This window comes from Thamnophis elegans, chromosome 12 (genome assembly GCF_009769535.1).
Source record: "Thamnophis elegans isolate rThaEle1 chromosome 12, rThaEle1.pri, whole genome shotgun sequence".
In the NCBI taxonomy this organism is placed as follows: Eukaryota; Metazoa; Chordata; class Lepidosauria; order Squamata; family Colubridae; genus Thamnophis; species Thamnophis elegans.
Genome location: NC_045552.1, coordinates 8638976 through 8710889, shown reverse-complemented (window position 1 = coordinate 8710889; position 71914 = coordinate 8638976). Strand labels below are relative to the sequence as shown.

Genomic DNA, 71914 nt, shown 5'->3' with positions numbered 1-71914 from the left:
TCTGCTCCCTTAGCACAATCACCCTCTGCTCCCTTAGCACAACCACTCTCTGCTCCCTTAGCACAGGCTTCCTCTGCTCCCTTAGCACAACCACCCTCTGCTCCCTTAGCACAAGTTTCCTCTACTCCCTTAGCACAATCACCCTCTGCTCCCTTAGCACAATCACCCTCTGCTCCCTTAGCACAGGTTTCCTCTGCTCCCTTAGCACAACCTCCCTCTGCTCCCTTAGCACAACCACTCTCTGCTCCCTTAGCACAAGTTTCCTCTACTCCCTTAGCACAATCACCCTCTGCTCCCTTAGCACAATCACCCTCTGCTCCCTTAGCACAATCACCCTCTGCTCCCTTAGCACAAGTTTCCTCTGCTCCCTTAGCACAACCTCCCTCTGCTCCCTTAGCACAACCACTCTCTGCTCCCTTAGCACAAGTTTCCTCTACTCCCTTAGCACAACCACCCTCTGCTCCCTTAGCACAAGTTTCCTCTACTCCCTTAGCACAATCACCCTCTGCTCCCTTAGCACAATCACCCTCTGCTCCCTTAGCACAGGTTTCCTCTGCTCCCTTAGCACAACCTCCCTCTGCTCCCTTAGCACAACCACTCTCTGCTCCCTTAGCACAAGTTTCCTCTACTCCCTTAGCACAATCACCCTCTGCTCCCTTAGCACAACCACTCTCTGCTCCCTTAGCACAGGTTTCCTCTGCTCCCTTAGCACAACCACCCTCTGCTCCCTTAGCACAAGTTTCCTCTACTCCCTTAGCACAATCACCCTCTGCTCCCTTAGCACAATCACCCTCTGCTCCCTTAGCACAGGTTTCCTCTGCTCCCTTAGCACAACCTCCCTCTGCTCCCTTAGCACAACCACTCTCTGCTCCCTTAGCACAAGTTTCCTCTGCTCTCCTTCCACAATCTTCTTCTGGTTCCTTTGCACAACGCCCTGCTACCTTACTTTCATCCAGTACTCAACCCTCTGGTACATCTGGATTGACTCTGTCTGCTGCATCTGGAACATCTAGTCACCCTAGCAAAACAACTCTCCCTCTAAAGGTCAAGTAAGTATGAAAGTATACCAGTTCTTGAAGGGTTATTCCTTTGCAGGCAAGAGAAGAAGGTTTTGCTGGCCCTTAAAGTCAAGAATATTTTCTTACATGTAGGATCAAGTTAGCAAAAACGGAAGCTGGCTCAGTTTTCCCTAAAACTAATGCTTGGAGTTGACCTCCACACTTCTTAAAAATCATCAAGGTTGAAAAACATGGCTTTGGCCTATCCATTACTCCATGCAGGAAAATAGCAACTTTTGGAGGAAGTCCTTCAAAGAACATCCCTATTTGTAAGCTGTCCGCGTCGAGTCCCCGACTGATGAATCCAACCGAGCCCTCAAGATGAGATGATCAGATCCCTTTTAAGCATAACTTTATTGAGTAGATCATTTCGGCACGCATGAAGCAAAACCAACTCTAGCTAGTTTCTGTGGTTTTCATCTAATTCAAAAATGAGTTATTTCCTCATATAGAAAAATAGGAACCACCTTTGGTGGGAAGGTAACAGCGTTCCGTTCGCCTTCGTTTTAGTCATGACTTTAGCCACATGACTACGGAGTTGAGCACTGCCCCCTACAGTCGGGAATGACTAGCACATATGTGCAACGGGAACCTTTACCTTATAATGTAATAAAGTACAGAGTTATGATGACTAATGAATAGTGTGGGAAGCCACCCTGCTCTTCCTAGAAAAATGAAATATTTAGAGGAATATTTAAAAAGGCAGGATATTATATTTCCCTAAATGAGAAATGGAGAAATGGGGGTGGGGGGGTGGGTTAGAGGCAGGAAGCAGTCTTTCTTAATAGCTCCCAGCAGATATTGGGTGCCCATTAAGAAAGATTGAGCCAGCCTATTCAGAAACCAGTCCGTCTCCCTGCCCCCCAAGCAGAAACTGAGAACGCCATCTTTCAGAAATACATCTTTGGTAATCCATTCAAGACAGGATATTTTGAAACAAAGGCAGAATGGTAGGATTAGAAGCAGCCCAGAGCAGCCCAAAGCCCCCTCATTGTACCACTCCTAGAACAGTCCCAATTTCACCTGGGAGATCAGAGAAACAATAAGCCAGAGGCTGACCAGATTAGCCCAGACAAGGATTTGCATTTCCTCTCTTGCTCATAGAGCCAGCTATGACCCCTACTTGACCCCATAGGAATCTGAGACCAGCCAATAGAATATTAAAGGGCATATTCTTGCACAGGAACAGGAAGCTCAAATGCAAAGCCCAAAAGCAGGTATAAAAACCCACCCAACTCTCAACTTCATTTTGTCCAGCTGCCCAGAATCACAAGGGGTTTGGTGGTCCTGCTTCATCAATAAACCATCTTTCCAAACAGCCTCCATGTTTCCAGTATCTTTTTCCTGGCTTGGAACTCAACCACATGGATATTTCTCCCAGCAATCAATAAATATCCAAATGTTGTAAATGGTGCGTTGTATTGTACAATTGGTGAAGCAGAGGCTGGAGCTTGAGAACCAGAAGTAGACAACCAACTCCAAGGCCAGCATCTCATCTCAACCAGTGCAGGACCTCTTGGAGGCAGGCAAAGGTTGAACGGCACTTTACAAACTTTTCAGACTTTTATTATTTTTTAAGGACTGGGCATGGAAGACATCATTTGGTGGCTACATCAAGCCAAGGAGAATGAGGTTAACCCAGGGCAACAGGCTATTTTGGGGTAAGTGTGTGGCACAGTAGAGCATTGTGTATGGTTATCTCCCATCCAGTTGTCCAGTTCTTGGAAAACATTGACAGAAAGGTGGATTATTTCTTATTATCAAGAGATGTTGCGCAGAAGAAATCAAAGGCTGTTTTCCTTTGATTTCTTCATGTGCTTCGTTTTCTTCTCTTTTTGTTTTGAAAAAGTTTTTATTTTATTTTTGTACAAGCACATCGTGTTAACAGGGTGGAACCAAAGTTTTAGTACCAATAAAACAATACCCTTCTTATTCAACACAATTAACAATCCTAAAGACTTTTAGTAGTAATGTACATATTTTATTGCGTGGCACGACATAACCGTGAACGTCAAAAGCGCGCCGACAACACCGCGGCGCTAAAACCGCGATGTCAAAAGCGCGCCGACAACAGCGCGCCGACAACACCACGCCGACAGAAGCGCGATTTAACTTAAGGTAAGGTTTAGGGTTAGGGTTAGGGTTAGGGTTAGGGTTAGGGTTAGGGTAGGTTTAGGGTAGGTTTAGCGTTAGGTTTAGGGTTAGGTTTAGGGTTATTTTTAGGGTTATGTTACAGCGCGCTTCTGTCGGCGCACTGTTGTCGCGCTGTTGTCGGCGCGCTGTTGTCACGCAGTTTTGACGGTGTGGTTTTGTCACCGTGCTTTAGTCACACATGCTTTAGTCTACCGCGGTTTTGTGGTGGAACCATTTTATTGAATTATAATCTTTTCTTAATTATTCAATATTTCCATATATATTTTTTGCCAATCTCCATATTCTTGATATCACTCTTTTTACTACAGATAGAATACCAATGATTGTATTTGTCATGTTTAACAAACTTATATAATTCTAATAGTAATACACTGATTTATATTGGATTATAATCTTCCTTTGTTCCCCTTTCTAATTTTTAATTATTCCACTGTTATATTTTAAAAATATACCCTTTCTAATCCCATTTTAAAATGAATAAAACAATGTTCATCTTAGTTATATTTGACAAGTTATATAAATCTAATAATAGTAATAATACACATTTTATTTTTATCATTATTATCTTATTCAATAATTCAATGTTGTTTTCTTGCCAATCAAATTCTGCATATCATTAATTTTACTACAAATAAAATGTTGATAGTCATATTTGTTACATTTTAACAAACATATATGGTTATACTAATAATATACATATTTATATTAAATTATACTTTTCAATCTTTTGCTTATTCAATATTTCTATATGTTAGTTTTAAAGCCATCACCATTTTATTCAAACATATTCAAAATTGTCATCATTAAAAGCCTAGGTTCCCTTCTTATTATTAATTCATCTGAAAAAAAAATATTACATTAACATGTGCTTCATTTTTCTGATAGTGAACCTGACTTTTAAAAGAAAATAGATGATTTCATGCTCTAATTTATCTGATGACAAACCAAGCAGATAATTTTTCAAAGGCCATTTGTGATTTCAAACCAGGTGTTCTCCCACCTTTCGATTATCTTAATACCTTTTAATTATTTTTCTTTTGCATAGGCAAGGGGTTGGGAAGCTCTTTAGCCAAGTTTTAAAGGTCTCTCCCATATCTGGCCAGCAATATAATAACAGAAGATAATAATCTGAATGGCAAAATAAACAAGAGATAAAAAGGAACAATCAACTTTTAGTGACAACATGAACCAAGGCATTCCAGGCAAGATAACTTAATAAAATGGACAAAACTCTCCATTACAAGATTGGGACAGGCAAACTGGATTAGAAAAAGGGAATAGTGTTATAAACAAGGGAGTCTCCACTGAAAATGCTTGTTGTAATGGTGTGATACAAGTATCCAGAGAAAACCAACAATGAAAGAAAATTAACAAATTAGAAACAAATACAGGTATAAAAGTATACCCGTATTTTTCAGAGTATAAGACGCACCAAGATCTTGAAGAGGTAATTTTTTTAAAAAAAGTAAGTAGATAGAGGGATAGAGAGAGAAAGAAAGAGAGAGAAATACAGTGGGTAGGTAGGGAGAGAGAGAGAGTAATTAGGTAAGTAGGTAGGTAGGTAGATAAAGGGATAGAGAGAGAAATATATATAGAGAGAAATAGAGAAATACAGTAGGTAGGTAGGGAGATAGAGAAAGGGTATAGGTAGATAGGTAGAGGAATAGAGAGGGAGAAATAGAAAGAGAGAAATACAGTAGATAGGTAGGGAGAAGGAGAGAGAAAAATACAGTAGATAGGTAGGTAGGGAGAGAGTGGGTAGGTAGATAGAGGGAGAAAGAGAGAGAGAGAGAAATACAGTAGGTAGGTAGGTAGGTAGGTAGGTAGGTAGAGAGAGAGAGAGAGAGAGAGAGAGAGAGAGAAGGTAGGTAGGTAAGTAGGTAGGTAGGTAGATGTTTCCAGGTGTATTTATCCATGTGCTGGAGAAGGAAATCACTGACAATCTGCAGCACCTAAGACTTTGTTTCTGCTGGCACAGCACTTGATCAATCTAATTCTCATCAATCACTCTAACTTAAGATCTTTCCCAAAGCAAAAAAAAAATCTTTTTTGCACTCTGCGAACCTCCCAAAAACAGCCTGTTTCTCACAAAAACGAGACGGTTTCTTTAAAAAAAAAAGAGACATGAATAGCCTTGGGGGGCAGCTTGCAGAGTGCTCCTGGGGGTGGGGAGCCAAAAACGAGCAAAAAACAGCCCATTTTTCGCGAAAACAGGCCCATTTTTTTTGTCAAAAACATTGCATGCGTAGCCTTATGGATGCTTATACAATGCTGCTAGGGGCTGGGGGGCAAAAAATGGCCCATTTTTTGCTAATTTCTTCCCTCCCCAGCCCCCAGGAGCGGTCTACCTATGCATGGCCATTTTGGTGAAGGGGTGGGGCTTCGGGAGGCAAAAAATGCTATATTCGGTGTATAAGATGCACCCTGATTTTCAGCCTCTTTTTTGCAGAAAAAAGGTGCATCTTATACTCTGAAAAATATGGTACATAAGACTGTATTTTGTAAGCAATAGTATTATCGGACTGTACCCAAAAATGGATTAAAATGAATAGAGTATAGAGTGTTATGGCACAACTATGAAAATAATGGACAGAACTATGTTGTACAATATCTAAGGTGACCAGATGTCCTGCTTTTGGTGGGACAATCCCGCTTTTGAACAATTTGTCCCACGTCCCGCGGCGTTGTTAAAAAGTCCCAATTTTGGCTTCATGTTGAAAGCGCAGTGGATTTGCTTAAGAAATCCTAACCGGGGCAGGACAAAAGACACTCTGTCTAACCTCTCTCTATGTCTCAGTACTTTCATTGAAGATATTAAAATGTGAAAGCAAGAAAACAGAACACCCCCTCTAACCCCTCCCTCTTTCTCCCCCCTCCCCCGCAGAGCCCCTGGAACATCATGATCAAGCACCAGCTGGTGTAGCGGCGCGCGTGGTGGTCCCAGATGATGACCAGGTGAGCCCCTCCCCCCCCCAAGGGCAAGGTGACCAGACTATAAAGACCAAATTGTTAATCAAGAACCACCACCACCACCACCACCCGGTCAATGGTGTCCCACTTTATCAATGTCAAAATCTGGTCACTTTAACAATATCATGTATTTAAAAAGAGATTATACTATGTGATTAAGAGAATAACGGTTACAATTAGGCCGTATAACACCATGTATATATTCAAAAAGGACTTGATGCAACCAGTATAACGGTGTTGCAAAACTGAAATTGTGATGCAGAATAAATGGAAAATGTACAATAAAAACATTTATTTTTTAAAAAAGTATTCAGAAGGCAAGAATTCTATCCTCATGTTGTGGTCATGTTATTGTCACTTTATCTCCAGGGTTTTTCCAACCCTGGCAACTTTTAAGATTTGTGGAGTTCAAGTCCCAGAATTCCCCACCCTGGCTGGCTTGCTGGTTGGGGAATTCTGGGAATGGAAGCCCACAAATATGAAAAGTTTCCAAGATTGGCCACCTCTGCTTTTACCCCAAAGGAATCAGAATGCATCAGTCAGAACTTTTCAGAACTCCAGAATCTATTCAATCTTCCCCCCCCCTCCGCCGCCCAAGAGATTTTCACATAATCTCCCGTTGTGTTGCATGGATTCAACATGGACAGCTAAATAAATGACTATTTTAAAAAAAATGGATGCAATTTAAAGGAAAATTAGACAGCTCTCAGAAGGAGAAACTTGCTCCATTTCACAGCAATTAGTGCAGGATTTTAGAACCAGGTCGATTTTAAGGTGATTTCCTTGCAGGAAACGGTATCCAGTTTTGCAACGGGATTTCTGAACTACACATCTTTAAAAATCTCTCTCTCACACTCATTCACTTTCTCACTTTAATCTTGGTTTCCACTACAGCAGGTCATTATTTTTCTCCAGTGCTTGTCTTGTGCTGTTTATGGTGATGTGCTCCATATGAGAAACCAAATGGAGATGGGATGTGTCCTTTGGAATTTAAAAAAAAAATTGTAAAGAGAAAAGCAAGATCATAAATTCTCCTTTGCCCCGGACCTTGTTTGGAATCCGAGTGAGACAAAGCACCAAATATTATCCTAGTAAGGACAATGGCTGGAAAGCTGGGACAATTGACACAAGAAGCCCACAGACAAGGGGGCAATCTCCATGGGTCTCTATTTCAGAAAACTATTTCAGAGAGCAGAAAAGAGAATAGAATAACAGAGTTGGAAGGGACCTTGGAGGTCTTCTAATCCAACCCCCTACTTAGGCAGGGAACCCTACACCACTTCAGACAAATAGTTATCCAGCATCTTCTTAAAAACTTCCAGTGTTGGAGCATTCACAACTCCTGGAGGCAAGTTGTTCCACGGATTAATTGTTCTAACTGTCAGGAAATTTCTCCTTAGTTCTAAGTTGCTTCTCTCCTTGATTTGTTTCCAACCATTGCTTCTTGTTCTGCCCTCAGATGCTTTGGAGAATAGTTTGACTCCAGTGGTGGGATCCAGCCAGTCCGCACCTATTCGGGAGAACCGGTTGTTAACTTTCTAAGCAGTTTGGAGAACCGGTTGTTGGAAGAAATCTTTTGGTTTTTCCCCACTTTACAGGGCTAATCCTGTAAGGAAGGCAGGAAGGAAACATCCTGGTGGTGTTTCTAGCCTAATCTTTATTGCCCTGCTTACGGAAACTGCCTCTCTGGTTAACCCTCATTACATTGTCACAGCTAAGGTGAAGTGCCCATCGACCTGAGTGACATTGATTTGGCCATGCCCACATGATCACATGACCACCAAGCCCTACCTACCCAGCTGGACATTAGGGCAGAGAACTGGTTGGTAAATTATTTGAATCCCACCACTGTTTGACTCCCTCTTCTTTGTGGCAGCCCCTGAGATATTGGAACACTGCTATCATGTCTCCCCTAGTCCTTCTTTTCATCAAACTAGACATACCGAGTTCCTGCAACCGTTCTTCATATATTTGGGCCTCCACCCCCCCTAAATGAGCCCTTGTGATTCCACAGGCAGGCTTCAGTTGCATTCACACAACAGTTAAAGGTTTGGTGTCTCGTTTTGCCGCGTGAGTTCCATTCAGCATATTTTCAACTTGTTTGGTTGGTTTTGGCAGCTTAGCCAAATCTTGGATGTAGCCAATCTCTGGAACGACCTTCATGAGCCAATCCAGGATAAAAAAATCAGTTAATTCAATTACACCCACACATCTTATGGAATGGAATGACTGACAGGGCAGACATTTCAACTTTCAGCTACTCTCATGTGATTCAGTCCAATGGCACAGACAAGCCTTTATTGTGGTGCTTTAGACCATTAAACAAATACTTATATGTTCCACTTGTTTTATTATTATATAATAGTAATATATGGAGCTGAGGTGGTGCAGTGGTTAGAGTGCAGCACTGCAGGCCACTTCAGCTGACTGCAGTTCAGCAGTTCGGCTGTTCAAATCTCACCGGCTCAAGGTTGACTCAGCCTTCCATCCTTCCGAGGTGGGTGAAATGAGGACCCGGATTGTTGGGGGCGATATGCTGACTCTGTAAACCGCTTAGAGAGGGCTGAAAGCCCTATGAAGCGGTATATAAGTCTAACTGCTATTGCTATATAGTACAATAAGGGGTGGGATTAAAAAATTTTTAGCAACCAGTTCACTGTCTGGTTGTTGGGTGGGTGTGGCCATGGTGGGCGTGGCCTACTCAGCATCCTGCACCCAAGTGTGGGGGGAATTTTTGCTCTTCCCAGGGTCTGGAGGTTTAACTTGAGCCTCCAGGAGGGTGAAAATGGCCTCCTTTGGGCTTCGGAAGTTGAAATGGGCCAGTTTTCAGACTTCCGGAACTTCTGGGAGGCCCGCTTTTTGCCATCCCCAGGCTCTAGAGGCTGTCTTTGAGCCTCTGAGGGCGAAAATGGCTTCCCCAGGCTCCGGAAGCCAGAAAAGGGCCCAGTTCTGGACTTGTGGAACTTCCAGGATGCCCGTTTTTCGCCCTCCCACAGGCTCCGCACGGGCCCTGCACTTACCTGGCATCCAAAACAGGCTGCATGGGAGGGGTGGGGTGGGTGGGGCCAGTTTCAATTACCAGTTCGGGGAACCAGATGTAAAATTAGCATCCAGTTTGCCCGAACTGGTCCAAACTTTCTGAATCCCACCCCTGAGTACGATGTTATCAGCCTTTACGTTAGTAAGGAAACCAGAGTCAGAAGAAAGTGGGTTTGCCATTTATTTTTGTTTGAAGCATGGAGCATATTTCATTTACAATTATTAGCTGAAGGATCTGTCTCTTTCGCTCAGAGTATTGTAAACAGTTCATCTACAGAATTCACTTTGAATTTTGGAAAGGCGAACTGTTGGGTTTTGCTGCCACCTAGTGGATAAAGCAAAAAAGACTGCACAAAACACTTAAAACATTTTACAAGGTGGGTTCCCGCCACCACAATTGTTAAAGGCGCCAGTAATTATTGTTGAGATCTTTAAGTTGCCGTCAAAGAAATCTGATGGCCTGGGACGGCTCTCCCCTTTAATTTCTAGCTCAGCTTTTCCCACCCTTTCTTCCAGATTCGCAGATTTCAGGCTTGGAAAATCTTCTGCAACGGCCATGCTGGTGGAAGAATTCTGGGAAATTGGCACATCTGGAAAGCACTCAGGTTGGGCGAAGTTGCTGTGCAGGTAGTCCTTGGCTTACGACAGTTCATTAAGTGACCTATAGGAAGTTAGCACCCACCCCTAGGAATTTGAGATATTTTAGGAAATATTAAAAGGGCAGAAATTTCCCCTAAAAGGGAGGCAGAAAGTCAGCCCCGCTCCTTTGTTAATGAGCCATTAAAGCCTGGGCCAGTCTATTCTTCATCAAACCAACCCAGAACCCAGGGCAACAGGCTATTTGGGGGGGGGGGGAGTGTATGGCACAGTAAAGCATTGTGTATGGCTATCTCGAATTATCTCGAATCCCTAGTGCTGCATAGCATAGTGAGCTCCCGTGACTTGTCCCAGCTTCTGCCAACCTAGCAGTTCGAAAGCACGTAAAAATGCAAGTAGAAAAATAGGAACCACCTTTGGTGGGAAGGTAACAGCGTTCCATGCACCTTCGGCGTTTAGTCATGCCAGCCACATGACCATAGAGATGTCTTCCAACAGCGCTCGCTCTTCGGCTTTGAAACAGAGATGAGAACCGCCCCCTAGAGTCAGGAACGACTAGCATGAGGGGAACCGTTACCTTTGCAAACCTGGTTGGTAGGGATTTAGGATTCCGTGCATTGCATACAACGTGAGACAATATGATTTTGATATCCAGGATTAAGAGATTGTAGACCACTGATCCATTTCCCAATAGATGTTCTTTTACCTTGAGAGAGAAAAAAATATCCAGGGCCCCATTCAGTTCTGATTATTTGCATCACATTGTCATTTCCCCTTTGATCGGCTGTGATGTCATCAGAAAGCCATTGTAGTTTCCTAGGAAACGGCAGTCAACAATGGGCCCTCCACCCCTTCCATATCAACTTCCCAGGAGTGACCATGGCTTCTATGGGGGCAGAGACTTTGGAGAGCCCATCCCATCCTCCAGGTGAAGAGTTTTGCAGGGACTAAGGGAGGAAAGACTCAACAGGCCTTAAGAGTATGCCACATGGCAAACATACCTTATGTCTTAGCAACTGGCTGATGCAAGACCAAATCTCACCCTTACAAGTTGGCCCAAATTGCAAGTCAAAATGTGAGTTTGACAGCTAGAGTTCTTGGCGGTGTCAATTAGAGAACATGGCCAAGTACTGAATAGGATGTTAACTATTGAACCTCAGTGTCGCAGTGGCTAGAGTGCAGTACTGCAGGCTACTTCTGCAGCCTGCAATTTGGCAGTTCGAATCTCACCAGGCTCAAGGTTGACTCAGCCTTCCCATCCTTCCGAGATGGGTTAAAATAAGGACCCAAAATTGTTGGGGGCCAATAGGCTGACCCTGTAAACCATTTAGAGAGGCTGTAAAGCACTGGGAAGAGGGTATAAGTGCTATTGCTATCCATAACTCTATTCCATTACATGCTTTCGAACTGCTAGGTTGGCAGACGCTGGGACAAGGAACAGGAGCTCACTCCGTTACGCGGCACTAGGAATTCAAACTGCCAAACCGCTGACCTTTCTGATCAGCAAGTTCAGCGTCTTAGCCACTGAGTCACCCTTCATTCTGATAGGCCTTCAGCTAATCAAGATTCTTCTTTTGCTGTCTTGCAACCACTCATATCTAATCAAAAATCCACAAGTTTTAGGGATAGTTCCGTGCTAGTCCTCCTTCACGAGTGCCAGCAAATTCTTCTCTTCTGAATCCATTAGCAAAGGCTGAGCAAGAAGCTCCTGTTTCATGGGCAGAGACCACCCAATCCAACAAAACTCTTTGGCTACTTGAAGGTTTTCTGCCATTTATTGTATCGCAGGAAAAATATTTGGGAGGGGCTATTTACTGTGGTGAGCCGTGGTGGCGCAGTGCAGTACCCAATGGTGGGTTTCACATTTTGTTACCTGGTTTGCCGCGCGCACACGCCCACTCGCTTCGCATGCACTCCTTCCGTCCATGCGCCCGGCCTTCCATGCATGCGCTTCACTTGCGTGCCTTCCGTGCGTGCACCCGGCCTCAAAAACGTGCCTAAATAAGACGGCATAGAGCCAAGGTGGGCGGACGGGCCCACCTGTGATTTCTGCTGCCAGTTCTGGTGAACCGGTCCGAACTGGCTGAATACCAACTCTAGCAATACTGCAGGCTACTTCTGCTGACTGCCGGCTGAGTGCAATTTGGCAGGTTGAATCTCACAGGCTCAAGGTTGACCCATCTTTCCACGGTCAGTAAAATGTGGATTTAGACTGTTGGGCAATAGGCTTGACTCTGTAAACCGCTTAGAGAGGGCTGTAAAAGCACTGTGAGGTGGTATATAAGTCTAAGCGCTATCACTGTTGTCTTCTTCGAAGAGCGTCAGAGAACGTCTCTCTGGAGTTGCTGAAATTTAGTTGTACCTTTGCTGTCTTTTTATCTTATGTTTCACCTAGGTGATGAAGGGATTTCAGGCCCCCTGGCTTCCCTGCAACAGGGAAAGCCCCTTCCCACTGCAGGGAGCGGATCCAAGTCTGGAGGAGAACTCGGAAGCGGCTCACAAGACTTCCTGCTTCCCCCGTCGCTGACCTCTCTCCAGCCAGCACCCATCTTCAACCAGACAACTTCGGCCAGCACCCCAACCGGAGTCATCTACAGCTTGTCCGGTTCGCCAGCTGGCCCCACCCTCTCTAGGCTTTTTCAGACTCTCCCAGGTTCCTTCCCGGACATCTACGATGGAGACATGAAAAAATGGGAAGAGCATTTCCACAGCATCCAAAGGGCCTACAAGGAATTTGGGAAGGAAGACGACTTTGCCATACGGGTCCTCACCGAAGATTTTACGCTCCCATTCCCTTTCGCTTGGCCGGGTGAGACCGAAGGGTCCCGCCAGTTGGCCTACGACCCCGCCGATTGCTCCGGCTTCGATTTCTTCTTACACCCGGGACAACCCATCCCTCGTCTTCTCCAACCGCTGCACGCCACCACCCAGGCTTTCTTCAAGAAGAGACGGTTGGAGCAGCTGGCGCTCAGCTACGCCAGCAAAGCCTCCCTCACTGGGGCGGTGGGGCTACCGGCTCCACCAGAAACCAGCTCCCCGTTGCGGCCAGATATCATGGTGATCACCAGTGTGCCGTGCATGGCCGCACCTGCCGAGCCATCTTTCCTCCTGCAGGACAACAAAGGGCACCAGACCATCCAACCTGCCCCCATCGGCCGTCCCAATTCGGCTGCAATGCAGCCAATCAGCCTTCAGTTTATGAACCCTACACAACACGGAGCATTTTAACATCCCCAACGTTCAGCATATCGTACTTAACAAGTGGATTTTTTTAAAAAAATTGTATTTTGTACAACAGAGAATGATTGTTTTTTTGAGAAATATCCTCCATAACTGCTGGGATAACCAAGTTAAACTCTGATTATTATTTTTTTGGAAAGCTAAAAGCTTAATATCAACCTGCCGTTATACCACCAAATGTTTCACCAAAGGGAACAAACCTTAATCTTGCAATCTATATCCCACTATTTGGAATAATAAAAAGACTGCCTCCTATGTGGTGGAGCTTTTGAGATGAGAGTTTTAAGCAGTGGTGGGTTTCAATTTTTTTTAGAACTGCTTCTATAGGTGTGGCCTGCTTTGTGGGAGTGGCTTGCCAGCCATGTGACTTAGTGGACGTGGCCAACTTGTAAAATGTGCTGAAACTTACTTAACAAAGCTCTTGTTTAGCAACCAAAATGTTGGCTCAGAAACTCTGGCATTTGAAGCACACAAGTCTTAAAGCTGTCAAGTTACAAGACCCTCGCACCCCTAACCCTTTAGAAAAAAAAAACCCAGGGGTCTTCAAACTTGACAGCTTTAAGACTTGTGGACTTCAACTCCCAGAATTCCTCCTCCAGTCATGTTGGCTCAGGAACTCTGGCATTGAAGCACACAAGTCTTAAAGCTGTCAAGTTACAAGACCCTTGAACCCCTAACCCTTTAGAAAAATAAAACCCCAGGGGTGTTCAAACTTGACAGCTTTAATACTTGTGGACTTCGACTCCCAGAATTCCTCCTCTCGCTCTTCATCTTGATGATGTCCGGACGGGCGGGTGGAGGAAGCTGGAACCGGTTCTAAACGGCACTGTAGATTTGTGGAACCTCTTCTATAGAAGAGGTTAGAACTGGCAGGAACCCACCCCTAGTTTTAAGGCAAGCAACATGGGTCACCTTCGGAGTGGTGTGGTGGCCTAGAGATTGATCTCTCGCCTCACCATCTGGAGGCTGTGAGTTTGATTCTAGGTAGAGGCAGATATTTCTCTCTCTGGGCACAATGAGAATGCATCTGCTAGGGGGAAAAACTCAGCATTGACGACAGGAAAGGCATCTAGCCAATAAACACTCAGCTTCGTTCAGTTGCCCAGACTCCATCCCGCAAGGGATTATGGGTTCATTAAAAGAAGATAAAAGCAGGCCACCTTCACTAGCTATTTCTCCCTCTAAATCAGGCTCCCCAAAATTGGCAACTTTAAGACTTGCGGATTTCCACTCCCAGAATTCCCCAGCCAGCCTATTTTGTCTTTCTCACCAAAGATTTGGGTTCTTCTCATCAGATAATCTAGAAGTTAATCTAGGAGGATGAGTTTATCTCTGCACAGGGGTTGTAAATGAGGACACACTTGTTAATCGACAGTATTTATCAGTAAATCACGATCTACTTCTTGCTCACATGCAATCCAGCAGTCTTGCCCAGTTTCACCAAAACAAAATCCAGTTTTCTTAGAATACGTTGCCTAAATATTCTGTGGGCCAGGATCTCTTGTCTAGAGCATTTCTTTTCCCTGTTAATTGTAAAACAGGACCATAAGGGTTGTAACTTTAGGCAATTTTAGAGCCACGGTGGCGCAGTGATGAGAATGCAGTACCGCAGGCTACTTCTGCTGACTGCCGGCTGCCTGCAGTTTGGCAGTTCGAGTCTCACCAGGCTCAAGGTTGACTCAGCCTTCCGTCCTTACGAGGTGGGTCAAATGAGGACCCAAATTGTTGAGGGCAAGAGGTTGACTCTGTAAACCGCTTAGAGAGGGCTGGAAAGCACTGTGAAGCGGTATATAAGTTTAAGCGCTATTGCTATTTTTTGAGTTGTAGGCTACCTGGTGATTTTTTGTTAGTATAGCAATAGCAGTTATAGTTAGACTTATATACCGCTTCATAGGGCTTTCAGCCCTCTCTAAGCGGCTTACAGAGTCAGCATATTGCCCCCAACAATCCGGGTCCTCATTTTACCCACCTCGGAAGGATGGAAGGGTGAGTCAACCTTGGCTGGAACACCTACTGAGACAACCTTTAGATACCGTATATACTCGAGTATAGGCCGACCCGAATATAAGCCGAGGCACCTAATTTTACCACAAAAAACTGGAAAAGTTATTGACTCGAGTATAAGCCTAGGGTGGGAAATGCAGCAGCTACCGGTAAATTTCAAAAATAAAAATAGATACCAATAATGTTTTTGAATATTTATTTCAAAGAAAAACAGTAAACTAGCGTTGTATTCAATGAAATACTTCACTCACCTCATGATGCTGATGTCCCGCTGTGATGATGATGTCCCGTGCAGCCGCGGGAGCGATGTCCCGCCTCCTATGACACACGGCACAGTGATTCCTATCATTGGATCACTGTACCAGAGGAGGTGGGACATCGCTATGTGGCTGCTTGCCATAACAAGGAGGAGGTGGGACATCGTTGCAGAGCGGCAGGAGGGGGAGGAAGGGGAATCGTAAGACAGCCCTGCATTACATTAGAACGTGAGGAGGGGGGATGGTGCGGTGCGCGCTGCGCGGCAAACTGACACAGAGGGAGGGGAAACTCACAGGGGCACTGGGCCATTCACGAGTGTCACCCAGCGGCATGGCCCCGCCCCTTTTTCTCCTCCATTTCGGGCAAATTTTTCACTGACTCGAGTATAAGCCGAGGCGGCTTTTTTCAGCCCAAAAAGTGGGCTGAAAAACTAGGCTTATACTCGAGTATATACAGTAAATGAAACTTGAGTCCAGGACAGAAATGTAATCTGAGAAAGCTTCTCAGCCAATACCCTCATTCTCACAAAGAGGAAAGCAGGCGGGGGAGGCACACACATTCAGACTCTTTATTTCTCTGTAACTACAGGTAGTCCTCAACTTATGACCACAATTGAGCCCAGAATTCATGTTGCCAAGTGAGAAACCTGTTAAGGGAGTTGTGTCCCATTTTACGACTTTTCTTTAAGTGTATATCTGCAGTTGTTCAATTAGTCACCCGGTTGTTAATTGAATCTGGCTTCCCCATTGACTTGGCTTGTCAGAAGGTCGCAAAAGAGGAATCCCATAACCCCAGGATAATGCAACCGTCATAAATATCTGTGCTGGTTGCCAAGCGTCTGAATCTTGGCCACGTGACCATGGGGATGCTGCCACAGTCGCTAAGGTTGAAAAATGGTCGTAAGTCACGGTTGCCCCAAAGGTGCTTTTTTCCAGAGGCAACTGGATTCTTTGATTATTATTTTTTTCGGAAGATATTTTGCTTCTCATTCAAGAAGCTTCTTCTCTTCCGACTTCCATTCCCCACTACCATCCAGTCAGAGTTGAAGAAGCTTCTTGGATGAGAAGGGAAACCTCTTTTTTTAAAAAAAAACCAAGAAAGACCAGTTGTCTCTTGAAAAAAGCCCTTTTGGGGGGAAAAATAAACAGCAGTAGCATTTCATGAAACTGGTTTCCTACTCTAGTCTACTTCGAAGGGTGGACATCAGTGTACAATCAACCAGGGGCGTGCAGTCAGGGGAGGCAGAGCCTCACCACTGTCATCATGAAAATAATGAGTTTGAGTTTGAGTTTAATAACATTTATATGCCGCCCGATCCCGTAGGACTCCGGGAGGCTTACAATACAAAAATAATCAAAAATGAAAATAAAATAAGATACAGGGAAGAAAGATAGATATAAAATATGACACATCATGCACTCCATTCTAAATGGGGCTGGACCATATTTTGGGGTCAACAGCCCCAGGCCTGCCAGAACAGCCAGGTTTTAATGGCTTTCCGGAAGGCCGGGAGAGTGGGAAGGGTCCGGATCTCTGCGGGTAGATCATTCCACAGGGCCGGGGCAGCTACAGAGAAAGATCTCCCCCGAGTAGTCGCCAACCGGCATTTCCCGGTCGACGGTACCTGAAAGAGGCCCAGCCTGTGGGATCTTAAGGGTCGTTGGGAGGTATGTGGCAGGAGGCGGTCCCGCAGATATCCAGGTCCCAAGCCATGTAGGGCTTTAAAGGTAACGACCAGCACCTTGAAGCGCATTCGGAGACCAATGGGAAGCCAGTGCAGCTCGTGGAGGATAAGTGTAACATGGGTGTACCTAGGTACACCCGATATCGCTCGCGTGGCCGCATTCTGGACCAATTGTAGTCTCCGAACACTCTTCAGGGGCAGCCCCAAGTCAAGCGCATTGCAGTAATCAAGTCTAGAGGTGACAAGAGCATGAGTGACCATTTGAAGTGCCTCCCAGTCCAGGTAGGGCCGCAGCTGGTGCACAAGGCGAACCTGGGCAAAAGCCCCCCTGGTCACAGCCGAAAGGAAAAAATGTAAAAGGAAAAAGGCAAGAGCTGAGGTCAGGCTGAGCTAGTTGCTGCCAGAGTCACCATGGATGACTCTGCTTAGTGCTAAACTGTTTTAAAAAGCCTCTAAAAAAGTGCCCTCTACAGGAGGAGGCAGGAGAACAACGTGCCTCATCTAGTCTGGCGTTTTATGATCACTCGAGCAGAGTTAAGCAAGGGTTAAAAGCCAAAAAATTCCTGATGTAGATGAGGCACGTCATTCTCCTGCCTCCTCCTGTAGAGGGCGCTTTTTTAGAGGCTTTTTTAAACAGTTAAGCACTAAGCAGAGTCATCCATGGTGACTCAGGCAGCAACTAGCTCAGCCTGACCTCAGCTCTTGCCTTTTTCCTTTTACATTTTTTTTATTTTCATGATGGCAGGCAAGAGCAGAGTTGAAATTTTCTCTGAAACAGCTGGAAAAGGTACGTGTGGGTCGGAGGGAGGGGGAGGAATTCAAACTTCATCCTCCTGGTGCAACTTTGTGTGTGTGTGTGTGTGTATTTGAGAGAGGGGGGATGGAGGGAGAGGGAGGAAGGAGGGGAAGCGAGAAAAGAAAAAGAAAGAAGGAAACTTATTTAGCAAAGGAGAAAAACAAATGCTGTTGCTTTAAATCGGAACTGAGCATGCCTGGCTGTGGAATTCTGGGAGTTGAAGTCCACACGTCTAAAAAAATTGCTGCCTCACCAGCCATAAACCTCACCGCACGTCACTGCAATCAACTAACAACAGGCCATCCAGGAACAGCAATAGCACTTAGATTTATTTACTGCTTCACAGTGCTTTACAGCCCTCTCTAAGCAGTTTAGAGAGTCAGCACATGGACTCCAACAATCTGGATCCTCATTTTAATGACCTGGGAAGGTTGGAAGGCTGAATCAACCTTGACCCTGGTGGGATTCGATCTGCCAAACTGCAGGCAGCCGGCAGTCAGCAGAAGTAGCCTGCAGCAATCAGAGCCTCATTTATTTTTTATGTGGGGTGCAACAATGCTCCCTTCATATGGCTGTGGTGCCCTGATTTGTAGAAATATGACCAAAATGCTTACAGGGATGTACGGGAAACTCACTGCCTCTCTCGAGCTGCAAAACACAACCCCCCCACCCCCATTCTTGGCAGAAATACCAATTTAAGACCCAAAGGTGCTTTTTTTTCAAGAGGCAACTGGACGTTTTTGGTTTTTCTTTTGAAGTCGTTTCACTTCTTATCCAAGCTGAAGAAGCTTCATGGAGAAGTGAAACATCTTCAAAGAAAAAAAACAAGAAAACTCCGGTTGCCTCTTGAAAAAGCACCTTTGGGACAACCATGACCAGGATGACTGAGAATCTCCATAGGCATTTACCAATTTAAGAGTTCAGGGCTCAGACCCAATACTCAACACATGTGTGTTGTTAAACGCTGTTTATCCACAATAACAAAAAAACCCACCAATTGTTGTTTCCAAGGACTGATATCTCCACTAATTCAGACCTGCAAGCCATCTTTTCTCAAGTCTTGGGGTTCTATTTCGTTGGGGGTGTTTCTTGGAACCCTGGCACTAATACGTTTTGTGTTGTTAGTTGTGAATCACGTCTGACCCATCGCAACCCCATGGACAATATTCCTCCAGGCCTTCCTGTCCTCTACCAACGTCAGGAGTCCATTTCAGCTCATGCCTACTGCTTCGGTGACTCCATCCAGCCACCTCATTCTCTGTCATCCCTTTCTTCTTTTGCCCTCCATCGTTCCCAGCATGAGGCTCTTCTCCAGTGAGTCCTTCCTTCTCATTAGGTGGCCAAAGTATTTGAGTTTCATCTTCAGGATCTGGCCTTCTCAAGAGCAGTCAGGGTTGATCTCCTCTAGGACTGACCAGTTTGATCGCCTTGCAGTCCAAGGGACTCGCAGGAGTCTTCTCCAGCACCAGAGTTCAAAGGCCTCCATTCTTTGGTGCTCAGCCTTCCTTATGGTCCAACTTTCACAGCCGCACATAAAATAAATTGTAGCATGGTTAATTAAGATGTGTGGACTTCAACTCCCAGAATTCCTCAGCCAGCACAGCAGTTCTGGGAATTGAAGTCCACATATCTTAAAATTGATGGAGAAACATTGGCCTGTTGGATGACACATAGCTTATAACAGGAGGTATTTCCCATAACAGGACCCCCTATAAAATAAACCTCAGTATAGCCAGGTTTATACATGCTGGGCGAATTCAGCCTTTGTATTCCACAGAACGAAATGAGAGGCCCACTTCCCAGCCTTAAAATCCCCCATTTTAAATAATTGTTCTCCTTGGTTTGCCTGTCAAAAAGCTTTTGCCCACCCGTTTTGTGCAATTAATCAATTGTATTCACTTATTTGGACTCCTGGCCCTTCTCAAGAGTTAAGAATTATTGATCAATGTTTTTTAAGAGTTGCCTCTGCAAATTTTTGCCCCCATTCTATAATCGCAATAGGTGTCATCCTGCCAATTAATTACATTCATGGCTTATCCAAACTGAGGAAGCTGAAGAAGCTTCTTGGAGGAGAAGTGAAACATCTTCAAAGAAAAACCAGAAAGTCCAGTTGCCTCTTGAAAAAGCACTTTTGGGACAACCATGACCTGGATGACCAAGAACCTCCATAGACATTTTCCAATTTAAGAGTTCAGGGCTCAGACCCAATACTCAACACATACGCGTTGTTAAACCCTGTTAACAACAACAACAAAAAGATTGTTGTTTCCAACGACTGATACCGTATCTGTGCTAATAAATTTTGTTGTTCTATAATCATTCTATAATCATTCTATAATCACAATAGGTATCATCCTACCAATCAATTATATCCATGGCAGGCAAAAAATAATAATAATTCAGGCCTGAGATTTTAATACTAGCTTCTTTGCAAGGAATGGGAGCCTACATTTATTTTTTATATTTAGGCAACTACATATATGCTGTCAGCATTTACAAAGTGTCACTGAATTCCCCCCCCCCCCCTCAGTAAACTCAATGGATGAATTCAGTGGTTTGTTCCTTTTCTTTTTGCTCCACCCGTTGATTTTTAGGTACAATACTGTCGATATTTCATGTTTAATATTATTTGTACAGTATATGTAAACTTTCTGAAAAGTGCAATAACTTACTTCACGGGCAATTTATAGCCATGTAATCTTGTTGCTGATTAACCAAGGTTCAAAGAACCAGCCAGTATGAATTTTGAAAACTTTGGCGGGCATTACTCACTATCACTACTAGCAGCAGCGGGCAAAAAGGGAACAAGAGCTGAAATTTCAAACACGAAACCCATACCACGGCTTGTTTTCATCCTGGCTTGTCTTAAGGCGCTATAGAAGTCTGGTTCCACCTGGCATTAAGACATATTGGGTTTGGCACATTGTGTGAACTCACTTGCTGGGACTTAGCAGAGTAAGCCATTGTTATGTGGCACACCCTTTGCCGCCAAGCATCCAAAATTATACACTGCACATACACATTCTCTCCTTCTCCCTCCCTCCTCCTCTCTCTCCTTCCTTCTCTTTCTTTCTTTTCCCCCTTTGTCTTCTTCCCTCTTTCTTTCCTTCTCTTACACAAAACACAATTCCACCTTTTTTGCCAAATTATACAGTGCACATTCATATTCTCTCTCTCTCCTTCCCTTTCTCTCCTTCTCTCTCCTTCCCCCTTTTCCTCTATTTCCCTCTTTCTCTCTCCTCTCTCACACACAATTCCTTTTTTGCCAAAATTATAGTGTGCATTCATTTCTTCTTCTTCTTCTTCTTCTTCTTCTTCTTCTTCTTCTTCTTCTTCTTCTTCTTCTTCTCTCTCTCTCTCTTACACACAAAGCACACAATTCCACTTTTGCCAAAATTATAGAGTGCACATTCATATTCTCTCTCCCCTTCCTTCTTTAGGTATTTTTTTTAGGTATTTATTATACATTTATAGGCCGCCCTTTTCCCTGAGGGGACTCAGGGCGGCTTACAATAAAAGGGGAAAGGGAGTGTAGGACAAATACAAAAAGAAGTGTGAACGAGAATAAATTAAACAGTAAAACACAACATTCACTCGACATTCGGGAGGGGCGAAAGTAAAAACTTATCCCCAGGCCTGACGGGCTAGCCAGATCTTGAGGGCTGTGCGTAAGGCCTGGACGGTGGTGAGGGTACGAATCTCCACGGGGAGATTATTCCATAGCGTCGGAGCCGCAACAGAGAAGGCTCTCCTCCGAGTAGTCGCCAGTCGGCACTGACTGGCGGATGGAATACGGAGGAGGCCAGCTCTATGCGATCTGATGGGACGCAGGGAGGTAATTGGCAGAAGGCGGTCTCTCAAATAGCCAGATCCACTAGCATGGAGTGCTTTATGGGTGGTGAGTAGGACCTTGAAGTGCACCCTCGACAGGTAGCCAGCGCAGCTCACGGAGGATCGGTGTTATGTGGGCGAACCGTGGTGCGCCCACGATCACTCGCGCGGCCGCATTCTGGACTAGCTGAAGTCTCCGGGTGCTCTTCAAGGGCAGCCCCATGTAGAGCACGTTGCAGTATTCCAGCCTAGAGATCACTTTCTCTCCTTTTCGCTCTCCTTCCCTCCTCTCTCCTTCTCTCTCACAAACAAAACACAATTCCTTTTTTGCCAAAATTGTACAGTGCACATTTGTATTCTCTCTCTCCTCCCCTTTCTCTTTCCTCTCCTTCCCTCTTTCTCTCTCCTCTTTCTCACACACAAAACACAATTCCTTTTTTTGACAAAATTCTACAGTGCACGTTCATATTTTCTCTCCTTCCCCCCTCTCTCTCTCCTTCCCTTTCTCTCTCCCCTCTCACATACAAAGCACACAATTCCACCTTTTTCCGCCTATAATCTGCTCGCTTTTTTCTCACATCGAATTTGCACGACTTGCCAAGAGAGCTTCGCGCCCCCCCGCCCCCCCCCCCCCGTCCGCTCACGGCACCAAATTCGATTTCATTTCCTTTCGGGACGTTTTGTGTTTTTTATTTTTGTTTTTAGCGGCGGTTCGGCTGGCCCGAACCCAGCCACTCCTGCCGATTCCCCCGAGCTCGGCAATCCCCTGCGACCGCCTGGTTGCAAATGTACAACTCCTTAAGAGGGGACGACTTTTTGCCTCCGAGGTTGCTCGCCCAAGTGCTATTGTGTTGCAATTGCGTGCTTGAAATACAAAACCTGTTTGCAAACGGGTTGAACAATAAACAACCTACGGTCTTCCTATATAGAGAGCCGGAGTCTTCAACCTTGGCCACTTTTAAGACTTGTGGACTTCAACTCCCAGAATTCCTCAAGCTGGCTGAGGAATTCTGGGAGTTGAAGTCCACAAGTCTTCCCCCCCCCCCATCACGTTTTTTTATATTCTTTATACATATCGATGTGTGAATGATGTGGTAACTGGGCAACATACATTTCAGTACACATAAACATAGTCTTATTATTTCTAAATATTGTATTTCATTTCCATTATTCCGTATTATTTAAACATGCCTTTTACGATCACCTTTCATTTCTGAACCATCTTTCTGCCCTTTTGTATATCTTAACCTATTAATATATGATGATGATGATTATCCCCCACTATTTTCTATCCCTATTTTAACTCCCCCCCCTCCTTTTCATTTCGCTGCAATATCCAAAGACGTGTTTTGCACCTATTTTCTTGCTCAGATTTCCTTAGCGAAACCCAAGTTCCATCCTTCTTCCACGACTCAATATCACCATGGACAGTTTTAGTCCACAAGTCTTTAAAAGTTGCCAAGGTTGGAGAACCCCCCCCCCCCCCCCGCGTCTCTTTCTATAGAAGGACGAACGGGAGACTCCCGCTTCCCGTGAGCTCAACCTCCTTGACTACATATCCTTTTAGGAGCCCATGCCCTTGAGCACCCGCGCATGCGCCCTGGGTAACGACCAGGAAGGAGGAAGCGAGAGAGGGGGAAAAAAAAACCGAGCGCAAAAGCCGAGCGCGCTCGGCTACTCCTTCCCTTCTTCCTCCTCCTTCCCTCCCTCCCTCCCTCGAGCTCGCCGCCTCTTCGGGCAGCCCAGTTCAGTTTCCTCCGCTCTTTTCCTTCCCCGCGTTGTAAAAGAGGGGAGAGGGGGAAGCACAGACACACACACAAAATCCAACACGGGCGCAGCCACCCCCCGCGGCGCAACACTGTTGCCGCAACGTTCGATCGAACCCCGCCGCGTTCCATCCAGCGAGGCAACGTTCCATTTCTCCCCCTCCCGCCCCGCCCCGGATCGTCGCAACGTTCTATCCCCTCCCCCTCCCGCTCCGCTGTTGTTGCAACGTTCCACCCGCCGCCCGCCGACGTTCCAAAGCAGGCCGCGGACGTTCCATCGGGCGGAGAGAGAGAGAGAGAAAGAGGGAGCTGCGCCTTGCCGAGCCCGTCGTCCTTCCTCCTCCTCCTCCTCCCTGCCGCGGCTTTCCCACGCTTCCCCCCCTCACGTGTCCCGGGCTCCCAGCTGGGGAAAGAAGGAAGGAGGGAGGGAGAAAGAGAGAGAGAGAGAGAGAAGCGCTCTCGCTGCTCGCTCTTTCCTTCTCACATGACCCGAGTGTTTGTCCCCGTGATCAGCGCCTCGGCTCCCGTGTCTCCTCCGCGTCCCCTCTACCTCCATCCGGCGTGAGATTTAAAAACTCGTCCCCTCCTTCTCCTGCTTCCCTTCCCCCCCACCCGTCCCTTTTGGGGGCTCCCCCTCCCTCCCCTCTTCCCCCCCCTTCCCCTTCCCCTCTCCCCCCCCCCTCCATGGACATGCTGGAACCCGGTCTGGATACAGCCACCGCCTCCGCTGCTTCCAGGTAAGGGCAGGAGAAACCCCCCCCCCTCCATAAGGCCCCCACCCCTGATTGGGTTCCTTGTCTTCCGCGGGCTTTCCGGCCTCTCGGGCCTACGGAGAGATGGGGGAGGGGAGGGAGAGAGAGTGAGAAGGGAGATCCAGCGACGATCCACCGCCTCGCCTGCTTCTGCGGTGGAGGAGGAGGTGGCGGCGGCGGCGGCGGCGATCGGGGAGGGTGGGGAGAACAAAATGGACGATACGGCAGACGGTCCTCTCTTTCTGCCCCTGGGGGAGAGAAAAGGGACGCTTCCGACGAAAGAAGGGGGGTCGTAGAGCTGCCAGGTTGGGGGGTGGGGGAACCAAGCGGGATCTCTTAACGCCGGGAGGGAGGGGGGGTTCCAACTTATGCTGGCCGAGGTGGGATTGATTGATTGTATTTGTATTTATTTCGTTTTGTCACTCAATGTGCAGGATGACAGGAGTAAGAATCCAGGAAATGGGTCCAAGTAAATGGGGACAGTAGGACAGGGAGGTTAGGCACCCTGGGGCACTTATGCATGCCTCTTGGCTTTCCGGGGAGGGGGTCTGCTTGGACGGACTACAACTCCCACCCTTCCCAGTGGCTGGCTTCGGAGGGCTGGGGGTCTGCGTTGGCCAAAGGGTGAGCTGGGAAAAGACTGGGGGGAGAACGAGGGTGGGATTTCCCTTCTTGTTGCCCCCCCCCCCAATCGGTCCCAGATAGGAAATGTTTGGGGCAATCCGGAAAGGAAGAAGAAAGGGGGGGGGGGGGCGGCCGTAGGTTTGGGTGTCCGGTGTTGGCTGTCACACTGAAAAAGGGCAGCCAGGCAGAGATTGGTTGGCTGGCATCAAAGAGGGTGGGAGGGGTGTGTGTGGAAGGACAGCCCTACACCCAGATCCCTGCTGTCAAACAGGGATGGGAAGTCGTCAGGGTGAAGGGGGGGGGGACAACAAGAGGAATTTAAAACAGTGGTCCCCAACCGGGAGCCCGTGAACCATTGGTGGTTCGTGAGAAAATTCAAGTGGTCTGCAGAAAAATTATTTGCATTTTTTATAGTGCACTAAATACTATTTATCTTTTTTTTTAATGCATATTAGAGGATTTAAAACCATGACTTTAGTGTGGTCCCCGAGGGCCGAAAGGGTGGCGACCCCTGGCTTTAAAACACACCCGGGTTCTAGATTCGGGTCAGGGATTCGTGTTCTCGTGTCTATGGAGGTTCTCGGCCATCCAGGTCGTGGTTATCCCAAAGGTGATTTTTTTCAGGAGGCAACTGGACTTCCTTGTTTCTTTTCTTTTGAAGACCTTTTCGCTTCTCATCCAAGAAGCTTCTTCAGCTCTGATTGGATGGTGGTGAGGAATGGAAGGGTGGAATTGGATGGTGGTGAGGAATGGAAGGGATGCAAATGCCTAGCTGATACTTCAGCTAGGCATTTGCATCCTTTTAGAGCAGTGTTTCTCAACCTTGGTGACTTTAAGTCCTGTGGACTTCAACTCCCAGAATTCCCCAGCCAGCACAGCTGGCTGGGGGATTCTGGGAGTTGAAGTCCACAGGACTTAAAGTCACCAAGGTTGAGAAACACTGTTTTAGAGGGTGGTTGAATCACCTCAGGTGACCCTGAAGAGGACACAGATAAACCTGTACCTGCTTCCACGGCCCTCTAAAAGGATGCAAACGACCAGCTGCCTGCAAGGAATATAAATCCTTCCATTCCCCACTCTCCTGTCTGAACTGAGGAAGCTTCTTGGATAAGAAGCGAAAGGTTTTCAAAAGAAAAATAAAAGTTGCCTCCTGAAAAAGCACTTTGGTGCTATCCGTGGTTTCATCTGGCCTACCTTGTGGGGTTGTTAGGCAGATCTCCTCCCTTTCAGGTAGGGGCTGTTTGTCAGAAGGGCACATGGTTGCAGAAAGGCAGGCAGTCCAGGTGGGAGTGGTGTGGGGGGGAAGCAGCATGAAACTCTGAACATGGAAGGAGTGAGATGTGGGCTGAGTGCGGATCAGGCAATGTTTTTCTCTCTGGGTGTCTTCTTCGCCCTCAAAATGCAACCTAGCTGGCTTGCACAATACACTTAATCTTAGTTTTGGTTCAGATTGTTCACCCAGATCTGGGACAGAGAATAATTCTCACATCCACACAGCAGTGCTGACAGAGCAGTGCGCGGGCCAGGTGACGCGCCTTTCCGGCAAACAATCACACTTCTTAAGATTTATATTCTGCTTTTCACTCAGCATCTCCAAGCCAGCTGTGTAGTGTTTTCATCTATTTCTCTTCCTCCCTGCCCCCCCATCCCCTCCCCCACCATCAAGTTTCTGCGGTAGAAAATTTTTTATTTTCCATTTTTCATAGCATATAATCGCATGTATACTAATTACATAGTCAATATCGTGTTGTATTATTAAGTAATTGCATCAATTCATCTTACCATCAACTACCAAAGAAAGAAAGAAAGAAAGAAAGAAAGAAAGAAAGAAAGAAAGAAAGAAAGAAAGAAAGAAAGAAAGAAAGAAACCAGTTATTGGCTCTTCTGCTTTCCATACACCATATTTATATCTTATACGACACTTTTTTCCCCCTCTCTCCTTCCCCTTTCTACATCCTTTCCTCCCTCCATCATTTTCTACTCTACTTCCCCTTCCTTTCTCCTTCTCCTCTCTCCCCTTACTACTCCTCCTTGTACACCTCATCTTCCCCCCTACCCCTCTCTCCTGTCCCTCCCTTCCTATCTTTCTTCTCTCCTCTGCTTCCCACTCTTCCTCTAATTCACTTGGTGTATTTCAGCTTCAGACCAAACTCCCTTTTGGGTTGGTGGTATTTATAATTCCATTTCAATATACATAAAAAAGAAAAAATAGCAGTGTACATGTACAATCACAATTCCTTAAAGTCCAACAACCCCTCTTCCAACTTAGTAAACTCCGCTCCCTCCCCCCCCAACCTTCCCCCCCCCCCGACTTCCCAGAACCAATACAAGGTATAAATCTTTAACAAATACAGTTTAAAATATACTTAAAGAGAAAGTAGAAAATTAATAACGTCTTTAAATTGAGCTTAGCTCCCACCATCAAGTTTCTGGATGCTATCATAAAAAGAGGACTTAGCTTGGGATAGCAATAGCAGTTAGACTTATATGCCGCTTCATAGGGCTTTCAGCCCTCTCGAAGCGGTTTACAGAGTCAGCATATCACCCCCACAGTCTGGGTCCGCATTTCACCCACCTCGGAAGGATGGAAGGCTGAGTCAACCTTGAGCCGGTGAGATTAGAACCACTGAACTGCAGATAACAGTCAGCTGAAGTGGCCTGCAGTACTGCACCCTAACCACTGCGCCACCTTGGCTCTGGCCGAAAGGGCCCAGCAGAGATTAAACTACCTGGGACTTCTCAGGAAACAACAACTGAATGAAAAACTGCTGATGACCTTCTAACCAATGAGTATTTTAACTCATTGCACCTGTGTATGGTTTGCCAATTGCACAGGGGCAGATAGGACAGCGCTCCAGAGGGTCAGCCTCATTGCCCAGAGGATCATTGGTTGCCCCTCTCCCCTCTTTGGAAGAGCTTTTTAGCTTCCGCTGCCTTAAGAAAGTTCAAAACATTCTTAAAGATTCATCTCATCCTGGGCACTTTTTTTTGAACTATTACCATCTGGCAGACGGTACAGGGCAATAAAAACAAGGACAGATAGGCTGAAAAAACCCAGCTATCCCAGGGCAGTAACTATATTGAATTCTACTGCATAGTGCAAAATTAATGCAATAGCAGGGTTTTTCAATCCAGTTGTCTAGAATGTGCAGGGTGTGTGTTTGTATTTTGTTTTTATAGTTACAATGTACACTGAGGATGGCATTTCATTTACGTGCAGGAAGTGCAATGGCAATAAAGTAAACTAAACTAAACTAAACAGCAATTCCATGTGGTTGGCTGGGTTGAGACCGTGGCTGAGCCCTGGATCTCTCCTTCGCCTAGTCCCAGTATTTTAACTACTACGCCCCACTGCCTTTTTCAGCCACTACTGTATCGTGCCAAAGCAGAATAAAGTGATTGTGCCAGAATCAGGCAGGCTGTTCAAAATTCCTTGGAGGGGAATGAGTATGCTGAAATGCTAAATAATTCAGCCTTGATATTTTATAGACTTGCTTCATCATTAAAGCGGTTAGAAATTGTAGGAACGTCAGCCAGTGTGTGGCTTAGTCTTCTTCTGATAGTCTGTAGAGCTTCTCAGTCATCTGGGTCAGGGTTGTCCCAAAACCTTTTCAGGAGACAATTGGACTTTCTTGGTTTTTGATTTGAAGATGTTTCGCTTCTCATCCAGAAAGCTTCTTCAGCTTTGACAGGATAGTGGGGAGTGGAAGGAGATAGGTAGGTAGGTATGTAGGTAGGTAGATGGTAGGTAGGTAGGTAGGAAGTTAGGAAGGAAGGAAGGAAGGAAGGAAGGAAGGAAGGAAGGAAGGAAGGAAGGAAGATAGATAGATAGATAGATAGATAGATAGATAGATAGATAGATAGATAGATAGATAGATAGATAGATAGATGATAGGTAGGTAGGTAGGTACGTATGTAGATTTGTATTGCATTTTTGCTGATAATGGTTTTTCTGCCTGGAAGGCTCTTGGAGTGAGGTGAAAGGCAAAAGGGAAGCAGTATGCTCCCTCCCATATTTGGGCATACCAGGTGCTTTGACAAAACACTTACCATATGTTTCAGAGTATAAGACACACTGGAGTATAAGACGCACCAAAGTTTTGAAGAGGCAAATGTGTGTGTGTGTGTATGTATGTATATATACATGTGTATGTATGTGTATGTATGTATGTATGTATGGCTATATATATGCTGGTCTTGTATTTGGGTCTTTTCCTATGTAAGATTGAGATTGTCTTGGCAATAATTAATCAAAGATTGTCAATTTTTACATGGGAAAAAACCCAAATACAACAAGACCAGCATACCTACGCCTGTGAAAATCTACGAAAACGTGTGTGTGTGTGTGTGTGTGTGTGTGTGATATACTTCTGATAGACACCCCTCAAAGAGACCAGTAAAGAATTTTTCCGGCTAGTAACTTGGGGGACCAACCTGGCTAAGCTTAAAAAAATTTAGCAAGTGGTTCTCTGCCTGGTTGCAGGGTGGGCATGGCCTCGTCAGCCTCCTGCACCAGGGTACGGGGTGTGTTTTTGCCCTCCCCGAGCTCCAGAGGCTTCCCTCGAGCCTCCTGGGAGGGCGAAAATGCCCCCCCCCCCGGGTCTGGGGAGGATGGAAATGCCCCATTTCCGGTAGGCCCATTTTTTGCCCTCCCCGAGCTTCCGGGCACGCCCTGCACTTACCTGCATTCAAACGGGTTGCATGGGGACTCCTGGGAGGGGCGGGGCCAGCCAGGAATGGGATTTGGGGGATTCTCTGAACTGCACAGAATCTTAGCTAGTGGTTCTCCTCAACCCCTGCGAAACCCCAGCAACTCACCCCTGGAAACCCCAAAGCTCAAGAGTATGAAATTCTGTGCCGCATGCTTTCTCTATGGACCAGGGATGTGCAGGCAGGGGAGCACAGCCTCACCACTGTCAATTATGAAAAGGAAAACAATGTAAACAGGAAAAGGCGCCCTCTACTATGAGGCAGGAGAACTGCATGCGTCATCTAATCTGACTTTTTAGGCACCTGAGCAGAGTTAAGCGAGGGTTAAAAGCCTAAAAAATCCCGAGGTAGTTGAGGCACGCAGTTCTCCTGCCTCATAGTAGAGGGCACATTTTTAGAGGCTTCAACTCTTCAACTAAGAGCCGAGGTGGCGCAGTGGTTAGGGTGCAGTACTGCAGGCCATTTCAGCTGACTGTTATCTGCAGTTCAGCGGTTCTAATCTCACCGGCTCAAGGTTGACTCAGCCTTCCATCCTTCCGAGGTGGGTGAAATGAGGACCCAGACTGTGGGGGTGATATGCTGACTCTGTAAACCGCTTCGAGAGGGCTGAAAGCCCTAGGAAGCGGTATATAAGTCTAACTGCTATTGCTATTGCTATCAACTCTGCCATTCTGTTTAAAGCTGCAGCGTCACGCTCACTCTTCCTCCTCTCTTTCTCCGTTTCTGATGCCCCCCACCCCACGCTCCCTCTTTTCCTTCAAATTTCCTTTTTTTTCTTTTTTCTTTAATAAACGCAATGCTCAGGCATTCTCTCCTCTCCCTCGTCACCCCACTGACTAAAGCGCTTTCTTTCGCCCGCCTGAGCTCGCGGCAGCCCGCCTGAGCTCTGCCGCGAGCACAGGCGGGCGGAAGAAAGTGCTTAGGCTCAGGCGGGCGAAAGAAAATGCTTTAGTCAGTGGGGTGTCGGGGGAGAGGACTGCCTCACCAGCCATCAACCTCACCGCACGTCACTGCTATGAACCCTTCTGGAATTTTGCAGTTATGTTAATTGGCTCAGCAAAAGTTGCAGCAGTATAAATTGAGGGGGAAAAAATATCTTCAAGGAAGGCCTTTTTTCTCCGGAGTTGGTGTGTCAAACTGGGCAGACAGCTTGAGTTAAGTTTAACTCCCCAAATCCCATCCAATTTGATGGTTCTTTTCAATCGCTTTCCCTTTTTCTCCCATTTGACTCTCATTCATTCTCTGCTTCTCTCCCCCTCCCCGGCTTGTCCTTTAATTATTTATCATATTTCTCTTGCTCCTGGTTGGACTTAACCCCGAGGCTATTCCTGCCGCTTCTCATTTCTCCGTCCCTATTGATGAACTATATTGGGGAGGGGGAGACGTTTCCCTCTCCCACCCCCCCAAAAAATAACCCAAACCAACCTGATTTGACAAAAAGTAGAACAGGGAGAAATCAGGAAAGGCCATCTATTATTAGTACTTGCTACTCAGCAGGTACTCAAATGCTGGGATGGGGTGCTGAACTGGCTCTGCATTTAAAGGCCGTTGGGAATCGAAATAGGAAAGTTTCAATAAATTAGGTTTAGGTGAGAAAGAATGACAGTGAACGAACCTCACCAATTGCAACGTTTTGGGGTACCCCTTTTTCACTACAGAGCCCCCTTTCTCTCTGCAGTCAATTGTGGGTGTTAAAGCTACAAACTGTTTAGGAGGTGCACCAAAATAAGAAAAGACGTCACACGCATAGAGTAGAATAGAATAGAATAGAATAGAATAATTTATTGGCAAAATGTGATTGGACACACAAGGAATTTGTTTTTGGTGCATAGGCTCTCAGTGGACATAAGGAGAATAAAATACATTCATCAAGAACAATAGAATAGAATAGAATAGAATAGAATAGAATAGAATAGAATAGAATTCCTTATTGGCCAAGTGTGATTGGAGACACAAGGAATTTGTCTTTGGTGCAAATGCTCCCAGTGGACATAAGGAGAATGAAATACATTCATCAAGAACAATAGAATAGAATAGAATAGAATTCTTTATTGGCCAAGTGATTGGAGACACAAGGAATTTATCTTTGGTGCTTATGCTCTCAATGGACATAAGGAGAATAAAATACATTCATCAAGAACAATAGAATAGAATAGAATAGAATAGAATTCTTTATTGGCCAAGTGTGATTGGAGACACAAGGAATTTATCTCTGGTGCAAATGCTCCCAGTGGACATAAGGAGAATGAAATACATTCATCAAGAACAATAGAATAGAATAGAATAGAATAGAATAGAATAGAATAGAATTCTTTATTGGCCAAGTGATTGGAGACACAAGGAATTTATCTTTGGTGCTTATGCTCTCAATGGACATAAGGAGAATAAAATACATTCATCAAGAACAATAGAATAGAATAGAATAGAATAGAATAGAATTCTTTATTGGCCAAGTGTGATTGGAGACACAAGGAATTTATCTCTGGTGCAAATGCTCCCAGTGGACATAAGGAGAATGAAATACATTCATCAAGAACAATAGAATAGAATAGAATAGAATAGAATAGAATAGAATTCTTTATTGGCCAAGTGATTGGAGACACAAGGAATTTATCTTTGGTGCTTATGCTCTCAATGGACATAAGGAGAATAAAATACATTCATCAAGAACAATAGAATAGAATAGAATAGAATAGAATAGAATTCTTTATTGGCCAAGTGATTGGAGACACAAGGAATTTATCTTTGGTGCTTATGCTCTCAATGGACATAAGGAGAATAAAATACATTCATCAAGAACAATAGAATAGAATAATAGAATAGAATAGAATAGAATAGAATAGAATAGAATTCTTTATTGGCCAAGTGATTGGAGACACAAGGAATTTGTCTTTGGTGCATAAGCTCTCAGTGTACATAAAACAGACAAGATACGTTCATCAAGAATCATAAGGTAGAACACTTAATGATAGTCATAGGGTACAAATAAGCAATCAGGAAACAATCAATATCAATATAAATCGTAAGGATACAAGCAACAAAGTTATAAGTCCTGCAGCTGTAAGTAGGACAAGATGGGAGATAGAAACGATGAGAAGACTAATAGGAATATTAATGCAGCCTTAGTGAATGGTTTGACAGTGGCGAGGGAATTATTTGTTTAGCAGAATGATGGCGTTCGGGGGAAAAACTGTCCTTGTGTTTAGTTGTTCTGGTGTGCAGTGCCCTATAGCCTCGATTTGAGGGTAGGGGTTCAAAGAATTTATCTCCAGGGTGCGTAGATATTTTCACAGCCCTCTTTTTCTACCCACATACACAGAAGTGTTTATGCATGAGAGATACTTGTGTCACCGTTTTTGTTCCATCAAAGGAGGTTTTCTAAACCATTCTTGAAGTAGGGAAATTCCTTGGGTAGCTTCTACTGTTTTGCAAAAGTTATTTGCAAATAAATAAACACTGGGGATTTCCAAATGCGGTCAAAACTGTTAGGAAAACAAGCATAAGACAACCCCATTCAGAAGGGGGGAGAGGGGCAGAGCTTCAAGGACTCAAGTACCACTCATTCAGCACCGTCATAATGTTGACTGGCCGTTAAGCAAGGATTCCCTGTATTTTTTTTTAATTGATTGTCCTTTTTCTTTGCGTTTTTAAATGGTGTTCACTCCAGTGGCTTCGTTAGCTGCCCATCTCATAGGAATAACTGCAACCATCGGTAGCAACCAAACAATCTAAATAATAAATGTCTGAGGTTGCAAAAAAAAAAAAATTCCGTTTAGAAAGAAAAGAAGAAGGAGCCAATTAGCCATTAGAGCTTGACCTGCCTCTAAACTCAAAAAGTCTAGGGCCATGATGGGGAACCTGTTGTGGCCCAGCAGGAGCCGTTGGAGCTGCCACCAGACTCCGACAGTGAGGAGCCCTATGAGTCGGCTCTGGAGGATGTGGAGGACCCTGGGCAGGGTTCTGACTCCGAGCAGGGCGCAGAGAGGCTGGTTGGCCACCAGGAGGCACCTGAGCCCTGGACCAGTGGGGAGGAGACAAGGGAGAGTGATCCGGACGTCAGCAGTGAGTTGTTCCTGGATGCCCGGCACTGAAGAGCTAATAGACATCAGGAACAATTGCGCAAGTACAGGAGGTAATTGCACTCAGCTGGTGGTCATTAGGCTCCTCTCCAGACTATAAAAGGACTGCTTGTGCACATGCCCCTCTTGCAGAAGTCAATGCAGGAACTAATGTTGGAGAACATTATTGTGAGCTTGGCAGGTTGGATTGCTGCCAAGCCTTATCTGTGCTGGATTGCTGTCCAAGCTTGTCTGTGCCGGTTTGCTGCCAAGGACCTGTCTGTCTGTTCATTAAATGCCGTAACTTATCTTTGGCTCGGAGTGTGTTGGTGTGGGACGAGGGGGGTCAGAACAGGAACCTATGGCACGCATGCTGGAAATGGCACGCAGAGACATCTCTCTGGGTGCATGAGCCATGTCACCTGTTACTCTTCCAGGTTCCGGCCCGCTGGCCCGCTGGTCTTCAAATGCGCAGGTGTGTCAAAGCCAGAAGAACAGCCACCCGGTGCGCATGCACACACCAGGAAGAGGGTCTTCCACTTTCTGGCACCGGCCAGCTGGTCTTGGTGCACGCATGCACACCAGAAACTGGAAGACCAGGGGGCCAGTACACATGTGTGCAGAGGAAACCCGGGAGATCATCTTCCTAGCCTGCGCATGCACATTGGGCAGCTGCTGTTCCGGTTTCTGGGGCGCGCTCCATTTCGTGCCGGAAAGATTCACACAATGCTGGTCTAGGGAATATCCAGCTCTTTAAAACCTTACAGAAGACTAATGTAGTTGGGGCCATTCCGCGATTATGCACCTTAGGGCACGCCCTGCAACATAGGAGGCACAGCCACTCTTGGGTCTAGCAAGATGCCATTGCTTAACGGAGAATATGTAATTCTGGTAGGATGGGCAGAGATGTTTTGAGATGCAACGTCCCTCAAAATAGCCTGAAACTTCCATTTTTTGATCCTACGTAGCCCCACCCACCCCCAAATTCCCACTATGAGATAGGCGGCTGCATACATTGATTAAATAAAAATATAAATAACACGCCTTTTGGTGGGCAGGCTGCCTGTGGCCTTGGCTCAAATTATGCAGGCAGGAAAGTTTAGCAGGAAGGGAAGCAGAAGTAAAAAAATACACCCCCCCCCCGTTATGTCACAGGTCCCTAACAGATTTGTCCACCACCATCCTTTGGGGAATATGACCCCCCACCCCCCGAAGGAGAAAGGATTCTTCTAAGCCTGTTTAACTGGATCTTGCTGACTTGCAAATAAGCTGAGGATTTTAGATGCCACAATTCACCCCCAAAATTTTGGCTTGCCTCCTCCACGAACGGGTTTGTCTGCAAATAAGTGTATATAATAACACTTTATAAAAAGGACTTGTATATCCTGTGCATAAGTGTGGATAAGGTGACCCTCCAAATTGGAGGGTTGGCTTATCCAGATGGACTTATCCACAAATATATACGGTAACTGCCATAAGAGCCGAGGTGGCGCAGTGGTTAAATGCAGCACTGCAGGCTACTTCAGCTGACTGCAGTTCTGCAGTTTGGCTGTTCAAATCTCACCAGCTCAGGGTTGACTCAGCCTTCCATCCTTCCGAGGTGGGTAAAATGAGGACCCGGATTGTTGGTGGGGGCAATATGCTGACTCTGTAAACCGCTTAGAGAGGGCTGAAAGCCCTATGAAGCGGTATATAAGTCTAACTGCTATTGCTATACCTTCCTTTTGGACACCTTTGATGCTTTGCCTGGTCTGTAACAACTGACTCCTTATCAGTCTCTGCCAAGAGTGAAGAATTAAGATAGCTGTTTTCCGGAACTGTAAGGCTGTTTCTCCTTCCAGTCTCTTGAAAGGGAAAGTTGAACTTGGGGGTTTGATATTAGTCCATGCATTTCCTGTTTTCAAAACGGTGGTGGTGGTGGGGGAATATTGAGATCCATGGGGGGGGGGGTGGCTTTGTTTGGGCATGCGCGCACAACCAGCAAAAGTGGTTTATCGCGCCACCTCTTCAGTCAGTAGGAGATGTTCTGGGCAAGAGAGAATTACGGTCTAATAGGGAAGAATCTCTCTAGCTGAAGGTTGAACCGTGGAGTCCTCGATGCTCTCTTTGAGTTTGGTTGTTTGGGTGCAGGCGTTTTATTACCCCGCTGGGTAACGTCATCAATCCCATCGTATCTGCAAGCCCAGCTCAGCTCAGAGAGCACCAGGGACAATTACTATGCCCAGCGTGGGTCCTTTGAATTCTGCATTGAACGGATGGAATTCTGTTAAGTCAACTTCTATGGAGATTCTCAGTCATCCAGGTGTTTTGTCCTAGGCTTCCCCAGCAGCATGAAGCCAAGTCCTCGTCCCGATAAACCCCTTCGAAGAGTGTTCGAAGACTCCAATTAGTCCAGAATGCAGCCGCGCGAGCGATTGTGGGTGCACCAAGGTACACCCACGTTACACCTATCCTCCGCGAGCTTCACTGGCTACCTATTAGTCTCCGAATCGGCTTCAAGGTGCTGGTCGCTACCTATAAAGCCCTACATGGCATCGGACCTGGGTACCTGAGAGACCGCCTCCTGCCGATTACCTCTCTCAGACCAATTAGATCGCACAGGTTGGGTCTCCTCCGGATTCCATCTGCCAGCCAATGTCGGCTGGCGACTCCCCGGGGGAGAGCCTTCTCTGTTGCAGCTCCGGCCCTCTGAAACGAGCTCCCTGTTGAGATCCGGATCCTTACTACCCTCCCGGCCTTCCGCAAAGCCACCAAGTCCTGGCTGTTCCAGCAGGCTGGGGGGAGCTGAGAAGCATCTACCTTCATAGAAATTGTGAATGTTGGTTTTGTTTTTAATATGTTGTCTTTGTCTTGTTCCCCCCTTTCCCTTGTCTTTTGTGAGCCGCCCGGAGTCCTCCGGGAGTGGGCGGCATACAAGACAAATTTATTATTATTATTATTATTATTATTATTATTATTATTATTATTATTATTATTACCGACTTTTATCATGTTTGGAGAGTGGCCAGGCCGATAGCGTCTATACTTGGCAAGAATGCAGGAATGGACTAATTGTCTCCTGCAAACTCCACTCCCCTTTCGCTCCTTTTTTAGTCCCTATGGGAGGGGCCATTCACCACCCACTTGTGGCCTTTCTCCCAAGTTGACCCTTGGTTCCTTAACGGTTCCCTTCGTCTGGCAACTCTGCGCATGCACACTCAGGGAACAGGCTCCAGCTGTTCGTCTGCCTCACTGATGTCTGACTCTGAAGGCAGCTGATAACTGTCAGATGGCTCTGGCCCCCCTCTCTGCCTCCGACACAGAGCCCTCATCAGAGCCTTCCCCAGACTCCAGGACTGGCCCATGTTCCTCCCCAACTTCCACACTGTCCGAATCTGCTGCCAGCTCTGCAAATTCACCCTTGAAAGACTGTTTGCTGGATGTGAATGAGAGGAATTCACATTAGCTTCATAAAACAGGGTTTTGTTGGGACACGGGAGTCTGCTGCGTGATTTGGTGAAGCCTAGGTCATAATATTGGGCAACCTGAGACCAGAACCTTATTCATCATGAATTATGACCCTGGCTCATACAAAGTCTTTTTTCTGTGCCAAGTGCTCCATCTTTGGCTTCTGATAATCTTTCGGTGCGAGTGAACATCAGAGCTGGAGGCTAACATTTAAAGTGCTCTATGCTGCGTTCCTATAAAACAGGGCAGCAAAACCAAAGCTATTGTGCAGCTTCTGAGTTGCTTTTTGTGACTGATTGCAAAATGCCTTAAAAAGGAGGCAGCCATTTGGGGGGGTGGGGGAGGGGGGAGAGGTCCTATATACTGCTAAAACCTTTCATCTGGCTCATTTTGGTCCTACGACGGTTAAAAAGAAACCACCTCTATGTTTAATTGTTGAGTTCCTTCCCTTCCCCCTATCTAGCAGGAAGGAAACCGAGTTGAATTCTTTTTTCTCCCCTTTTGTGTTTCAGCCACGAGAAAGATCAAGAAAGTGAAGATGGAGTTGAGCTACGAGAAGGTAAGGAGAACTCGTGGGCTGGTTCCAGAAATGCCCCAAACACGTTGCACGGGTGGATGGCATTTCTGCAGCCAGGAGGGTATCAACATGGAAGCGTTTATATTTAATACTACACATCTTGATGGCAGCAAGAATTTCTATGTGCATAATCCTGGAAAAATGAGGAACCACCCATAGAAGAAGATGCAATTTGAAAAAAAAAATACTAGTGGTCACTAACTGGTCCGTGGCCCACCGGTGGTCCGTGAGAAAATGTTGGTGGCCCGGAGAAAAATTATTTGCATTTTTTATATTGCACTAAAACGGGGGTCCTCAAACTACGGCCCTGGGATGGAGAGCCGAGGTGGCGCAGTGGTTAAATGCAGCACTGCAGGCTACTTCAGCTGAGTGCAGTTCTGCAGTTCGGCTGTTCAAATCTCCCTGGCTCAAGGTTGACTCAGCCTTCCATCCTTCCGAGGTGGGTAAAATGAGGACCCGGATTGTTGTTGGGGGCAATATGCTGACTTTGTAAACCACTTAGAGAGGGCTGAAAGCCCTATGAAGCGGTATATAAGTCTAACTGCTATTGCTACTGCTGCTATACGTGCAATGAATGTTTGTGTTACTGCAGAGAGTCTCCCACTTCTGGGTCATTTTGGGCTGTTCGGAGGGGGGCAGAAATTCCGACTTGGGGGACTTCCTGGGGGCGTGGCCTGTTGCCGAGGAGGGCTCCACCGAGCTCCTCAGAGATCTGGTCTGTATATCTAATTAAGATCATAGATAGCACCCCTTTTTGGCTAAGAAAGGGGCAGGGAGGATAGCTCCGTAGGCTAGGGTCTAATCGTAAGCCACAGCCTTTTTTCTTTTTTGGCTGTGGAAAGAGATTAGATCCAGCCGAAGCGGAGCGTTTATCTCCAGCCATTTCTTCTCAGCTGCCTTTTTTTTTTTTGGCAGCCCCAGACAGGCTAGCCCCCCCCAGGACAAAATAAAGTTTTCTCAAGCTAGAATTGATACGGGCGGGTCCCACCCCTGTGAGATTTATGCTTTCATTACTATCGTAAATACCAGCACCATTCGTCTTAGAGACTTCTTTGTCTAAACAGACCTTAAAATGGCGATTTCTCTCCGTGGATGATTGATGTACTCAGCCGGTGTTATCTTCTTGCAGACCACTCCTTAACAAAATAAACTCTTCTTCTTTGGAAATAGAGGGGAGCGAAGCTCTGCTTACTTGCTTATCTATTATGCCACCCAAGTCAAAGAAGCGTCTTGCTACAAATGTGTCTAAAGAATGTAAAGAATTTTTATTGGAAACACAGCCTTTGTCTCCTACGCCCTCTACTGGAGAAGTTTTAACACAGGAATATCTCTTTAAAATCTTTAATGCCTTTAAGCAAGAACTTAAGGAATTTGTATTGCAACTTTATGATGATCTAAAATCTAAAGTTAATCAAATGAAGGCGAATACGTTTGCAGCCGTGTCTGCCCTGTCAGATTACTCTGCTGAAATAGAGAACAAATTGGAAAGTCTGGAGAAGGCTAATTTTAATTTGACTACCAATATTCAAATTTTACAAGAAAAAATTAGAAATAACGAAGAACAGCTTATGATGCTAAATTTTGATAGGAAGGCATTTTCAATAAGAGTCAGAGGATTCCGTGAAAAGGAACAAGAGAATTTGAAACAGACCTTTGCTGAAGCCTTCAGCCATGCGCTGGGAAGCCCGGGACTTAACTTTGATTGGCAGATTCGGAAAATCTATCGCCAGAACTCATTGATAGCGGAACAGCGACAGCTCCCGAGGGACATAATTATACATTTCTCTACAAAAGAATCTAGAAACGCGATTGTGCAAAAGTTTTATAATAACAGTCTCCGAGTTGATGACCAAGACGTGATTGTCTTCAAAGATATACCTTTCCACATGTTGAAAGCAAGAAGGGAATATACTTTTTTAACTAAAGAGCTTAGGAGTCAACAGATTCGATACAGATGGGAGGCCCCTGCCGGCATCACGGTTACATTTGAGAATCAAAGATTTCGTCTTAACTCTGTTTCGGAGGCTCAAGATTTCTATTCTAGGATTCTGAAGGCGGGACTTCCTGACGCGCTTGGAAGAGAGGAGAGACAAGCGGAAGGAGAAAGCAAACGGCTGGCCATGCGGCTGCAAGATGGAGGGGGCAGCCCCTCCTCCCTCGGAGAAGCAGAAGAACGCAGATCGAGAATTTAGATACTTCAAAAGACTTCCTAAGTTGAGGACTGAATGGGGGTTTGAGACCTCTCTCCGGTAGAAAAAGTGGACTAATTTTTATCAGAAGGGAAAGCTGGGTGAAACTACTTTGAGCTAGATTCTAAAGTAACGTTAGCATAAATTTGATAGTGGTTAAAAGAATGCGGAATGATCTATGTTGTTTAAACTTTGTTAGATGGGACTATTTTAAAATAGAAGGTTAACTGACTCTTGCTGAAAGTATTATTTGAATATGATCCATGCTATTTAACTTTTATTTGAAGGGAAAGTTGGTTGTAATAGTTCTGAGTTACTTTTCAAATAAACGTTAGTATAAATTTGATAGTGGTAAATATTAGACAAGCAAGAGATGAGGGTAAAATGCATGTGGAATGAACTACGTTATTTGTGGTAAATATCAGACAAGCAAGGGAAGAGGGCAAAATTTACGTTGTTTAAAGCTTATTAGAACAGGAAGCCGCTTGGGATTATTTTAAGATAACTGTAAAAAGAATGCGGAATGATTTATGTTGTTTAAACTTTGTTAGAAGCGACTACCTTAAAATAGAAGGTTAACTGATTCTTGCTGAAAGTATTATTGGAATATGTGGAATGATTCATGCTACAAATCGCTCTGAGTTATATTTTAAACAAATGGTAGTATAAATTTGATAGTGGTAAATATCAGACAAGTGGGGGATGAGGGTAAAATACATGTGGAATGAACTAAGTTATTTAAATCCTATTAGAAGGGGAAGTCGGTTGGAATTATCTTAAGATAGAAATTGATTCCTGTGTAAAGTAATATCTGATCTACGCTGCTTAACTTTACTAAGAAGGGGAAATCTGGTTAGATTATTTTGAATTACTGTTTGAAAAAGGGGTAAAGAAAGATCATTTACGCTGTTTAAATTTTACTAGAAGGGAAAGTTTGATTACTTGTCTGTAAAGTTATATTTGAATATATGGCATGAATCACGCTGCTTAAATCTTATTGGAAGGGATCATGAGGTTTAGGAAGGGAACGGGAGAGCCTACAGAAGGTCGGGGTAAATAGCAAAGAAGTAAGAGATGAGAATAAAATATAGATAGAATGATTTATACTATTTAAGCATAGATAAGATGGGGGGCTGAGATCAACACAAAGAGTGGTTTCTTTTTTTTTCTTTTTCTCTTTTCTCTTTTCTTTTTTTCCTTTTTTTTTTTCTTTCTCTGCTTTTCTTTTTTTTTTTTTTTTTTTTTTTGATATATTACTTTTATTTTTTTAATTCATATGTATACAAGATATTTTAGATAGAAGGTAATGCCAGGTGTGGGCCCTGGGAAGTCGGGAGGATTAGGGATGGGGATTGTGGGGGGTGGGGTGGGGGGGGTGTTAACATAGTTTTAACAAGAACAAGAATGTATTTATATACGGTGGTTCTTTTTTTTTATTATTATTATTATTATTTTTTCCTTGGTTCATTTTACTTTTATCAGATCAAACAACATTCGAATAAAGGCATACACCAAGGAGGGAGGTAGAGGGAAGGAAGAGGGAGGAGTAGGAAGGAGTAAGGGGAATGTAAGGAGGGTGTCTGGGGAGTAAGGGGAGAAGGAAGGTTTGAGGGGAAAGGGAAGTAGGAGGGGAGTGTTAGAGGGAGAAAGGAAAGTTGGAGGGGGAAGATGGGGTGTATGGAGGATGCAAGGGTTAGGTGGGGTTGTGAATGATGAGTTGTGTTTCCTTTTTACTTGTTCGTTTTATTCCCTTTTTTCTTTTTTTTTTTTCTTTTCTTATAGTAAATACCCTGTATATAAATGATTGCAAATGGAATGTGAAAATTGAATAAAATATTTTATTTGAGAATGAAAAAAAAAAAAAAAAAAAAAAAAAAGAAATTCCGACTTGGGGTCTGCTTCAGCCTCCTGGTGGGGGACTTTGGGCGAAGGCTGGAGGGAAGTGCTACTGGTGGCAAAGAGCCAGAGGGCCTGGTTCCATTGGGACTGAATCATGGCCTGGAACTGGCTGACCATCTCAGCCTGCTGAGCCTCCGGGCGCCGGCACCTGGCCTTGCACTCCCACAGGTCTTCCCTCTGCTTGGAAAGCCCATGCTCCTAGTCCTCAGTGAGGTGCTTCTGCTGAGCCTCCTTCTCGGTCAGATCCAATTTGAACTGACCTGTTTGGCCAACTCTTTCTCCTGGTGGCTGCTTAGCTCCAACAACTGCTTCCTGTTGGGGCCCTAAGGAGCCCGGGGAGGCAAGGAGTGGCGAGTAGAGGCCCGGCAAGACGCTCCTTGACATGAGTGACATCGAGTTGGCCACACCCACCCAGTCACATGACCAATCTAGCCACACCCAGCCAGCCAGTCAGTCATTAGGCAGATCATACAAGTGGTCCGCAGGATTTAAAATTATGAATTTAGTGGTCGCTGAGGTCCGAAAGGTTGGTGACCCCTGCTTTAGAATTCACCGGGTGTTGTTCAGCTTTCCGTTGGTCCTAAAGCTATCAATTGAAATCTCTTTCCTTTCTCTGCCAGGGGACTGCACAAATGCAGACGAACAGACAGCAGTGGCCATTGCCAGTGTCCAGCAAGCAGCCTTTGCAGACCATAATATCCAGTATCAGTTTCGAACAGAGAACAATGGAGGACAGGTAATGTCCATGTTGGGAAGGTTGGATTTTGGACTTTGGAGGGAGCTCCAGCAGTGAAAGAAGGAGCCGAGGTGGCGCAGTGGTTAGGGTGCAGTACTGCAGGCCACTTCAGCTGACTGTTATCTGCAGTTCAGCGGTTCTAATCTTACCGGCTCAAGGTTGGCTCAGCCTTCCATCCTTCCGAGGTGGGTGAAATGAGGACCCAGACTGTGGGGGCGATATGCTGACTCTGTAAACCGCTTAGAGAGGGCTGAAAGCCCTATGAAGCGGTATATAAGTCTAACTGCTATTGCTATTGCTAAGACTTCCTTGCAAGTTTGAAAACGATGGAATGCAGCAGGCAAACGCCTCAATTAAGGGAATCCACTCCCATTTCTGACTCAGTTCATTGCACTCCCCTCCACTAAAAAAAAAAAAAGTATTTTTCGTTGCGGAAATCATTTGATTGTTTGAGAGGGCTGGGCGTCCCCTTGTCCCTCCCCCCTCAATCCCACTTCAGCCAGAGGAATGATAACGGCTTCTGCTCTTTCTCCCCAGGTGACATACAGAGTCGTTCAGGTGACGGACAGTCAACTGGATGGACAAACGGATGCAACGGGGGCCGTTAGCGTCGTCTCGACTGCCGCTTTCAGCAGTGGCCAGCAAGCGGTTGCTCAGGTGAGAAATGGTTTTCCGGCTAATCCCAGTATTAGTAGTATTGCTACGCTTGGTCACACAGTCAAGCAGATGTTTAGACTGGAGTTGCTGTTTTGATCCACCTGTCGAGTCCTTCCAAAGGCCCTGGGATAGACAGATGTTGTTGTTTGATGCTGTCCGAGGATGTAAATTTGTTCTGAACAAAGCTGCCTTTTGCAAATGGCTGGTGGCGAGTTTGTCAATGCCAGTAAGTGTTCAAATGGTGCTCCAATTATTTTGGAGGCCAAAGGCCCCGAATCGCTTTTGGTACAATCTTTGCATTCTTTTGCCACCGTTCTTCCACTTCTGTTTGCAGGCCTTTGCATTTCCTGATTTTTTTTCTCCACTTCTTTCTCTTCTGATCGAGATGTTAAGTCTGGGGCGTGGTGGTGGCAGGCGCTTGCCTGTTGAATTCTAAAGTCCCGGAGTACTTTGGCTTCTTCATTTTCGATGACCTCTGTCTGTTTTGCGGTTCCAGCAGTTCTCGCAGACAGATGGCAGGCATGCAAATTTCTCGGCAAGATTTCTCAGAAATGGTTTGGCCTTGCCTGTTTCCTGGGGCTGAGAGAAGGTGGCTGGCACAAAATCAGCTGGGCGGTTTTGTGCTTAAGGCGGGACTAGAACTCACGGCCTCCCACTTTCTAGCCTGGTATGAAATAGGAATAGAAATAAGAATAGAATAGAATAAGAATAAGAATTTAAATAGAATAGAATTGAAATAGGAATAGAATAGAATACAATACAATGCAATAAGAATTGAAGTAGAATTGAATTGAAATAGAATTGAATTGAAATAGAATTGAATTGAAATAGAATAGAATTGAAATAGGAATGGAATATAATATAATATAATACAATACAATAAGAATTTAAATAGAATTGAATTGAAATAGAATTGAATTGAAATAGGAATGGAATGGAATAGACTAGAATAGAATAGAATAGAATAACAGAGTTGGAAGGGACCTTGAAGGTCTTCTAGTCCAACCCCCTGCTTAGGCAGGTAACCTTACACCACTTCAGACAAATGGCTATCCAATCTCTTCTTAAAAACTTCCAGGGTTGGAACATTCACAACTTCTGGAGGCAAGTTGTTCTACGGATTAATTGTTCTAACTGTCAGGAAATTTCTCCTTAGTTCTAAGTTGCTTCTCTCCTTGATTAGTTTCCACCCATTGCTTCTTGTTCTGCCCTCAGGTGCCCTGGAGAATAGCTTGACTCCCTCTTCTTCATGGCAGCCCCTGAGATATTGGAACACTGCTATCATGTCTCCCCTAGTCCTTCTTTTCATCAGACTAGACATACCCAGTTCCTGCAACCGTTCTTCATGTGTTTTAGCCTCCAGTCCCCTAATCATCTTGGTTGCTCTTCTCTGCACTCTTTCTAGGGTCTCAGCATCTTTTTTACATCTTGGCCACCAAAACTGGATGCAGCATTCCAAGTGTGCCCTTACCAAAGCCTTAAAAAGTGGTATTAACCCTTCATGTGATCTTGATTCTATCCCTCTGTTGATGCAGCCTAGAACTGGTATTTTAATCATCCCACCAAACTGGCTCTTTTCAATCTGTTACCTGCTCTTAAACACAAGGGGGCAGTGCCCACCTTCAGTTCATCAGCAGATCTATACGCCTCACTATCTTCTTTCCTCTGTTTCTGTAAATCCGTTCCTGGACCGTGTGTTGATTTCCTAGCCTGCGCGAAGTCTTTGATTTAATTGACTCCTCCTGATGTTCAGCCTCAGCCGTGGGCCGGCCTGCCACTCGCATCACCCTTAGCCAGTTACGAATAAAAAGCCAGGGTTTTTTTTTTCCGCGCCAGTCTTCCAGCGCAGAAGCGGGCTCAAGTCTTCCCTTGCTCTTTATCCATTATTCAATCCTCTTTTGGGTATCCATTATTTATCTCGCTTTGGGTGGTTTGCTGTCACAGACTCACGAATGCGTCTCCTTCTGTTTCCAGGCGGTGATTCAGAACCCTTTCAGTAATGGTGGGAGTCCAGCCACGGATGCTGTCAGCGGCGAAGCCCGGTTTGCATACTTCCCTGCCTCCACAGTGGGGGATGCCACGGCAGTTTCCGTACAGACGACCGATCAGTCGCTGACACAAGCTGGAGGTAGGGAATCGGGGACACCGGAAAGCTGTTGGAGATGGCTTTGATGGCTCCACGTCTCTCGAACTACCACCCACAACAATCCCCAATCATTGACCATGAAGCCCAGGCTAGCCCAATGCTACTACCTAGCTAGCTAGGTGTCCATAGTTACCGTATTTTTCCGAGTATAAGACGCACCAAAGTTTTGAAGAGGCAATTTTTTTTAAAAAAAAGTTTTTGCATTCTGCAAACCTCCCAAGAACGGCCCGTTTTTCGCAAAAACGTGCCTATTTTTGTTTTTCAAAAAGGCATGAATAGCCCTTAGGAGGCTTGTAGAGTGCTCGGGGGGGGGGCGTTGAGGGGGCAAAAATGTACAAATAACGGCCCATTTTTCGTGAAAACGGGCCTGTTTTTTGTCAAAAAGAAGGGCATGGATAGTTTTATGGAAGCTTACAGAGTGGTCCTGGGGGCTGGGGGGGGGGAGCGGGCAAAATTGAGCAAAAAATGGCCTGTTTTTCACTCATTTCTGCCCTCCTCAGCCCCCAGGAGCTCTCTGAAAGCCTCCTAAAGGCTATGCACGGCCATTTTGGTGAAGGGGCAGGGTTTTGGGAAGCAATTAAATGCTGTATTCAGTGGATAAGACGCACCCAGATTTTCAGCCTCTTTTTTGAGGGGAAAAGGGTGCATCTTATACTTTGAAAAAATACGGTATATTGTGTAAGGCAGTGACGGTGAACCTTTTCGGCACCAAGTGCCCAAACAGGAACACATGTGCATATGCGTGCGCTGGACACCTAAAGACCAGCTGCCTTGCGTGTGCATGCCTGTTTTGTGGGCCCTTTTCAGGCCATTTTCCGTCACTCGAGTAACCGCAAAGACCAGTTGGCGATGGCAGAGGGCTCTGCGTGCTACCTCTGGCACATGTGCCATAGGTTTACCATCGCGGGGATAAGGAGTCCAAGCTGTATTGATCACGGTGCCACAGGGTTAAAACTCCGATGGACAAGACAGTAGCTGTGTTTACAGACAAATAAACCCTCTGACCCTTTGATCTAATGGGCACCACATGTTAAGATGGTGGGTCCTTCCCACAAGTCAATAAATTGTAAACTGTCCAAGCTCAGTTTATCTCCTTACGTTGGCAAATCAGTGAAGATTCTGCCTGAAGAAATGGTTTTGATTGTTTATCAATACATATGAAAACAACCTGTGGAAATCTATAAAGAGAGATGATATGAGCTGCAGTAGTTAGAAGGCAGCACTGCAGGGTACTTCTGCCGGCTGCCTGCAATTTGGCAGTTCGAATCTCACCAGGCTCCAGGTTGACTCAGTCTTCCATCCTTCCGAGGTGGGTAGAGGTGGGTTCCTACCAGTTCACACCAGTTCGGTAGAATCGGTTCAGAAAAATCTACCGAATCGGTTAGAAGAGGTTCCACCAGTGGACCCAGAATGCAGGCCACCTACAAAAGAGGTTCCAAAAAATTTTGAAACCCACTACTGAAATACACACACAGAGAGAGAGAGAGAGAGAGAGAGAGAGAGAGAAAGAAAGAGAGGAAGGAAGGAAGGAAGGAAGGAAGGAAGAAAGAAAGAAAGAAAGAAAGAAAGAAAGAAAGAAAGAAAGAAAGAAGAAAGAAAGAAAGAAAGAAAGAAAGAAAGAAAGAAAGAAAGAAAGAAGAAAGCAAGCAAAAGTGAGAGAGAGATGAAAGAAAAAAAGGAAAAAGGGACATAGAGACAAAAGGAAGGAAAGAGAGAGAGAGAACATATGGCCGGCAAGCCACTCCTACCAGGTCACATGGTCGGCAAGCCACTCCCACAAAGGAGGCCACACCCACAGAGTAGGTTCGAAATTTTTTTGAAATCCACCACTGGAGGTGGGTAAAATGAGGACCCAGATTGTTGGGGGGGCAATTGGCTGACTCTGTAAACCGCTTAGAGAGGGCTTTAAAAGCACTGTAAAGCAGTATACAAGTCCAAGTGCTATTGCTATATGTTTAGAATTGCCACTGGGTATAAGTCTATCCATTCCTTGAAAATGATTTTAATTTTTTTTTTTTTGGGGGGGGGGGAGAGTAGAAGAGAATAAAGGAATAACCAAGTGAGGACAGATCATGCTCAGCAGCCAAATTCCAGATTCATTGTGAGAAGGAGGAAAATGGGGAATGAGGGTGGGATGGGAAGGGTGGGGGGCAGATGGACACAAGCGTGAAAAAGTCTTTTCATGTAAGCATTTGGCAGTGCTTTTTTTCAGTTGTTAGTCCTTTATCTGGTGGCGTAACACCTTCTTCACGTTGCTCCTCAGGTCAGTTCTACGTGATGATGACGCCCCAAGACGTGTTGCAGACCGGGACGCAACGTACCTTAGCTCCCCGCACCCACCCCTATTCCCCGTAAGTACCGCTTCGGACACAAACCTGGACGTTTCAATCAGGGTCTTTTCCGTCGGAGGAAGTTCTGGACATTCCACAGTGTGGTTGGGACGGAAAAAAGGGAGGGAGGCGAGCTGGAAGAGGGTAGGACAGGTGGGACCACGAGCCAGGTAATTCTGGAGTCGGGGAGGAAGAGAAAGCAGGCGAATTGGTGTGGCAGAATATAAAAGGGATGTAGCTATGGAAGGATGGCTGAGACCAATATTGGGGGACAATGTGCGGTGGAATCTCCAGCGAGGCTGGTAGGGAGAGTGAAGAAAGGAGCTAGATTAGAGTCTCTGCACTGCAGAAAGCAACACAGGCCTGATCTCCCCCGAATCCCTGAAGCCTTATGTGACCGTTCGCAAGGGAATGCAGTCAGCCTGGCAAGATTCTTGTAACATGGATGACTGTTCTAACCCCCCTCGTTCCACACCAAAGCATTCCAAGCCAAAAATACTTTACGGAACTTATTACTAGACAGACAGGACCTTGGCCACAAACCGGCACAGACAATCCTTGGCAGCAATCCAGCACAGATAAGCCTTGGCAGCAATCCAGCCTGCCAAGCTCACAATACTGTTCTCCAACATTAATGTGTTGACGTCTGCAAAAGGGGCATGTGCACAAGCATTCCTTTTATAGTCTGGAGAGGAGCCTAATTACCACCAGCTGAGTGCAATTACCTCCTGTACTTGTGCAACTGTTCCTTATGCCTATTAGTTCTCCTGTGCCGGGCATCTAGGAACAACTCCCTTGGCACCTCCCCACTGCTGACGTCCGGATCACACTCCCTTGTTTCCTCCCCACTGGTCCAAGGCTCAGGCGCCACCTGGTGGCCAACCAGCCTCTCTGCGCCCTGCTCGGAGTCGGAATCCTGTCCAGGGTCCTCCACATCCTCCAAAGCCAACTCATAGGGCCCCTCGCTGTTGGAGTCTGGTGGCAGCTCCAACGGCTCCTGCTGGGCCACAACAGATGACTAACCATAAAACATCTGCTTGAGACTGTTATCCTACCTTATCACAATAAATAGGACTCCTGGAATTCTTGACCTGTCTTGTGACCTAGGGCTTCCTGATACAGTAAAAAGGACACACTAAGTCCCCCAAACCCTCTTTTTATTTCAATGGCTGTGAATTATGTTAATTCACAGCCCGTAGTGAGTCACAAATAGTTTGTAAAGAGTCTGACAGGAGTCTGCCAAAGTCTTTCGGGATGAGGCTGATAAGCACCCACCTTTATCTCCCTTGAAACGCTGCAAAAAGACCTAATTGGCAATCAGCTTGCAAGGCCACACGGAGCAACGAGTCAAAAAGAAGCTTCGGGATTTCAACCGACCAAAACGAACGAAGTTGCTTCCTGCAAAGGCTCACATGCCCTTGCTCCTCCTTTATGTCCCATGGAAGGGGTCAATCACCTCCAAGCCTTACTCCCAAGTCATCCCTTTTGTCTTAACTGTCCTTGCCTTTTGGCAGCTTTACACAAGCACACGCTGGGAACAGGCTCTCCCTGTTCCTCTGCCTCGCTGATGTCAGACTCTGGAGGTTCCAGGGACAGCACATAACTCCCAGATGGCCATGGCCCCCTCTCCAACACAGAGCCCTCATCCGAGCCTTCCCCAGAGTCCAGGCCTGGCACTTGTTCCTCTCTTAACCAACAGCTCCACAGTCCATCAGCAGACCACAACAGCCTGGCCTGCTTCAAAAGGCTGACTTCAGTCTTGAAAGCATGCCCAAAATTTGAAGGGGGTGGGGGACATGTAGTTCACAGTTGTCGCTCAACTATACCTGTGTTCTTCCCAAAAAGAATGTGGATATTTGTTCTTCTTCTAATTCCTTGTTTGATTGTTTTTTGTTACTCTCTTTTTAAAACATATTTGAGGAAGTAAAAAAAACGTAAATCATTTTACGTCGGCAAAATGTGAGCTGTCACCTTCCAAAAAAGCGAACCCCTGACTGTATAAACAGAGACATAGAATCAAAATCGGGGGAAGTTATTAGTACCGTTTCATAAAGCCTAAGTAAGGCCACACCTGGACTACTGCATTCAGTTTTGGTGGCCACGTTACCCAAAAAAGAAAGATGTTGAGACTTCAGAAATATTGCAAAGAAGAGCAGCTAAAGATGACTAAAGACTTGGAGACTAAAATATATAAAGAATGGTTGCAGGATTTGGGTTTGGCTAGTCTAGAGAAAAGAAGGCGTAGAGGGGACATGATAGCAAAATTCCAGTATTTGAGAAGCTGCCACAAAGAAGAAGTGGGGTCAAATTATTTTCCAAAACACCAGAAAGCAGGACAAGAAACCTTGGATGGAAATGAATCAAGGAGAGAGGCAACCTGGAATTGAGGAGAAACTTTCTAACAATGAGGACAATTAACCAATGGAATAGCTTTCCTTCTGAAGTTGTGGGTGTTTTGATTACGGAAAGCGTTTAAGAAGAGACTGGACTTGTCTGAAATAGTATAGGATCTCCTGCTTGAGAGGGGGGGGGCTGGAGTAGAAGATCTCCAAGGCCTTTTCCAGCTCTAGTTGGATTCGTTTTCTAAAATTGTTGAGCTTTGCAACCTTATGAAGACCACGCAGAGAAAGGCTGTAGCCCAATTGTTGAATTTCTGTTGGGTTTTAGAAAAACAGACTCTCTGTCTTAGCCATCAGTACTGGATGGGTGTTCCTTTTCCTTACAATTCTGAACGTCCACTTGGAGGTTAGCTTCCCCGGATTTCTCGATTCTTAGCTACGCCTATCCGTCTCGAAGGAGTTGGCTGGCATTTGGCCTCTTTAACTCTGCCTTTCAAAATTGATAGAACATGTTCTGTCGGTTCTGGGATGGGAACGGGGTTTCTGAAAGCTGCTGTGCTTCTGACTCGTCCATCTCACTTCCTTCAAATTCTAGGAAAATGGACGGGCCGCGGACGCCACGAGATGAGAGGCGAAGAGCTCAGCACAATGAAGGTGAGCAGAACAGCCAAGTTGGTTGAGCTCTCCTATCTTCACATTTGTGCCCTAATCAGATGAGGAAGGAGTGCATGGCTCTGAAACACGATTGAGCATGTTCATTTCCGTTTATTCCAATTCTTGGAAAGCACCCTGATGGCGCAGTGGTTAGAATGCGGTACTGCAGGCTAGTTCTGCCCACTGCCAGGAATTCGATCCTGACTGGCTCAAGGTTGACAGCCTCCCATTCTTTCAAGGTTGGTAAAATGAGGACCCTGCAATACGCTGACTCTAAACCGCTTAAGAGCGGGGGTGTCCGACTCAAGTCCGTTGGGCCGCATCCAGCTCATGTGGTGCTTAGCGTCAGGGTTCCGACAGATGCCCTAATTAACCCATGAGCTTTGAGCCAAGTTTCAAAAGAAACCTAGTTATTTATCAGGAGCAACATGTCGGCAGGTACCCTGAGTGAAGTTGAAATTTATGGCTTAACTATGACCCTGTTTGCCCCATCCTCCCAGGATGTGCCATAAATCACATTCTTCAACGGAGCACTTTTGGGCTGTAGAAAACCTTTGATTTTTTTGATTAGTAGAGCTGTGTAATAGGCCTGTTTCTTTTCCTCCAAAGCAAGTCATTCTAATCCCTTCACATGTTATATTGTCAGGTTGCCATGTTTGATCAGTGTCTTACTTCCCCCCCCCCTTTCTCTCTCTTTTTTTTTGTAAAATTTTTTATTTATTTATTTTCAAAACAAACATACAACTCCTCCTTCTTTACATACTGTAGAAAGTGTATCAGCTGGTTACAAAAGGCTTTTGTGCATCTCTTCCACCGTCATCAAATATAATTCATATTAATTCAAATATCTTAACTCAAAATATTTATTATATTAACATCATCATGCCTCCACTTTTATTTGATTATAGTTATTTAAACGTCCTTCATCCTTAAATATACCAAGATTTAATACATAACCCCATGCTGGCATTTCATTTACTTATTTGTAAAATCCTCCATTAACATTAAATCCTCATATCCTGTTTTAGCTAAACATCCATAATATTTAATACCAAAATTTTCTAATCCTCCATGTATATAATTTATTATCATTATCCTTTCTTTATTTAACTATATCCTATATCATAACATTTCCCCCTATTAGTTAAAACTTCACTGTATCTAATTTTGTTTTTTTTATTATTATTGTTATTAATAATCTTTATATATAGTCCAAAAATATTTCTAACTTTCCCTTCTCATATCCAATTATTACTTACCATAACAGCTCAACATTGTATACATTACTATCATTATCAATTTTTATTTAACTATACCTATTACCACTGGATTTAACTAAGTTTAGCTAATTTTGAATTATACTCTTCCATCTATCAACCTGTATCTTTCTCTCTTTTTCTTAAAGTTGAACGGAGGAGGCGGGACAAGATCAACAATTGGATCGTACAGCTGTCAAAAATCATTCCAGACTGCAATACAGACAACACCAAGACAGGGGCGGTGAGGGCGCTTACTGGTGGGGAGAGGGGTACCGCAGAAGGAACAATGTTTTGCTTTGCCCAAACCCGGAAGAACAACGTTCCGCCGTGCATGCACGCGCCGGCACCCAAACTTCCGGGTTTCCGTTGCACCCATGGGCGACAGTCCGCTGTTTGTCCCAAGCGTCGCCGCACAGGAAACTGGAAATTCGGGGGCTGGCGCGCGCATGCGCGATGGAACGTTGCTTTTCCAGGTTTTGGCACTCTAGTGCGTGCGAAGGCCAGCAGGGCCGCGCGTTCCTGACGGGATGGTTTTGCGTGCCATTTCCAGCACACAGTGACGAAGAAGGTTAGCTATCGCTGGCTTAGGGCCTCCTCCTTGGGTAGGTGTGTGTGTTTGTGTTGGAGTACATGACCTACAAGGTCCCTTCCAACCCTGTTGAGAATCTGATGGGGGATAGATAATTTCATCCAAAATAGGAGAAGGAGGAATAATGCAAATGAGCTGTTTTTTTTCCCTGCATTTGCACCAGCTGCCCAGTCATAATTGAGAATTCCTTCTTGCAAGAGTTCCATAGATTGGCAGACACTTAGTTCCTAGTGATTTCTCCTTAGCTGAGGAGAACCTCACAGAAAACCTCTCTTTCCACTTGAGAAATCCTGAAGCTGCCATTAGTTGGACAGTTTGCCCTAAACTCAAGAAATTAAGCAGCTTGGACCTCAAATGGGAAACTACCAGGTTCGTAAATAAAGCTCTAGGAAGTCAGGGGGTGGTGGAAACAATTTCAACCATCTTGGGGGAGCGGGGGAAGCCTGTGATGAACGATGTCTTTGTTGTTTTCAAGAAAGACGCAAAGACGTCGCCAGGCACGGAGGGGTTGACTCGAAACAGATAGAGAACCGCACTCAATGCTTACTTTTTGACTATGACGGCAAACTCTATACATTGAGATGAGTCCATATTTTAGCCAGTCACAAATAAATAAAGAAGTCCCATCCTAAAAACAGAGCCAGCAAAAGGTTTGAAGGCGTGTAAAGAAGGAAGGAAGAAACATGGTGACTCAGTGGCTAAGACGCGGAGCTTGTCGATCCGAAAGGTTGGCAGTTCGGCGGTTCGAATCCCTAGCGCCTCGTAACGGGATGAGCTCCCGTGACTTATTCCAGCTTCTGCTAACCTAGCAGTTCGAAAGCACGTAAAAATGCAAGTAGAAAAACAGGAACCTCCTTTGGTGGGAAGGTAACAGCGTTCCATGCACCGTCGGCGTTTAGTCATGCCAGCCAAATGACCACGGAGATGTCTTTGGACAGCGCTGGCTCTTTGGCTTTGAAACAGAGATGAGCGAACACTGCCCACTAGAGTTAGGAACAACTAGCACGCATGTGCAGGGGAACTTTTACCTTTTACCTGTATGTGTATGCTTACATGAGAGAAGGCAGGTTTGCACTTATCCCACTTAAATATCTATTAATATTATTAACAGATGATAGACTATTAATATTATTAATAGATTATTGCGCCTCGGTGGCTCAGTGGTTAGAATGCAGTACTGCAGGCTACTTCTGCTGACTGCCTGCAGTCTGGCAGTTCGAATCTCACCAGGCTCAAGGTGGACTCAGCCTTCCATCCACATGATGACAGAGAACGTCTTCGGACAGTGCTGGCTCTTCGGCTTTGAAATGGAGAGGACTGCCGCCCCCTAGAATCGGGAATGACTAGCACATACGTGCGGGGGGAACCTTTAAAGGAGGAAGGATCTGAGAGAAGCCTGATGATTCTGGAAGATCCTTCCCAGCATCCAAGGTGGGGCAGAACAGGAAGCTCGGTGGTGGAGCTGTTCCTTTGGTTTCTTTCTCTTCCAGAGCAAAGGGGGCATCCTCTCCAAAGCCTGCGACTACATCCGGGAGCTGCGCCAGACGAATCAGCGTATGCAGGAGACGTTCAAGGAAGCCGAGAGGCTTCAGATGGACAATGACCTCCTACGGCAACAGGTAGCTCAGCCCACATTCTCAGCCCTCCCCTGCTTTGTAACAGGGTTTGAGATGGTGGCCAGCCACAAAGCCAAGTACAGGCAGTCCTTGGCCTACACGACTACGACGGAGGCCACAGTTTTTGTCGTTAAGTGAAACATAGGTTTACAGCTTTGCCCCATTTTCTGTTCTGACCTAGTTTTTCCCAACAGCACGAAGCCGAGTCCTCGTCCCGATAAACCCCTTTTTTTTAATTTACACTGAATTCCTCTCCAGGAAAGTCCCGTCCAACAGTTTTTCAAGATAGTTCACAATTACTGACCTTTATCAGGCTTGGAGAGCTGCCAGGCTGATATCTTTCAGACGCCGCAATACTTGGCAAGAATGCAGGAATGAACTAATTGTGTCCTGCAAACTCCACTCCCCTTTCGCTCCTTTTTTATTTCCTCTGGGAGGGGCCAATCATTGTCCACCTTACTTCCAAGTCAACCCTTGTTCTTCAGCTGTTCCCTTCGTCTGGCAATTCTGTGCATGCACACACTGGGAACAGGCTCCAGCTGTTCTTCTGCCTCACTGATGTCTGACTCTGAAGGCAGCTGATAACTGTCAGACGGCCCTGGCCCCCTCTCTGCCTCCGACACAGAGCCCTCATCCGAGCCTTCCCCAGACTCCAGGACTGGCCCATCTTCCTCCCCAACCTCCTCACTGTCCAAATCTGCTGCCAGCCTTGCTGGCCACTGGCAGACCACAACACTTTCTTGCAAAAGGTTATCCCGTGACCTGCAACTGCCATAAATATGAGCCAGTTGCCAATCGTCTGAATTTTGGTCACATGATTATGGGGGTGCCCCAAAGGTCATCATTGTGAAAAACAGCCCTAAGTCACCCTTTTTCCGGTGCTGTTGTAACTTTGATCAGTCACTAAGTGAACTGCTGTAAGTCAAGAACACCTATGGCCATAGTAGTGGTGCAGAAGTCGGGATGTCCTTCTTCAGGGGAACTCTTCCAGGTCACACGGCCTTGGAGCAAATCTGTTAAAGTGCAGCCAAGTACAATTTCAGCTGTTGCTGTTGTTGAACTCAGAACAAGAGAAGAGAGGCAGTTTACATGTTTGCGTGTATAATATAAACCGGTGGAAGTTCCCAAAATGCGTGTGTGTGTATGTGCACGCACTTGAGCATACAAGGTGTGTGTGTTTTTTCCGGCCAGTTTCTGGTGAAAAACATCCCTAAAAACAAATGGACTTGCTTTGTGACATAGTGTCTGCTTTACAGCTATCCCAAAAACGGTTACAAAAATCGACATCCAGTTTTGGTCGCCACGCTGTAAAAAAGATGTGGAGACTGTAGAAAAAGTGCAGAGAAGAGCAACAAAGATGATTAGGGGACTGGAGGCTCAAACATACAAAGAACAGTTTCAGGAACTGGGTATGTCCAGTTTAATGAAAAGAAGGATTAGGGGAGACAGGATAGCAGTCTTCCAATATCTCAGGGGTTGCCACAAAGAAGAGGGAGTCAAACTATTCTCCAAAGTAGCTGAGGGCAGAACAAGAAGCAATGGGTGGAAACTAATCCAGGAGAGAAGCAACTTAGGACTAAGGAGAAATTTCCTGACAGGGAGAGAACAATTAACCAGTGGAACAGTTTGCCACCCCAAGTTGTGGGATGTTCCATCACTGGAGGTTTTAAACACAAGACTGGGCAAGCATTTGTCTGAAATGGTATGGGGTTCTCCAGCTTGAGCAGGGGGTTGGATTGGATGGCCTCCAAGGTCCCTTCCAACTCTGTTATTCTGACTTGGTTTCATGACACCCCCCCCCCCCCAAATCTAACAACCATTATGACGTACGACGACGGAAATTCCCAGGTTCCTCTAGGTCATAAATCGAAGTCTACTTTTCCGCAGTAACCCCTGTTGCGTTTCCTTTACTCTTGACTCCCGCTTACCCCCACCCCAGTTTGAAGAGCCGAGGTGGTGCAGTGGTTAAATGCAGCACTGCAGGCTACTTCAGCTGACTGCAGTTCTGCGGTTCGGCTGTTCAAATCTCACCGGCTCAGGGCTGACTCAGCCTTCCATCCTTCCGAGGTGGGTAAAATGAGGACCCGGATTGTTGTTGGGGGCGATATGCTGACTCTGTAAACCGCTTAGAGAGGGCTGAAAGCCCTGTGAAGCGGTATATAAGTCTAACTGCTATTGATAACTTCTCCCTTTCTTCTCCTCCTCCTCTTTATTTCCCGTCCCGCCACCTCACTTCTACAGATTGAGCAGATGAAGAACGAAAATACCCTTTTGAGAGGACAGCTTCAACAACACGGGATCGAAATGGTGGGCGACAACCCAGGGCAGTAGCCCCCACCCCGCCCCACCCCTTTCCTTCGTCTCTGCCGACATGCCGAATCTCAGCCTCTTCCCAATTTGTGAAACTGTGGCCTCTGGATGAACCTTGCCTCCTTGCTTTGCGTTTGAGGACCGGGAGGGAGGGATATGTGGGGAGGGGGCAGGAGGGAGGAGGTACAGAGGAGACTTGGGGAGGGGGGGGGGGGCTTTTCTACCCCATACCTTGCTACAGCCCTAAAAGGTGGCCTCTGGCTTTCTTCCCACCAGGTGCATCTTTATCCTTTCTCTCTGCCCTCCCTCTCTTTCTTTCCCTCCTGGGATGTACTAAGATTCAACAGACGAAAAAAAAAACCTGCATTTTTTTTTTACACTAGGTTTTTAACACGGGTTCACTGACTTCCGTCACCCTTTTCCTGGATGGGAAGTCGAGGTGGTGTTGGGGTGGGGTGGAGGGAAGCACACACCCATCTTGGCTGTTTTAAAAGGAAAAAAAAAAGAACTGCTAGATTTTTTCTTCCTTCCTTCCTTCCTTCCTTTCTTTCTTTCTTTCTTTCTTTCTTTCTTTCTTTCACGTCTCTTCTGCATGTTTTCGGCATCTTGCTTCAAGTGGAGGGGGGGCTGTTCTATTTGGGCGCACGACTACAGCCCCCCCACCCACCCCCAGGGCGTAGTGTCACAGGTATGTCTGGTTGAAACGGAAGAAAATACCGCGGTTCAGGTTGACACAAACACTCACACATGCGTAGCCAGTTCGTTTGAACACAGCCTGCAGACAGGGTGTGTGTGTGCACTGTTTTACGACGAGGTTGGACACGGCCTGACGTGGGAAAAGAGAAGAAGAAGAAAAACGTTTGCATTTGCAGGCAATTTTTTTTTTCATTATGCCAAACAGAATTCTATCTCACTTTCTGGGGACTTGCAAATCAAACCCACGGGATTTTTAGATGCATATTTTGTCACGCAGAGAAGCCGTCTGATGCTGAATTTCTGCCTTCTTTTTTGTTTTCCCCGCTTCGTCCTCGTAACTTGAGTCACGACAGTTCTTCGAACCATTGTCTCACATTTCTTTTCTTTCCACTGGCCAGAACCACCCTAAAAGTTCACTTTCCTTTCCCATCCTTGTCTCTGTCTCTCTTCCCCCCTCCCTTCTCTCTCTTGTAAGTAATCTTTATTTTATTAGTTTAAAAGGCGCGTTTGTATAGAGGTACGGTGTTTGTATGATAGCTGAATCCCAGGTTGTTAGGAAAGGCCAATAGTGGTGGGTCGAATGACAAACAGGGTTGCTTTTTGTGTGTGTGTGCGTGTGCGTGTTTTTTGATATTATATAATTTTTTAATTAAACTTCAGCAGTGTTTTAGGATTTCAGGTTTAAAACAAAAAACAAAAAAATCAGGAGATGAGGTTTGTTTTTTTTTTTAAAGAAAAAAAAAGGAAATCTCTATTTTGTGTCCTTCCCTTCTACCCACTTCTGAACAGAATTTTTTTTAAATAAAAAAAACAAACAGAACAATAAATGGTTCCTAAAATGGTAAAATACTATTGTAGCAGCAAGTAATGTAGACCTGGTTTTTTTTTTTAAAAAAGATATCTATATATACCAAACACCAACCCTTCCCTTAAAAAAAAAGGAGGGGAAAGAAAGCATATGGGATGGATCTATATATATCAGAAAACAAATATGTATGTATGTATGTATGTATGTATGTATGTATGTATGTATGTATGTATAGGTTTTCGCGGGTGTTAGTATGTAGGTCTCTAGTTATTCGGGTTTTCTCCCGCGTAAAATTGGAGATGTCTTGGCGACGTTTCGACGAAGTCTCATTCGTCATCTTCAGGCTACTTCAGGCTTGGTGCTTCCAGGAGCAATGTGAGATCTCAGCTGTTTCTTCCTTTTAACTGCCAGTGGGGGTTTGAACTGATTGGGTGGGAGCTTGGCTGTGTCCTGATTGGGTGGAGGTGTGTCCTGATTGGGTGGAGGTGTGTTCTGATTGTTTGGGGGTTTGTGTTTCATGTAAGGATAGGAGGGGTTTAAAGAGGCTCATGCCTGCGAGCAAAGCGTGATCGGAGCTGCCATCCCTCTATAAATAAATAAGTAAATATAATGATTTATAGAGAGATGGCCGCTCCAATCCGACACCAACCTGAAGATGGTGAGTGAGACCTCGTCGAAACATCGCCAAGATACTCTCAATCTTACACGGGAAAAGACCTGAATACACCAAAGCCTGCATACCTGTACCCGTGAAAATATACAAAAACATACACATATAGATACAAACATACATAAATACATACTGTATATATATATAAAGATTTAAGGAGTTGACTTGCAGAGTTTGTTGCAAAGCAGGAAATAATTCTGTTTATATATAAAGAGGGGGGGGGAAATCCTGGATGGAAAAAAATTACTGCTATCTGATCATTTTGTGGTTCAGCATTTCCTTGGGGTGAGTTACGAGGGTGAAATGAAATGACTGCAGTGATTCACTTAGCGGCAGTGGCAAGAAAGGTCATGAAATTGGGCAAAACGCCGTTAACCCGGTTGCTAAGTGAATCTGGCTTCCCCATTGACTGCTTTTGTCAGAAGGTTGCAAAAGGGGACTCTGGACAGTGCAACCGTCATAAATATGAACTGGTTGCCAAATATTCAAATTCTGATCACATGATCGGAATCATATAAACAGTCATAAGCACAAAAATTGGACACAAGTCACTTCTTTCAGTGTTGTATCTTTGAATGGTCATTAACGGATGGTTGTAAATTGAGGACTATATGGCCAAACAAGACAGCTGCATTTGGTATAACCCTATAGATAGAGTACAGCAGTACCAGTACAGCAATGAAGCACTTACTATTATTATTATTTACTAGCTGATAACCGGGCATTGCGCAGGTATTTATTTATAAAGGGGAAATGTCTCGACCAAACATACCAGAAGGGGGAAATCCCCCATGCCCTTGTGGAGTACTATGAAGCCATTACCATGGCAACTCCACTGCGCTGTACAGTAGAAGTCATTTTATGGCAATACAGCAGAAGCCATTTTAAGACACAACAGGCTGTATCTTAACAGAACACAAACCCCGAGGGTGTCTTACCCCCACAATATTTGCCTTCAGAGAGTAAGTCATCTGTGAACCAAGTTTGGTTGAAATTGCTCGAGGCGTTCCGGAGTTATGCTGGAACATACACACACAGAGAGCCATTTTTATGTATAGATAGATAGATAGATTAGAATTGGCATTAAGTTTATATTTTCCCTTTCATTCAGAGCTCAAGCTGAGGTGTATAACCATCTCACCTGTTTTCCCTACCACAACTGTGATATCAATCAGTTTTGGTGGCTGAAGATGGAATAGTTTTCCAGTTCAATATTGTTACCATTACGCCACACTGGATCTTGGGTTTAGAGAGAGGAACTGATGTAGAATCACCCAGCTGGGCTGATGTGATTGGGAGAGGACTACAACCTGGGTCTTCTCAAACCTAGTCCAGCACCTTCACTACTACCTCACTCAAGTTCTTGGGGGGTAAAAGAGATGAATTGGTCCCAAAATCATGCAGTGAATGCATGTGATTATCGGTGGACTGGAGCATGAGTTTGCCTTATGTCAGTCCAGTACCTTGGCTTCTATATCAGTTCATTTAGCATTGCTTGGGGGCATCCTTCCAATATTGGTGAAAAGGCTGTTGGGAATATCAGAAGACTGAGAAGATGTGAAGTAAACTGGAGCTTCACTTTTAAGGAGAGAAGGGGAATTGTTCACAGAATGGCTTCCTAAGGTTGCTTAATTAAAACCACAAGTATTCCAAAACTACAATTCCTTAGTTCTCACGTTCACTGCTTTGATCCTGGCAGCTGCCCAACTAAGTTTAATGCTACTATCGGTCCAGATGGCCAAAATTTGCCCATCCCCCCCTTCAGGTTGCACGTATACGATGCTCAACCTGTTTTTTTCCCCTCGCTATGTAATTTATGGGTATAGTGGAAATGTTGATAATGATCCAAGCATTTCAGGAAGATAAATGTGCTAGAATTCCAGCTCCTAGCCTTGATTACCTTTGGAGCATCCATTGAAGGGGGATGAAATTGGCAAGCTGGAAGCCCCCAAAGGTGCTTTCTGGAGTGGCGATTGGACTTTCCTGTTTTTTCTTTGAAGATGTTTCGCTTCTCGTCCAAGAAGAAAAGACAGCTGAAGAAGCTTCTTGGGTGAGAAGTGAAATGTCTTCAAAGAAAGTCCAGTTGCCTCTTGAAAAAGCACCTTTTGGACAACCATCACTTGGATGACTGGAGAATCTCTGTAGATAAGATGGGGGAATGAATGTCAATGAATGTGGACATTCCAAAGGGGTGGGGCTTGTACAGTGGTGGGATTCAAATAATTTACCAACCGGTTCTCTGTCCTAATGACCAGCTGGGTAGGTGTGGCTCAGTAGTCATGTGACAATGTGGGCATGGCCAACTCAAGGTCACTCAGGTTGATGGGCGTTTCGCCTTAGCTGTGACAATGTAATAAGGATTAACCGGAGAGACAGTTTCTGTAAGCAGGGCAATAAAGATTAGGCTAGAAACAACACCAGAATGTTTCCTTCCTGCCTTCCTTACAGGATTAGCCCTGTAAAGTGGGAAAAAACAAAATAAGATTTCTTCCAACAACCGGTTCTCCGAACTGCTTAGAAAGTTACCAACCGGTTCTCCCGAATAGGTGCAAACTGACTGAATCCCACCACGGCTTGCAACCCAACATCCCATCCACCATCTTGATTATGATTACTCCTTCCTTGTATGTAGATGATCCCAGCCCAATGGAGCATCAATTTTAATCGTGGTACATTTGACCTTGAAGGCTCTGCCGAACAATTGAAATTGGGACTGCATGTGTTCCTCCTCTGGCTGCACTCAATAATGAAGGGCTTAATTTTGTGTAAGCTGCTTTGTCCTTTTGATTGAAGTGGCGCAAAAGCATTTAAAAAGAAACCTCTTCTAAAGCATTGCTTGCATCCTGAAAGGTGCTGTGTTTATCGCAGCTTTGTGGACCTGGCTTTCCTTGACCATTTGCAAAAGAACCTTTTGTGCTTTCTGTCAGCACTCCTTCATTGGATAATCCGGAAAGAAAACCACAAGACTCCATTGATAGAAATCAAGTGTACTTTTACTCATTATAAATGAACAAAAGCGTAGCAAAGCGAAGACTGATTATTTAGGCGCGAAAGCAAATGATACATAGAATAACCCATTCCCCACCTCTTGGCATCCCAGTCACAGTCCAATCATAATTCTCCCAAGTGTCAGGTGCGAGATAACTTCGAAAGGCATCACCAAGATGGAATGTCGGTGCCGTTGGCCTTGGCGGGAAACCTCCTCCGCATGCGCAGTAAGACAGGCAGCAGAAACTCCAGAATCTTCCTCCAGCACAATTAGTAGTCCCCTCCCAAATACCATGCCCCCCCTCCCCGTTTCAATGGCAGCCGAAGCAGCAGCAAAGCAGAGGCTGACACTTTCTTTAAAACAACAACACTGAACTTTCTGACACATTTACAGGGACATGGGCTGAATTGGAAGGGAGTGGAGGTAAACGTGTTTTGCCTGTAGTAATGTGGTCCTTGAGCTACTTTGAACACAAGGTGACCATGCCTGCCTCACCTCCCCACCCAGGAGCCAAGGACACCAGTGGTACCAGTTGCCTAAACGAACGGTGGCGCTGGGAGGCACCTTGGCTAGCCTGCCTGTCGCCTGTTCGTTTTTGTGCTCGGCGCCACCAGTAATCTGTGATCTTGGCTGTCCCTAACCGTGCCTCCTGTTGGGGAGGGAGCAAGAGAAGAGCAAGAGAGAGAGAGAGAGAAAGACACACATACACACAGAGAGGTCAAAGTAGGTGACGTTGCAATGTTGCTGGATTGTTTGTGGATGGAGCTCCACAGTATTGCGTCCTCTAATCTGTATTTTGGACCAAAAGAGGCTCTTGTACAAACTAGGAATTGCCGGGAAGTTCAGATAAAGAAGATGTGCGTATGTCTACCTGGAAAAAGGCTCTTCCCCACAATGGAAACAAGTTGAGAAGGCATGACGATGGTCAATGACTATGGAGATTCTCAATCATCCAGCTCACGGTTGTCCCTAAGGTGCTTTTTCAAAAGACAACTAGGCTTCCTTCTGTTTTTCCTTGAAGATGTTTAGCTTCTCCAAGAAGAAGAAGAACTGAAGAAGCTTCTTCCTTTTATTTTATTTTATCAATTTCATATATACATTCACAATTATATGATCTCATCACTGTTATTAATAATATGTATTTATAACAATTTTTCCCTACTGTTAACAATATACTTGAAGATTGCTTCTTATCTTACAACGGTCCTACTTCTTCCCTCCCTCCCTCCCTGTTTCCTTCCCTCCTTCTCTCCTTCCCTCCTTCCTTCCTTCCTTCCCTCCTTCCTTCCTTCCTTCCCTCCTTCCTTCCTTCCCTCCTTTCTTTTCTCCTTCTCTCCTTCCTTTCCCCCTTCCTTTCCTCCTTCCTTCCCCCTTCCTTCTCTCCTACATTCCCTCCTTCCTTCCCTCCTTTCTTCTCTCCTCCTCTTTGAAGAAGCTTCTTGGATGGAAAGCAAAACGTCTTTAAGGAGAAAAACAAATTTCCAGTTGACGTTTGGGTTAGTAAATGACTTGAGAAGATTAACTGGGTTTTGGATCACTTGGATGCTGCTGTACAAATTGCAGTATAATTCATTAGCGCCTTGGTGATATGCCGGCAGATTATGTTGCATCGGGAGTTGCCCGCAACCTTGGAGCGAGGCAATATGGCGCCAATATGAAAACTGGTGAAATTATGAAGGTGCAAAAATCAGCTACTAAAGCCAATGTAACAAAGAAGAAAGAGGATTGACTGTGTTTTGGGGCAGGGTGGGTTTGATTTAAATCAACTCGATTTAAATCACAATTTAAATCGCTAGTAGAAAGGCTTGATTTAAATCAACTTGATTTAAATCATGACTTTTAAAGAGCAGCTGTCATCTCTGTCCCTCGGTGGCTCCTCCGCCGACCCGCTGTTGACTCTCTGACGGCCCCAATATTGCAGAATGTACAGCCTCGTGCTACGTAATGTAAGCTCCTTTTCATGCTGAATAAATTAAATTATTAATGTGTGTTAAGTAGAGAACTATCTTTAGATAGATTTTTTTTTACTCCAAAAGCATTTTATTAAAATAAATTTGATTTTAAAAATCTGATTTAAATAAAAAAGCCGATTTAAATTAAAAAATCTGATTTAAATTTTTTAAAATCTGATTTTTTTAAAAAAAATTAAAAAATTATTTTTTTATCTACCCTGTTTTGGGGAAGGCTACAACTTCCGTGGATTTATTGATAACCTATTTCTCCCACAGGGTAGCCTTTTTAATTGACTGCCTCCTGAAAATCATTTGGCACAAACTCACCATTTTTTCCTATAAATGTTAAAAGCCATACTTTTAAAATAATAATAATAATGTGTTTGCTGGGCTGACCTACAAGTGGTTGGTTTTCTTTATTTGTTTTCCTTTTACTTAAACAAATTCAATCTCCTGATTGAAAGGCAGACGTTGCATTATTTAAAGCTTTTTTTTAAAAAATGCCATCTGAGTTTCTTTTTTTGTAGAAAAGCTGACTCGAAGAAGCTTGCACGAATGATTAAGTCAATTATTCAGCAACTAAGTCACAAGCTAAGCAACTGCGTTTCAGCCTCCTGAATTGTGCGAACTCAACCCCTGGACTTATCCTTAGAAAATCACAAAAGGCGGATGATAAACCAGCTTTAATTCCAAAGCTTGTGTGGAAGAAATCATACTTGTTTTAAGATAGTTAGTTAGTTTACTGATTAGCCCTTGGGCCATATCAAAGTACAGAGTTCCAGACACAAATTATTACTAAAATCTGATTTTAAAAAAAAAACACGTTTAAAATGGAATTGGATAAAATACGATTTAAAATGAAATTGGAATAAAATAACAGTTTACAGTGAAATTGTAATAAAAAAACAAGGATTTACTATACAGATAAATAAAATATACTGAAATGATATTTCGGTATTGCCCCTACAATCTTCCCCAATCAGTCCCACATATTTCTGATCTCAACTGAACCATTTTGCTCAAGTACTGTGCTGTGTTAAACATAGTTTTCAGATTCTAGCCTGCACATAAGGTAAGTTGTTTTGATATGGGGGTTCCCAATGGGTCATTTGTTTAGTGCAGGGGTGTCAAACTCGATTTTATTGAGGGCCGTGACCCGACAATTGCGCAATAGACATATGTGCGCCAACAAAATAGCGCTGATTAAAACGCGACATCAAAATCGCTACGACAAATGCGTGACGACAAGCACAATGAAATCGAAAAAATTACTGTTAGGGTTAGGGTTATAGTTTGGCTATAGTTTGTTGATGACGTGATTTTGTTGGCACGCATTTGTCGGTGTGCTAGTGTTGAAAATCAATTAGTGATTTTGACGGTGCTCATTTGTCCGTCACGGTTTTGTCGGCGCGCATATGTCTATCGCGCATTTGTTGGTGAACCATTGAGGGCCACATCAGAGTTGTGCTTGACCTCTGGGGGCTGGGGTGAGCCTGGCCGGGGTGGATGTGGTCAGTTCAATGTCACTCATGGTCAGTACCAGTGGTGGCCCAAGCACTTTGCCAGCAAAAACGGGCTTCCGAGTTCCGATTTTGGCTGGGATAGCCTCCTGCAACCCCTGCCAGCAAAAACGGAGCTCCAGAGGGCCGCCCACAGCCCTCGCAAGCTTATGTTTTCGCTGGCAGAGGCACCGCAGGACAGTTCTTCGCTGTTTCCAGGGTGGGCCGTGGGCCAGATCTAAGTACCCCACAGGCTGTATTCGGGCCTTGGGCCTTGACTTTGACACTCCTGGTCTAGTATATAGCTCAAGGTACCTTCTCTCACCCTACTTGCCTTAAGAGTCAACGGTGTCCTTTCCTAAAGCATGCAACTTCGTAAAGAGAATGGAAACAGCAATGTTGAAAGGGTTTCAAAGCTTTACTCACAATGCCGGCGCAACCTCAATTAAAAAGTTCTATCCAGATGGAATTCACACAAAAGGGGCTACTCCACAAAAAACTAACCTGGCTTAGCACATTGAGCAAATGTGGCTGCCAGATTTGCAACTGCCGTGCATATGTGTTGTGTGAACACCACTAGAGCATGTTCCTATTCCTGTTTGGCTGTACATTGTCTCAGAGGTGGTTCGCCTGGGTTCGGGCGATCCTCTAGTGCAGATTCTGCATGGCGATCCCCAAATTCCACTCCTGGCTGGCCCCGCCCACCATGCCCCTCCCAGGAGTCTCCATTCGGCCCGTTTTGGAAGCCAGGTAAATGCAGGGCCCGCAGGGAGGGTTAAAAATGGGCCTCCTGGAGGCTCTGGAGGGCTGGAAATGGACCCGTTTCCAGCCTCCAGGGAGCCTCCGATACCTGGGGGATGCTGTTTTTGTCCTTCCGGAGGCTCGAGGAAAGCCGCCGGAGTCCGGGGAGAGCGAAAACTCCCCTCCTTGCCATGTTGCAGGAGGCTGACTAGGCCATGCCCAGCTTGGCCATGGCTATCCAACAACCAGTCAGAGAAGCCGTTGCTAAAATTTTTGAAGTCCACTCCTGCATTGTCGGCTTAAACTCGCCCATCTTTCCGCTCGACTGAGGCAATGAAGCAATAATAATTTTCAAAAGGTTGCCACTCCTTGTACAAAGTATAGGAAGTACTTACAACAGTTTGTTTAGTGACTGTTGGAAGTTACAATGGCCCTGAATAATGTTGAGTGATGGCCCTTTTTCACTGTTACGACCTCGGCAGCATCTCCACAGTCACGCGATCAAAATTCAAATGCTTGGCCCCGGTTCCTATTTATGACCGTTGCTGTGTCCGAGAATCATGTGATCCCCTTTGGTGAACTTCTAACAAGTCAACGGGGAAGCCAGATTCACTTAACAACCGGGTGGTCAACCGCAGCGATTCACTTAACAACTGTGGCAAGCATGGTCATAAAATGGGGCCAAACTCACTTAACAAACGTCTCACTTCACAATCGAAATTTCGGACTCAATCACGGTCGTGTAGGTTGAGGACTGCCTGTATGCCAATGGACATCTCCCATTACCACTGGAGGCTAATAATAATCAAAATATTATCCTGGGTTTAGAATCATATTCTTCATTTCTACGTGTCTCCCTTCCTTGATTGCTCAACTCTGTTCAGGCGTTCTGAAAAATAAGTATTTCTGACATCTTGGGGGGGGGGGGAAGGGGTACCTACCTACTCTCTTTTTGGCATCATACATTGAACGGCAAGGATCTTCACCTTCACAGCTGCACTGAAATCTGAAAATAATGGGTTAGGGCATACCTCCCTAAGACCGATAATATCGCACAGGATGGGCCTTCTCCAGGTGCCATCAGCTGGACAATGTCGGCTGGCGACGCCTCGGAGTAGGGCCTTCTCTGTTGCCGCTCCGGCCCTATGGAAAGAGCTACCCCCAGAGATCCGGACCCTACCCACTCTCATGGCCTTCCGAAAAGCTATCAAAACCTGGCTATTCCGGCAGGCCTGGGGCTGTTGATCTCTTGATTGAGGTCCAACCCCGCTTTGACTGGGTGCATGTTGTGTTTCCTTTAATTTGCTGTGTATTATTTGTTTTAATCTTTTCTTAATATTTTTTTATTTCTGTAAGCCGCCTGGAGTCCTCCGGGATTGGGTGGCCTATAAATTCACTAAATGGGTTGCTGATTTGAGAGAGGCCCTTGTGCACTGAAGTTTCCTCTCGAAGTCTCTAATCAAGGAGAGAAGCAACCTAGAACTAAGGAGATATTTCCCGACAGTGAGAGAACAATTAACCAGTGGAATGACTTGCCTCCAGAAGTTGTAGGTGCTTCAACACTGGAGGTTTATTAGAAGAGATTGGACAATCATTTGCCTGAAATGGTACAGGGTTTCCTGCTTGAGCAAGGGGTTGGACTAGAGGACCTCCAAGTGACTTCCAAGCAGTGGTGGGTTTCAAAAATTGTTTGAACCTACTCTGTGGGTGTGGCCTCCTTTGTGGGAGTGGCTTTCTGCCCATGTGACTGGATGGGAGTGGCTTGCCGCCCATGTGACCGGATATGAAGATGCCAACGACACTTGTCAGAACCACCTTAAATTACCTCACACACAGCACTGGCATGCATAAGAATATGATGTAAACTTGTTTTTTAAAAGGCATCTTTGGTTTGCATTAAAACAACTTCAACACACCCAATGTTCTGATTGCACCACAAACGCAGTAGTCATCCTTACCTTTCACAAAGGCACTGAGTTTTATAAATAGGAGCATGATAGTGTAGAATAATCATATCCAAGGACCAGTGGTGGGTTTCAAAAAATTTTGGAACCTCTTCTGTAGGTGTGGCCTGCTTTCCGGGTCCACTGGTGGAACCTCTTCTAACTGGTTTGGTAGATTTGACGAACCGGTTCTACCGAATAGGTGCGAACTGGTAGGAACCCACCTCTGCTTCCAAGTCTGTTATTCTGTTATTTTCACCATGCCCACACTTTGTCTATCATGTAGAGACACATCATAGGACAGTTCTGGCATTTAAGCCAAGAGGCTATGCTCTGGACTCCTTTTGCTGGAGGTGGTGAGATCTTTTTTTTTTTTTAATATATTTTTATTCTTTTTTAAACAAAACTACAAAACAAAGCAAGAGCAGAACAAAAAACAACTTTCCTCCATTTCATCAAGCATGTCGTTTGGTTACAAGTTTTACAAATTCTTAAACTCAGGGTTATCATCACTGGTTTACATTAAACATAACTGAGTATTTCGCTGTCATTGGGCATTATGTATTCAAATTACCATTAATGTTCTTTCATTTGTAACAATCCTTATTTCCTTAAATTCATGATTATCTATCAAATAACAATGAGTCTTTAAAGTATTACAGTGTCACCTATCTCTAAGAAGAAAGAGCGAAGAATAGAACAAAGGATTCCCATTAATTTATAATATACATTCATATTTTCAATTGACCATAATGTCACCAATCACCCCATTATTAATTATTAATCCATATAGTGGTTAAGTATTTCAATTCATGTATATATCAATTGTTCCTTACATCATCATTCATCCTTTTAATATACAAACATCTTTCTGATATAAAATGGTCACTACATACAATTATACCAAGGTATTCAAATCATCCCATTCTTATACATTAAAATCATTATTGTACTTTATATATCATGTGAATGAGGTGGTGAGATCTTTGAGACAGATCTCAGTGGCTGCCTTGATCATTATGGACTTCTTGCTTTCAGAAGTCTAGACTGAATTTTCATATTTTGAGGGTTTTTGGTTTCACATTTTTAGAAAGAAGGTGAAAGAAAAAGGCAGCTTATCTCCCTCCCCTGTTGGGTATTTGGGCTTCTGAGGATGTCCTCCTTTTGGCTGATTGTTGGTTTAGGTGATTTTTTTTTTTAAAAAAAAAACTTTATTTTAAACACATAAACACATCAACAAAAACAAACGCATGACTTAACACAACATAGGAACAAGAAGTTCCATCATATATCATACAGCAGTTCCGTATCGATTTCTTTACAGTTGGTGTTTTCCCTTCTATACATTTCTATCTTGCATTCATGGTCCCCTTATTCATTATCCATTTTTATATACAATTCTATATTTATTTACACTTAGCTATTTATAACAAAATATTGTTTACCTATATTGTGCTTTATATCCTTACTACCATTTATTCTCTTACATACAATTATAGGTATACATTCACATATTTATTCTTTTCCTTTGCCATTCTTATACTTTTGTTATTCCATTTAAAAGGTTATAATATACAGTTTGAGTTGCTTTGTTTACCATCCTTAGGGCCTGTTGTAACACCACCTTAGGTGATTTTGATGTTCTTCTAATTTATTTAGAACTTTGGAGGTTGGATTCCTGAATGTTTATAGTAATGAATTATTGTATTTCTGGGGATCAGGGAGAAACATAGATATTTTTCAATACGCCAGTGATTAGTCAATAAAGAATGGGCACAATTTAGGGGTGGAACTGGTCCCATCATCCTGGAAGCTGGAATCATATTGGCTTGTCCTCAGAGAAGAGGACTGCCTGGAACTGATGCATCCAAGGTCACTGATCCTGGACAGAGTGCATGGAAGGAAAGGTGTCCTGCCTGGCGCCTGTGGGTCTGTGTTGGCCGCCAGAGAGGAGCCATGGGTCTGCTGGAAGCCAGCCAAATCCCATCAGGGATGCAAGCAGAATGGAGAAACAGCAAACAAACGGATTTGCTTGGTGCTCTGAACAAATAGATTCTCCGAAAAGGGGAAATCTTGTTAGCAGAAGACAACTGACTGGAAAGGGGGCTTCTCACATCACTCAGATATCAGGAAAAGCCCCCCCCTGGTAATATGCCCCCTAGCTAGGTTCATGCAAACAAAATATGGATTCCTTGCTTGGGGAGAATTGAATTCAATCAGTATTCAATTTGAGACATATTGTTGGTGCTTGAGACTATGAAGGTTGTTCTTTTGATGATAGGTGATAGATAGGTAGAAGAGAAAGAAGATTGATGAGAAAGAGTGAGAGAGATGAAAGAAGATTGATGATAAATAGATAAATATATAGATGATAGACAGACAGATGATAGATAGATGATAGATAGATAGATAGATAGATAGATAGATAGATAGATAGATAGATGAAAGAAGATTGATTATAAATGTATACATAGATTATTAGATGATAGATAGATAGATGATAGATAGATAGATAGATAGATAGATAGATAGATAGATAGATAGATGATAGATAGATAGATGATAGGTAGATAGGTAGATAGGTGAGATAGATGAGATAGATAGATAGATAGATAGATAGATAGATATAGATGATAGATAGATATAGATGATAGATAGATAGATAGATAGATAGATAGATAGATAGATGATAGATAGATAGATAGATAGATAGATAGATAGATAGATAGATAGAAGATTGATTATAAATATATACATAGATAGATGATAGATACATAGAAGATAGAGATAGATAGATAGATAGATAGATAGATAGATAGATAGATAGATAGATAGATAGATAGACAGACAGACAGACAGACAGACAGACAGACAGACAGAGACAGACAGATAGATATGGACAGACGGACAGACAGACAGACTACTTTTTGTCCAGATTCTCAGAGAGGCAAGTAGAGCATACACTTCTTCAATTTCTCCTTATATCCACCCTGTCAGATCAAAAGAATAGGGGTAGCCTCCCAGACAAATTTGAATTTTAGCCCAACTTTTCCAGGACTTAGTTCTGCAATGTAATCACTATAACACAATAATGTCCATATGCTCTGAAAATCCAGCCAGTTGTGACTAGTTTAATACTAAAGTGATCCACGGGAAAGCACATTGGTTGAGCACAGCCATAACATCCTGGTCATCTTCCTAGAGATGGAGGGAAGAAGGATGTGTCATCTTTTCGGTCATGACATAATGGTAAATATGGCATCGTTTGCATTATTTGTGCAGTGGTGCCATGCAATATATGATGACTTTGTAGCTCATACTCAGTGTCTATGGAGATTCTCAGCTATCCAGGTCATGGTTGTTCCAATGGTGTGTTTTCAAGAGGCAACTGGACTTTCTGGTTTTTCTTTGAAGATGTTTCGCTTCTCTTCCAAGAAGCGAAAAAATCTTCAAAGAAAACTGAGAAAGTCCAGTTGCCTCTTAAAAAAGCACTTTTGGGACTCATACTCATTGCTTACATCCACCACAATTCCGTATTCAATGTGTTCCTACTTTACATATTAAAAATCTCTCATTTTGGATGATGTGGATGTAGCCAGAATGGCATCATTCTGATAGAGCAGAAAGATAATAGGTTTAAGGTAAAGGTAATTGTTCCCCTTGCATATATGTGCTAGTCGTTCCCGACTCTAGGGGGCAGTGCTCATCTCAGTTTCAAACCCAAAGAGCCAGTGCTGTCCAAAAACGTCTCCGTGATCATCTGGCCGGCATGACTAAACGCCGAAGGTGCACAGAACGTTGTTCCCTTCCCACCAAAGGTGGTTCCTATTTTTCTACTTGCATTTTTTACGTGGTTTTGAACTGCTAAGTTGGCAGAAGCAAGTAACTGAACTACCAACCTTTCTGATCGACAAGTTCAGGATCTTAGGCACTCAGCCACCACATCCGAATAATAGATTTAGGCAAATATAAAATAAAACATTTTTTTAATGGTAAAAAATATATATTAGGGTCTACTGGAAGAATTGATAGAATTTTCTGGCTCTTATTTTTCAACAACAGAATATCTCTATTTGTAGGGGTTCAGAGGGGAAGGATAAACTACAAGAGGATAAGAGGATTTTTGTGTGAAAGATTTGCAAACATTATAAGCATAATATTTTGTTCCAGAATTATAAATAAGCAACTGGTTCTTTGGGGTCTCGAATTTACATTTGTTTAACATTAACTAAGGAGTTTCACCCAAAAAAACCCTTTAATTAGTACCATCAAATCTCAATGAGATGTTTATCATTTTACTCTTGTTTTTGACAATTGCCTGATTCTC

At 44.7% G+C, this 71914-nt stretch overlaps 1 protein-coding gene across 1 annotated transcript; it reads left to right on the top strand.

The window, feature by feature from the left end:
• The first annotated feature begins 23590 nt into the window (after positions 1-23590).
• On the top strand, positions 23591-57834 carry USF2 (upstream transcription factor 2, c-fos interacting). The gene is made up of 10 exons (XM_032228061.1): positions 23591-24134; positions 37501-37547; positions 42274-42389; positions 42927-43046; positions 45021-45174; positions 47456-47543; positions 50457-50515; positions 51921-52015; positions 53854-53982; positions 56221-57834. The coding sequence occupies exons 1-10, from the start codon at positions 24082-24084 to the stop codon at positions 56308-56310; spliced, it is 951 nt and encodes a 316-aa protein (XP_032083952.1). The 5' UTR covers positions 23591-24081; the 3' UTR covers positions 56311-57834.
• Positions 57835-71914: the final 14080 nt, after the last annotated feature.

Excerpts from the sequence above, each read along its gene's own strand:
- USF2 (XM_032228061.1), top strand. The coding sequence starts at position 24,082 with ATGGACATGCTGGAACCCGGTCTGGATACAGCCACCGCCTCCGCTGCT. Across the intron at positions 37,548-42,273 it reads TGGAGTTGAGCTACGAGAAG|GGGACTGCACAAATGCAGAC; the intron begins GTAAGGAGAACT and ends TTTCTCTGCCAG. Across the intron at positions 42,390-42,926 it reads CAGAGAACAATGGAGGACAG|GTGACATACAGAGTCGTTCA; the intron begins GTAATGTCCATG and ends CTTTCTCCCCAG.